Source organism: Equus quagga, chromosome 8 (genome assembly GCF_021613505.1).
Source record: "Equus quagga isolate Etosha38 chromosome 8, UCLA_HA_Equagga_1.0, whole genome shotgun sequence".
Classification (NCBI taxonomy): domain Eukaryota; kingdom Metazoa; phylum Chordata; class Mammalia; order Perissodactyla; family Equidae; genus Equus; species Equus quagga.
This window is the reverse complement of record NC_060274.1, coordinates 105,000,208-105,072,296: the sequence shown is the minus strand read 5'-3', so window position 1 is coordinate 105,072,296 and position 72,089 is coordinate 105,000,208. Positions and strand designations below refer to the sequence as shown.

Below are 72,089 nucleotides of genomic sequence, written 5' to 3'. Positions count from 1 at the left end.
TTGGTGATGAGGTTAATTTTTGTAGATAAATAAAAATTCAAGTTAATATTAAAAGACTTGACAGGAGCTTTTTGCTACTTTTTTCAGTTGTGAATTAGGCTGTGATTTCAATGATTAAATTTTGTTATACCCTGAAATAGATATCAAAATCATGCTTCAGAGAAAATAACACTTAAACTGGAAATAACCAAGAAAATTCAAATTTCTGCTGGCAGTAGGCCATTGAAGGCTTACTCATAAAATTAAGGTAATTAATATATATCATTGTCTTCACTTTAGTGAGTTTGGATTTGATAGGCAGAAAATAATCCACTTGATAGATCTTTTTTGCAATACTCAAAAATTTTCCGTTTTACTCACTCAGAGCAAATGTGGTTTGTGTGCTTTGGATTTGCTTATTTCTCCATCAGAAATTCATTTGAAATTGCTTTCCAAAAAGAAAAGGGATGAATGTGGGGCTTGTGATTTTCAAAGAAACTTACTGCACATACTACAAAGATGTGCTTTGGACTTCACAGCTTACAATGTTGACTTTGTATCAGATGCATAACATCTGAGTCTTGAGTATGGGGAAGAATGTCGGAATGCTAACTAATTTTTGTATGCAGGCACTATTTGTTTCTCTTTAAAGAGCAAACTCCTTTTTCGTGTGTGAGGAAGATTGTCCCTGAGCTAACATTTGTTGCCAATCTTCCTCTTTTTGCCTGAGGAAGATTGTCGCTGAGCTAACATCTGTGCCAATCTTCCTCCACTTTATGTGGGTTGCTGCCATGGTGTGGCTTGATGAGCAGTGCTATGTCCGTGCCGGGGATCTGAACCTGTGAACCCTGGGTCACCCAAGCGGAGCACGCCAACCCCACCACTATGCCACTGGGCCTGCCCCAAGGAGCTACTCCTTTTGGTTTAAAATAAATCTGAGTAAAAGTATTGGAAGTAAAGTTCTATGAGATCAGTCTGGCATTAAATCCAAACCAAATTGTCCTTGTTCTTGTCCTGTCTTGTCCTGATAGAACAAATAGGCTAAAAAAAATTGTGTCTATCAGAAAACCAATATTTGTTTAAAGTTAAAAACCATGAATAATTTTAGATGAGTTTGGGAACCTTTGATCCCATAGTTTCAGTCTCTTCATGAAAGTTTTTTTAGGCAATGAATTTTACTAAATAGTTCACATGGTTCATTTGGGAGAGTATTTTGTTCACTCTTTTAATATATGTGCATGAATATCTGCTGTTCAACAATAGTAGTTGATAATCCACTGTGATTATCAAGAACAAATTGAACAATTCTGTGTGAGATTTCGACTAAGAATGGAAATACCCAGTAGGCCAGGAATGTTCTTATAACTGAGAGAAGTCAGCTGGACTCAAATGTCCTATTGGTTCTGGCACTAACCTATCATGTCATCTACTACAAATGACTCTACTTCCTTGGGCTGCATTTTTTTTCAAGTTCAGACATGAATATATTTGCCATTTTTTTTGTTTTTATTTTTGTTTTTTGGTGAGGAAGATTGGCCGTTAGCTAACATCTATTGCAATTCTTCTCTTTTTGCTTGAGGAAGACTGTTCCTGAGCTACGTCTGTGCCAATCTCCCTCTATTTTGTATGTGGGATGTCACCACAGCATGATTTGATGAGCAGTGTGTAGGTCCACACCTGGGATCCAAACCTGTGAACCCCAGGCCACTGAAGCAGAGCACCCAAACTTAACCACTACACCACCAGGCCGGCCCCTATTTGCCATCTTTTGAAACTCTATTAACTGCCTGTCTTCTAGTTTATCACGCTATTTGCCCATTGTAAAATTAATGCAAAACATTTTCATTAAGGCCAGCAGAAAACTTTTTTCAAGATTTTGGAAATCTTTGTTTTCTGATCTCAAATGCAATTACATTTGGTCTTAAATTTCCTCCACAATTTAAATCAAAATAACAAAGATTATTTGCAATTTTGTCCTAAGTACCATATTTTGTTCTTCTCCTATAGCAAAACAAAACAGCAAAATAAATATTTTATAGATGTGTGCCTTTATATAAGAAAAAAATTTGTGTTAAGAAGGTTGATTTGTTTAATGCAGATTTTATTTCAAATAAACAGAGGCAGAGATAGCTAATTCAGTTTGATAGAATTCAGATTGGCTTTTCAATCATTTTTTTAAAATCTAGGCTTACTGACATATAACTGACGTATAACATTGTGTAAAGTTAGGGTAGTCAACGTGTTGATGTGATACACATATATCGTAAAATGATTACCACCATAGTGTTAGGCTGACACCTCTTTCACATCAAATAATTACTCTCATATATTTCACACCACGTGTAACACTTGATGAGACATCTTCCCACTCCCTTAATGTATTTATTTTGAAGCTCTGGTTATTTCCAGTATGACATTCTCTTCTTTCATGAGCTTTTCTTAGAAAGGAGAGATTATTTGATTAAAATGAATCAGATTAAAATTCACTGTGAGAAATTGCCTTGTATAATCTTTTCCGATACTTATTCTGTGTTTAGGTGTGAAATTCCTCAGGTCTATGTCCTTGAAGTGGGTATTTGTATCAGAGGAAAATTTAGTAAAGAAGTCAATTGCGAACATGTGCATTTTTTCGTTTTCTCAGATTCATTACAAAGGAGAGAAAGATGGATGCATGTGGGGCAGCGGAGTGGCCTCCACTTTTCTTATTATCTCACAAATACACAAAATGTCACTAACACTCGGCAGGCAATAGAGATTGAAATTTACGAAAGTCTTCAGGTGCCAAAGTGATTTGAAATGTCAGCATACTAGTAATATAATTCCTTCATTCTCCCTCTTCTTTAGGTATATGTGTGTGGGGTGGGGGGTTATAGAGGAATGGAGAGAGAAACGTGAGTATCAGAGTTTCATTTTCTTAATGATTAGTTTTTACTGTTAAAAAGCAATGAAGAGTTTCAATAAGTGTGTAAAGGTTAAAGCCACAGCTAAGGGTCTTGACGTTTTGTTCATTGTTACTATTTATGGCAAACGCTATCAATTGGCTGACCCAATATCCAACCACTAGCCCCTTCTCTCTGGTGACATTTCAGCTAGTGATGACCATAGAACACATTTCTGGGTCAGAGCTATCCAAGTAGAAGTTTGCTGTCTAAGGGGTTTGCTTTCCTGATACAAAGAGAGAAATTGAGCTGGCGGCCTGTTGTAACATTTATGCCTTTTATTCCTTCCTCCTTTTTCCCCACCTGGAAGGTAGATGTGATCCCCAGAGACAGCACCACTTTCCAATCATGTAGGCGATGACTCCAGAAACCTTCACACTGAAGATGATTAAGAACAGCGTTAAAAACGAGCCTAGTCCCCAATAGCATCTTTGAGAGGCTGAACTAACTTCCCACCTCTGGACTTACTGTTCTGGGTGAAAAATGAACCCTGTTTGCTTAAACGTCTATTTTTCTTTTCTGTTATTTGTAGCTGCATCCATTCCTAATCAATTTACAACTTTAAACCTTTCAGTTATCTGCCATTAATTGAGTACTTATGATGTATTAGGCACCATGCTAAATATTTTAGTCCATGTGACAGCCATGAGGAAAGTAGCAGTTTATTACGGACAACATGCTGGCATACAGGGTGAATGGATCCCTGTGTGTCTGGAATGGATTAACAAATGAAACAGAAGCACAGAAATGTTAAGCAACTTTGCATAGCTAATAACTGGCAATACTAGAATTCAATGTCCGTCATTTTACAAAATCTCATGACTTTATAATTTGCATGACTTAAACTCATTTTTACTTGTACTTGATTTGTGGTGAGGCTGAAATTCTTTTCAAATATTATTTGTTGTTATTATTTATTTTGCCCACTTTTCTATAAGGATATTTCTATTACTAACAATGGAGCTGAACCTCATCCATTCTTTTCTATTTGTCATTGGTCACTTTTACTTGACTTAGGGGCTTTATTTTATTTATTTTGTCATGCAAAATAATATTGTGAAATTAAATTTATTTATAATCTTTTGCACTTACTGCTTATTATATCATACTAAAAATTTTCTTGGGCTACGTTTCTCCTGTAATTTTATTCAAGTACTTTTATAGTCTAATTCTTTCTTTTTAAATCTTTGGTCTACCTAGAATTTATTTTGGAGGAAGACATGAGGCGAACAGTCTCTTTCTAAGCTTATTAGAATGCTGCCTCCATCACGAGCAAAACGACATAACAAGGGACTTCACAACCTAGTCACAAATATTTGGTGCATCTTTGCCAGTCACTTCTGCCACCCCACATTTGTCCTACTCTGCACTAGAATTCTCATTTTATTTATTTATTGAGGCAACATTGGTTTATTGCATTATATAAATTTCAGGTGTATGTCATCATATTTCAACTTCTGTATAGCCTACGTCATGTTCACCACCAAAAGTCTAGTTGCCATAGAATTCTCATTTTATCCAAATGCAACATGCAAAGTCACACCTTCCTAGACCCTTAGCATGCTGTGCCCTCTGCCTGTCATGTCCTCTCCGGTCATCTCTTTTACAAATGATCACTCACCTTTCAAGGACTGTTCCAAATGTCACCTCCTTTCTTTCATTTTCCGTGAGCAAATCTCCATGAAGGCACATCAATAGCTCTGTCTCCTGTAACACTTTGTTCATGCTACTTAGTATACTGAACTAGAGTGATTTATGATGAGTATGTATCTCCGGCTAGATTCTTTTAAGGGTGGAGCCTACATGATGCTCCCTTTCTATGTTTTAATCCCCGGCTGTTATCACAGTGGTAATGTGCAATAGATGCCCATTACATGTTTGGTTAACTGAAGGAGCCCTGAAGGAGGGCACTGTGGACACGCAAAGTCAGAGAGGCATTTTCAGAGTGCTAACCTGAGATGGAGGGGAAGAACCGAGTCGCTGGAGTGATGGAGTGAGGGCAGACCTGGAGCCCACGTGACCAACAGTGGTCATGGGGAATGAGCACTTTAGAGTATTAGATAGTTAAAAGGTGAGTCCAACTGGGGATCTTTATATTGCTCTTAAACATATGAAGGGAGAAGAGTAGATCTACCCTCTTAATTCTGTTTTTTTTCTTCATAGACCTTATCACTACGTGACATTACTTTCTGTATTTATGTATTTTTCTGTCTTCCTATTTCACGAGAATTTCAGCTCTCTGAAACAGGGAATTTATCTGTTTTGTTGACTGGTGCATTGTCAGAGTTAGGAAGAATGCTCAGCACGTACGCTGTACTCAAAAATAGATATTTGTTTAATGAATGGTGAGAAGAAGAGCTTTATTTTAAAAACAACCAACCAACTGACCTAACAAACAGGTGTTCTGGTTCTGATAATGGTGGAGAAGGTTGTACTTGATCAACATTCCCCCTGCCCCACCCTAGATAACAGTGATAAAGGTTTTTTTTCTTTTTCTTTGGATATCATTGACATACAACACTGTATAAGTTTAAGATGTACAACATAATGATTTGATATATGTGTATGTTGTGAAATGATTACCACAATAAGTTTAGTGTCCATCCATTACCTCACACAGTTACAAATTACAAAATCTTAAAGAAAACCTTGGAAGCCCCTGGAGAATGACCAAAAGCAGAATTAAACCCTTGACATAAGGGAACTACAATTGTCCTTCTTTCCCACCCGCCTTTGTGTAGTATAGGGTAGAAGGAAGTCAAGCAGAGAGCTGCAGTGTTTTTGGTTTGAGTTGTTAAAGAGCGAATTTGGGGCTGCCTAAGTGGCTGAGCATTTCTGCCCAGTAATGAAAGAGTTATAGAGGAGGGAGCGCCACAGTATAGATACAAACTTTCCTCCAATTGTTGGCGACAGTGCAAGTGTAAGGGACAATCTAAGGAGCTCAGAGGAAAGCAATAGCTCAGAAGCTTAAAAGGCTCAATAGAGATTTTAGCTGCTGCCCACTACGCTGAAGACAAACATTTGAAGTGTGAGGCAGGGCAAGTTAAATGACTTGATGAATACCTTGGGTTTTCCACTGAAACCCAATGCTTTCAGACTAAAAACTCTATCACAGGATTTGCCCTGAGATATGAACCATGCAGAATTAGGCCTGCTTTAACAGTATACAAAAGCAAGCCTTCACAAGTTCAAGGTGAGCAGCTAATGATGTAACTACCTGCTAGGGAAAAAAAAATCAATAGTGGAGAACAACAGCTTCTCACCAATGTATCACCCACAATGTCTAGAATGTGACAAACATCACTAAGTACGCGAAATAAAATTATGGCACTAGAGCAAGAGGAAAAGTGGTCAAAATAAACAGACCAACAGACCCAGAGATGGATAAAATGCTGGAAGTGTCATAACACCTTTTTTCTTTCCTTCTTCATCTCTTTTTATTATTTATTTATCTTTAACTTTTTCTTTTTAGTTGAGGAAGATTTGCCCTGAGCTAATATTTGTGCCAATCTTCCTCTATTTAGTATGTGGGTTGCTGCCACAGCATGACCACTGACAAGTTGTGTACCTCTGCACCTGGGAACCAAACCTGGGCCACCGAAACAGAATGCACTGAACTTAAACAGTAGGCCACTGGGTCGCCCCCTATTTATTTGTTTTTATTGAATAAATGTGACATGTAACACTGTGTAAGTTTAAGATGTACAGTGTGTTACTTTGATGCGTTTATATATTTTAATGTGATTGCCAATGTGATATTTATCACATTATATAATTACAGTACAATGTCAATGTCTATATTCATTACACTGTGCACTAGATCTCTATGACTTATTTATTACTCATTACAAGTTTGTACCCTTAAACACTACCACTCTTATCCCTCCAACCACCACTTTACTTTCTGTTTTTTAAAGGTTTAACTTTTTTAGATTTCACCTATAAGTGATATCATCCAGTTCTTGTCTTTCTCTATCTGACATATGTCATTCAGCATAATGTGCTCAAGCGTCACCCATGTTGTCCCCAATGGAAGGCTCAAACAACACCTTTAAGACTGCTTTTATAAATATATCCAAGGACTGAAATAAACAGATGGTTATATTGAGTGAATTTGTAGAGAATCTCAGAAGAGAAATGAGGACTATAAAACAGAACATAATACAAATTCTAGAGCTGAAAATTAAAATATCTGAAATAAAAATGTCATATGATGGGCTTAACTGTAGATTGAAGAAGGCAGAAGCGAAAGCCAGTTGAAGGCAGATCAGTAGAAATTATCCAATTTGAAGAATAAAGAGGAAAAAGAACAAAGACAAGGAACAGACATTCAGAGATAAGGGGCATAATATCTCGCTGTCTAATGTATATATACTTGGAATTCCAGCTGACAAGAAGAAGGAAAATGGGAAAGAATATATATTAAAAATATAATGTCTGAGGGGCCAGCCTGGTGGAGCAGCAATTAAGTTTGCACGTTCTGCTTCCGTAGCCCAGGGTTCGCCAATTCAGATCCCAGGCGTGGACTCACATACAGCTTATCAAGCCATGCTGTGGCAGGTGTCCCATATATAAAGTAGAGGATGATGGGCACGGATATTAGCCCAGGGCCAGTCTTCCTCAGCAAAAAGAGGAGGATTGGCAGTGGATATTAGCTCAGGGCTAATCTTCCTCAAAAAAAAAAAAAATATATATATATATATATATAATGTCTGAAATTTCCAAAACTTGATGAAAAACACAAACTTCAGGTATAAAAACTTCAGAGAACCCCTACTAGAATTTATACATAGAAAACCGTAATATACACATCTTAATCAAACTGCTGATAATCAAAAATAGTGAGCCAATCTTGAATACAGACAGAAGTGTGTGTGAGGGCTAGAATATTATTATATCCAGGGAAACAATGATTCAAAGATGAGTGACTTCTCACCAAAAATAGTGGAGGCCAGAAGACAAGGGAACAAAATCTTTAAAGTGCTGAAAAAAAAAATACTCTCAACTCGGAATTCTGTCTCCAGAAAGAATATCTTTCAAAAAGAAAGGCAAAACAAGGACTTTCCAAATAAATAAAAGCCGATACTTTACCACCAGCAGACTTGCACTACAAGAAATGTTAAAGGATTTTCTTCAGGTGGAAGAAAAATGATGACTGGGGGATTCAAATCTTCAGGAAGGATTGAAGAGCAGAAGGAAAGATAAATATGTGGATACATGTAAACGAGTATCTTTTTTCCGCTTAACTTCTTTAAAAGGCCACTGCCTTTTAATGCAAATATTATAAGGTTGTATTGTGGGGTTTATAATGTATGTAGATTTGAAATATATGTCAGTTACAGCACAGAAAATGAGGGTGGACAGGATTGTGGTGTTACTAGGCTCTGGCATTTTAGGTCAAGTGGAAAAATATTAACTCTAAGTAAACTTTGATAACTTAAAGATGCATGTGGTAATTATATATAAGTTCTAATTATATGTGAGTTACTTTTAAAAAGTCAACAAAGAGGTGTAGCTGAAAGCCAAAAACATTTAAAATGGAGTGCTAGTTAATATTAACTAACCCAAAAGAGGGGCAGAAAGAGATCTGTCCATTTCATTCCATGTAAAATTTTACTTTAATAAAACATAAGAAAAGATACAAACAAAGTGAACAAAAATAAATCTAGTGGATCAGGATATTCCTATAGAAATAATCTAGTGGGATTCAGGAACTTATATTTTCTAACAGCCACTCGCCCCAATCGTGATGATCATCCATGTTTGAAACTACCGACGTAGTGGACCTTACCGACTTTCCCGTGGTTTTGAAAGTACAAGGCCACTCACAAGGCTATTCTCTCCTTCACGCAGACACATAACTCAATTGTAAGAACAGCGAGAACCACAGGCTTGTCAGCCGGAAGAAGCTGGATACGGCCTAATGGACTGCAAGAACTATGTTATCAAAATGACAGCAGTTATGAAAGCCTTGAAGAGTTTAGCAGCTTGCTATTTTCTCTTTTATTCTTACATACTTCTTGCTAACTTTTATCTTGCCTCAATTTGTCTGCCTTTTATAAGCATTTAATGGAGAGAGAATTATCATAATCTGACACCTCCTCATTTTTACAGGCAAAGGAGACTTGCAGGGAAATATCAGTGTTCTCTGTCAACTCACACATTTATGGCCTGAGCGGGTTTGGCATTGAGGTTTTAAGGAGACAAGTCAGTGGCACTTGCTGTATTTATATAAAGCCAAAGCTTTGTGGAAGATGGAGAATCTGTCAGAAATGCTAGAGAGTCCAGTGGGACCTGCAGTACATCATTAGGCAAGTCATGAGAGATTTGATATAAACCTGTTTCTTGTGCCTCTAGATGTCACATGCCATCACACTGAGGCAAAAAAGTAAAAGGAATGGCTTCAGGAAATATGCTGATTTGAAATCAGGAAAATAATTTATAGTGCTAGTGTGCATGTGCTGAGTGTGGAGATTACATGTGCAAATCTCAACGAGGGTAAAAAAAGTATGGAATTCATGGATTATAAATGCTTATTTAATGTGATATAAACTAAAGGCAATTTTTATAATCATTTTGGAAATATTAATATTTTTTCCAGTAGCCTTCCAGGATGGCAGATAATATTTCATATTTCGAGGTATACAATCTCATAGGAATCCTCTAGTTTTTCTTAATATTTTGATTTAGGGTTATGTCTACTTGATTTCTCTATTTCTGACTCTCTGAGTTGCGATTTTTTTTTTCATTCATTCAATATTTACTGAGAACTAATGTGTTTCAGACTCTATGGTAGGCCCTGGGGACACAATCCCCATCCTTGCGTCTCTCGATCTAAAGAGAGATGCCCGCAATTAGAGAGAGAGTTAGGACATACTGTGTTAAGGGCCGTGAGAAGGAGGTAGATAGAGCACACAGGACAGGGTGAGTCCTTCAGACTTGGGAGGTCAGGAGAAGCTTTCTGACAGACATGGTCTCTAAGATGAGGTTCCAAGAATGATTAGGCTTAGGAGAGTTACGGGGGAAGAGAATGGAGTAAAGAAGAATATTCCGGGAAGAGGATCCAGCACAGGCAAAAGCACAGATGTAGGAGAGGGCATGGCAAACTTAGTAAACCCAAATCACTCAGTCTACCTGAAATATGGAGTGAAATGGAGTGAGGAGGTTAATTAGTGTGAGAGAGAGAGAGGCTTGTGAAGAAAGTAGGTGCCAGATCATGGAAAATGGATAAGTGACCTTTAGGAATTTGTAGTTCATTCCAGAAGTAACTAGAGGTCACTACAGTGTTTTATAGGAGAGAATGGCACGGTCAGGTTTGTACTGTAGAAAGAGTATTCTGGCTGCAGCGTAGAGAATGGGCTGGAACCCAAGTTTGGAAGGACTAGGGTCAGGAAGACCACTGTGGGTATTGCGAGGTAATCCATGTGAGGGGTAACAGTGACGTGAACTGGGGTGGTGACAATGGGATAAAGAGAAGAGTGCAGATTCCCAAAACACTTAAATGGTAGAATTGCAGGACTTGGAAGATAAGAGAAGGGACATTGGGATCTAAACTAAATTATAAAGGATGTGAATATCAAAAGGAGTTCACAGAAGTGGTTTCAAGGGAACCGAGATCACTATGAAATAAAACAATGTTTAATGGAAGTAACAGAGCGAGAGGGCTGGGAGAGTAGGAGCTTTCCTACGCAGAGTGGGGCTTTCAAGCGAAGATTTCAGAGGTGGCGAAATGTCAGCTGATGATAAAGCCCAGGCTGTGCTATTGGGAGTATGTGACTGAAGCTGAGGCGAGGTGAAGCTCACTGGAGACAGGAAGCCACCGAGGCAGTAGGCACCACACTGGATGAGATTTCTGCATTTTTTTGAATCTTAAGATGAAACTTGCGGCTGAGATGAAAACCGTGAGTCAGACACTAAGGTTTCAGAGAATGAGCAGGAGTTACGGGGAAGTCAGTCGAGGTCAGTGTAGACCAAATGACATTGTAGTAAATGAACCTGTCTGTATGACTCAGAAGAAACAGGCAGAGAAAAATTTCCTTCGGTGACAGTCTTCTCTAGCTTGCCAGGTGTCCCAGATGGAAGCTGATGAGCGCAGTAGCTGCTCTCACTTTAGTTAAATCTTTGACAGCTCTGCCTCAGTTAACCCCTGCTGAGTCACCATTTTAGGATCCCTTTGAATCCCAGTTCTCTTGCTATGCTGCTCCAGTGGTTTCCCCTAGTCTAACATTTACAGCAACTCGGAGCTGTGTGCAAACACGTGTGCCTCTGTGTGTGTGTGTATGTGTGTTGTGGGAGGTAATGGTCCTTCTGTAATTTTTGCTTCCCGTTCTTGGCTCACATAAATGATGATCCTTTGGGTCTAGAAGAGAAAAACAAGTCACATGCTGAGAGGTCCCCTAAGTACACAAACGTAGTCAGGAGTACATGATGGACATAGACAAGCACTAAAGATCCAGACCCTGAGAAGTTCGAGAATTGCTAACAGCAGCAAGGAGGGAAGAGAACTTTGGTCTCTGCCATGTTACTTAGATGGCTGTGCTTGGGGTTCTGGATTCTCAGGACTTATGGGAACCAGAATGAAATAGGTCTGTAGGAGTTGATCTTTCTATTAATGGGGACATGGAAAAAATGAAAGTGGGATGGAGGAGCAAAATGGATCTATAGAAACCATTTTCATGAGGGCCTCTTGTTTGAAAGTAACTGCTGTAACATGGGGAAGGCAGGGCCCTTTACATGTCTCCAGACAGCGAGGTCACCGAGAGCAAACACTGTGGCTTATTCTCTCTCCTTTGCCTTTAGGGGTCGCTGCAATTATATTATAATGTTTTTAGGTGTGAATGTATTTATTGTTTCCCTCTTGGGATTCTTTGAGGTTCCTGAATCTAAATACTGACGTCCTTTAACAGTTCTAGAAAATCTTTAGCCATCATCTCTTCAAATACCTCTGGTATTTATTCTTCTGGAATCTGAATAGCTGCATATTCCTTTTACTCTGTCTTTCCCTCTTCTTCCTCTTGCTTGCACTTTCTGGATAATTTCTTTTCCCTGCAAATTCAATCATTCTCTCTTCAGCTATGCAAGTCTGCTGTATAATCCTTTCATTGGGTTTCTTAACTTCAATGTTTGTCTTTTCAGTTTCTTAAAGTTCTATTTTTTAAAAAATTAATGCCAGGACTGCTTTAAATTAAAATTTCTACTTATACTTTCTTCAGACCACAAAAGTGGTGATAATTTGGACTAGAGATGTGAGTGAAAGCTTGCTCATGGTTATAACTCCTCAGAGGAGGCATCAAGCTCTAGACAGACAGTCCTGCCATGGGGGTGTCAGAAACCACTGCTATTAAAGCTAATTTTGTCACTTACCACCCCACGTTCTTGATTTCTCTTCAGATTAGGACTCTATTCCTCAGTTTTGTGCCAGAGGAGCTAGGCATCTTAAAAGATTTTTTTTTCGATTGTCCTTGAGCTAACATCTGTTGCCAATCTTCTTCTTTCTGCTTGAGGAAGAGTGGCCCTGAGCTAATACCTGTTGCCAATCATCCTCTATTTTATGTGGGATGCTGCCACAGTGTGGCTTGATGAGTGGTGCTAGGTCCGCACCTGAGATGTGAATCTGCAAATCCTGGGCTGCTGAAGCAGAGCACGCAAACTTCACTATGCCAGCAGGCTGGCCCACAGATTGTTTGATGTTATATCTAGACTGTTTGATGTTTCAGTAGATGGAGATTTCAGGATATCTAACTTGAAAGCTATTTAGTTTACCATGAAGCAGGAAAAAAGTCTAATTTTGAGAGAGAAAAGATACAAGGACTTCCTCAGAGTGGATGGTGAAAGTTACTGGGAGTAACGGAAACAGAGAGTGTTACCTAGTCTACTAAAGTCACACAGGAGGAGGCGGAATCTAGTCTTTGATGAGCAGGAAGGTGTGATCAAGAACTAAGACAACGGTAGTTAGAGAACACTGGTTTGTGTTGAGGAAGCATGAAATGTGCCTCACAGGAAGAGTGCATTTTATATTATAATGGAGAAAAAAATTGCCTCTCATTAGCAATTGATTGGGAGATCTACTCTAAACTTATAAATTGAATGCACTTTATATGGTTAAATAAAATAGTCTTCTTTTATTAAAAATCAGAAAAATATGCCAAGCATTATTATTATGAAAGCAAATGATAAATTTGAATCTTGCCTATGAATTCAATGTTTATTCCTTTTTATTCCTTGGAAAGGACAAAAGAACTACAAAAGCAAAGATTGGAAATGAAACTTGGGAGGCAAAGTAAAATGACAGTACGACTTCATCTTTGTGGGAAAAGGAAAGGACTAAAGACAGTGGTTGAGGTTTTAAAGGAGAAAATGAGGAATATGGACAGTAAGGATGGAAGATAGAAATGGCAGGTAATATCATGAGGGAAAAAAAGCCAAAAGGATAAACATCAGGTGATATAAACGGGAAGGAAGACTAGGAGAAAAACACACAATGAAAATGCTTGAAAAACCAAGACTATCTGAAGAAAAAAACTGAATACACTAAAGAAATATATAGAGATGAGTAGCAGAAAATTCAAAATGGAACAGAGTTCAAAGAAGAGATGAGAGATGGAAATCCTGAGCAATGAAAGAGAGTGAATAAGTGAGTGTGTGTCCCTGTCTTTGGATTAGCTGTGAGAATGTCTATGGGCATCTCCAAAACCATGGTTTCCAGCCTTTGGGGGAACGTACTGTGGATTATGTTCATCCACAGGGAGCGTCAGTGTTTCTTTCTTAGTAAGATAAAACAAAAGGCTGGAAGAGGGATAGTACCCTTCCTGTGAGCAGTGACACCAACTTTCATAAATAACATTTGCTTAGAAGTTTTTAGTTTTTATAAGATTTGACTTCTTTCTTAAAACTCTTTAAATGATTTTTTAAAAGAATCATTTAAATAACATATAATTTGAGTAATTATCTAAAGGAAAAAAATTTTTCCTATTCTGTCATGACTCTGCAAGGAGATACTCAGGACCTACTCCGTTTAGATCCCTATATAGGGAGACTCCACAAGATTTTAGTGCAATTTGTGACGCATAATTACAAGCCAGACAAAAATACTGGATCCATTTATTTGAAGGCAAATAAAACATTTACAATCTGTTTCTTGCGTTAGTACAAGGTACTTAAAAGTACCTTGAGATATTCTCTAGGTTTGCAAATATGCAAAAAAAAAATAATTTATTGGAGGATTCCCCGCATATATTGCTAGTTTTGAAATACTTAAAATTTCACTTCATTAAAATGTATGCAGATGGTCTCCTCATAAGAGACTTGGATTTAGGATGGTAACATTACCACATGTCTAACTCCCTCTGTGCAGATTTCTGTTAAAATAACCAGTCGATTATTTAACAAAAAATAAAGAAGGAACAAAGATAAAGAAATCCTTCACCTGTGCAGTTAAATATGAAACAGTGATAACCACTCTCCAGAAACTGAGAGATCTCTACTCCATGTAGAGCAAGCAGCAGAAGAATGAAGGGCAAACTTAAGCTGCCAGCTCACAGCAAAGCATACCTTTGAATAAGTGGAGATCTCAAAGAAATCCTTGATGCTCACTATCTGGGCGGCCTGGGACCTTATTTGGTCCTAAAGCCACAATGAGTAGGATGCATCCTCCAGATTTCACACGTCCTAATTTGTCACACACACAAAAATAGTGCCCTATCCTAGTTAATTTCCTGTTGTCAATCAAATCAAAGAAAATGATATCTTCAAAGAAAAAGTGTGCACCTCTTCGCCTCCCTAGTCGTTGGATCTCAGCCTGTCAAGTAAATGTACAGCCTAGATTATCCTTTTCTTCTAACTCTGAATCCAAAAGATTCAGACAGGGATCTATACCAACATCTGATAGACCCCATTTCAAGTATAGACCTTCTTTTAAAAGATGATGTAAACAAAAACAAAAAGGATCATTATCAGACATAAAAATACATTCTAATTCACAACAAGAAAAGTACAAATATTTTCTGCTTAAAAAGAATGCAACAAACAGGAAATTTTATAAAATGTTTTTTCCTTTTCTTCAATAAATATGTACAACTGTTACAATTAGAAATATTATGCAGAATATTTCCAATTTAGGAACCAAATGATATGTATTCAAAGTCATCTAAAATATCTCTTTTTATTAACTCTCCTTGCTTGTGCTTGAACATATGTCAGCATTTGGAATCAAAAGATGTGGGTTCAAGTCTTGGCTCTTTAAATTGTGTCAGCTAAGTGTTCCCCCAAATATTGTTTAGTATCTTCATCTACAAAAAAGAGGAAAAAATATTCTAAGATATTTTGTCCTTGGAGCACTTAATATGAAAATTAAATGGAATGAAACATAAAAAACGCCTATTCTGTGGGGGGATTCTAAATACATTTTAGTTTCTCTTCCTTCATCTCACCGTCTTCTTCCTGTCCTCCTTCCTTCCATCAACTCTTTCCAATTACTGGCTCATTTTTCTCCTCCACTTCGTAACGACGTTTCTTTAATATACATTTTACATTTGTCCTTCTACATTTTCTTACACCCATTCCACGCTTGACACTATATCTCACTATCTCACTGAAGCCTTAGCATCTATGAAATTAATCAAATCTACTTTTCCCCTTTCTGCTTGCCCTCAGACCAAAAGCCAGTATTTCTCCTTCTTGAACTCTTTCTTGGCATTGTAGCTGCCATCCTAGATTTTTTAACTCTAACTTCAGTTCCACACCAAACTCATTAGCCAATAGTGTACCCAGGAAATGCCAAAGAATTGTGGGCATTTGTTAGTTGTTAGTTAGTTATTAGGAAATTAGTTATTAGTAATTTTTAGTTAGTTATACTAACTAAATGTAATATACTAACTATACTAAATAGTAATAGTTGTTAGTAAATGATTGAGTCTGAAATGTACAATGTAGTGGTTAAGCACATGGAGTCTGGAACCAGACCTTGGTTGAAAACACAGCTCCACTACATCCTGGCAGTGTGAGCTTGTCAAGTTGTTTAATTCTCTTGGCCTCAGCTTGCTTAAATTTCCTTGAATTCTAAATGTTTAAAGGGGGTGGTGAATGTAAGGTGATTAGCACAATGCCTAGTACATAACAGTAGCTAACATTTATGGAATGCTCAGTTAAGTGTTAATTCATACTACTTTAAGGATCTTCCAAATGAGAGATGAAAATTAAATAAAGCACAAATGAGTGACATTACTGAAAATTAATTACTTTTTTTTTGAGGAAGCTTAGCCCTGAGCTAACTACTGCCAATCCTCCTCTTTTTGCTGAGGAAGACTGGCCCTGAGCTAACATCCGTGCCCATCTTCCCCTACTTTATACGTGGAACGCCTACCACAGCATGGCTTTTTGCCAAGCCATGCTACCTCGGCAGCCAGGATCCCAACCGGCGAACCCTGGGCCGCTGAGAAGCGGAACGTGGGAACTTAACCACTGCACCACCAGGCTGGCCCCTGAAAATTAATTACTTTTGTGTTTATCTTTTAATCTCATACTTTTTCATAGCAATTCCTTCCTTTTATTTAGAATCTTGTAAAGTTCCTAATAAAAGTTGAACTTTTGTGATTGAGATTCAGAAACTGTAGTACATTTTCAAATATTTATGAACAGAGGAGAATAATTCTATCTCAGAATGGTCACTTACATATATTATTTTAATTGCGAAGACATGTCTAAAAACTGTACTTACTGGAATGAATATTATACCAACGTGTTGTGACGGAGGTGATGGGTGAGGTTTTGAGTACGTACAAGAATGTTTTCTTACTGCCAGCATTTTGAGTATTTATATTTCATGTTTTACCTGCTGTCAACAAGTGGAAAAATTATCTAAGTATTAATTAAAACTCTCTTGCCCTTCAGTACTTCTACAGGTAAGGTAGCTCTGTCCGTGGTCTGTGTCATTTTCATTACAAGGCTAAAGCTTTAAATTTTAATATTTGGCATTCATACATCTGTCAAAATTCATTTTAACTCATTTATAAACATGTCATTTGCATGTTGATTAACTGCCACAATCTCAGATTGAAACTGCACATAAATAATGACTGAAGAGATTTCTATTAATTCCAAAACTTCATGTGAAATAATTGTTTTTCTGATCAAAATCTGTAGCCAATGTGCACATTATACATTTTGTTTATACGTGCAAGCTCTAGTTGATGTTTTAGTTATACATTTGTTTATACATAGAACTTTGATTTCCAAATTGATTATAAATATAGAAAAGATCTAGCCAAACGAAAACGCAAACTCCACGTGATCAGATTAGACATTTTACCTGTGGGAGGCGGTCAATGAACACCCCCTGGCAATCGCACGCAGTGGTATTATCTTCTGCAAGCCAGGCGAGGGAGCTCTTCCCCGCAGTGTTCCGGACTAATCCTCCAGGAGAAAAGCAGGTGTCAGAAGGCAGCCCAGTCAGAGGAAACACCACACAAGTTCAAGGAGCATCAAGGCTGTGTTTGGATACCTTGAGAATCATAATTAGACCTATCGCAGCTGGAGGCAGGAGGACCTTTCTCAATTCTGTCGAGGTTCTTAGAGATTCCAAATGGTTTTGGAGGAATACTGAAGTTACAGCGTCCACTCAGAACTGAAAATGCAAGGACTTTCAACCCAGCAAGCTCACCCAAGTGCACTCCCAGCCTACAGTCTTGGATGTGCTGGAGTCAAAATATGCCAAATGGGCGAGTACCTTCCGACCAGATTTCTCTGGGTAGTTAAGGCTGCTGGGTTAGGGCAGGCTTTACTCCTGGGTGAGGTTCTAGAAGGTGGAGGATGCCACAACTCTGAATATGCAGTGGACTTTGACTTTGGCTTCTGGATCCCTTCTTTCACATATCATTTTAAGAGTCTGAAATACAACATAGAAGTTCATCATCTTTGGAGGGTTGCAGCTTTGAACTGCCTCTGCCACCTTTAAAGAATGGTTTCGACTATGTACTTGGGAACTCAACAATTAAAATCCTCCGGCATTCTTTTTATTCTGCTTTACATTGTGCTCTGATTGTTATGAGCCTCACTTCTTTACTTGAAGCATTATTGCTAGCCTGGAAACATTTATTTGTTTTAATTAACAATGAGAAGGAGCACGGCATACTCAAGACTGAGTATCTACAGAGTGACTATATTGATAATATCCAAGCCTATTCTTAGTAGAACTATTCTCTTTAATCCTGTCCTTCTGAGTTAGTTTTATGTGTTATACATTATAGAGGCTTTGAGGTGCTCATCTTATTATCCCAGTCACTGTCATTAATACCCAAAGTAGAAGCATTACGCTCTTGATTTTAGCAAATCAATGAGCATTACTTTTTTTTAAGACTTTTATTTTTCCTTTTTCTCCCCAAAGCCCCCCAGTACATAGTTAAGTATTTTTAGTTGTGGGTCCTTCTAGTTGTGGCATGTGGGATGCCGCCTCAGCGTGGCCTGGTGAGCAGTGCCATGTCTGCGACCAGGATCCGAACCAGCGAAACCCAGGGCCACCGAAGCAGAGCACGCAAACTTAACCACTCGGCCACAGGGCTGGCCCCCAATGAGCATTTCTTAATTTCAGCAATAGGCTGAAAATAAAAACAGCCAATTCAGTTGATACTGAATTGTGATAGGATTAGTTAAATCATTTGCATTAAATTTGTTTTCAGAAATAAATAAAAAACTTCATCTGTAAACATAGGTTACCATGTTGAAATGATGACATATTTCAATAGATTTCTAACACTCAGAAAATAATTGAGGGGGGTATGTACGTTTTCAAGGAAAAGTAGGAAAAATGGAACCCAAAAGGCATTTTATTGGCAAATTGACATCTAGCTATTCTTCAACTAATGTCTTCAGCTAGGGAGGCAATTTGAGGCCTAGAGGAAAAAGAAAGGGAGTGAGAACACCTTGGTCCTGGGTCTACCATTGATTAGATGGATCACTGCAGTGTTTATTTCCTACCCGGAGTCTCCAGCTACAGAGGTATCAAGTGTGCAGGGTGGGGAAAGCAGATGGAAAAGCCATTTGAGGAGTTAAAATTATTCACACTTATATAGTATTTATTAGAAAAAAAATGAAAGCATGTATGTATATTTGTATCTATATCTATACATATAGCTATAAAGAAACGAATACCTATATGATGGGGATAGATAAAGATAGATATAAATACACCCCCACACGGCTGATAAGGCACTGTGGTGAAATAGGAAGTGAAAGGTAAGAAAGGAAGGAGAAACACAGTTTGTGGGTGATGGCCAGTAAGAATTCTTTTCTATTTTTCTTATGGCAAAGTTGCTTCCAGGTTTCTTGAGTTAAAAGGAAAAAAAAAAAATATGTAAGTAACATCTCTGTCCCGTGGAAATAAATTTTATTTCTTTCCCAAATTGAATGAATTACTTTCACTGAATTACTTAAGCCAAAATGTCAAGGATGACTGTTTTGGTTTTTTTGTTTCCAGAAACTAATATATAAATTTGACTAAGCATTTTTTCCCAACATCTTTTAAAGTCTTACACGCCGCAGCTTTGCCTGCAGTCCAGCTTTGCACAGCTCCTAACAACTAGCCCGTTTATTTCCCAAGTCCAAGGATGTGCTATGCCTCTTCCTCCCTCCTCCTCCTCTCCCCTCTTCCTCCCCTCTCTCTCCCCCCCCCCTCCCTTTCCCTCCCTCATTCCCTGGCATCGCTCCCTAGGCCCACATTGTTCTTTCCTGCCTGAAAGTCCCTTGATTTGTTAATCTCCTCTATCATCTTTCTTTAGCTGCCTCCTGGTTTGTCTCTCTTCCTTTGATAGCCCATTGTTCTTCCTCTCACTTTCCCTTTCTCTATCTCCTTTCTTCCTTCTTCATTGAGGGCAATATAAAATGGACCTATAGTTTTAAAATATTTGGCACATAAATTAATAAAATTTTCTTTCCTGTTCTCATTCCAAAATAGAGTAATTTAAATTGCTTCTATGTTTCTTTTAAAACAACAAACCACAGTAAAGTAAGGAGATGTGTGAAGTGTGGATGTGCAGGCACATGTGAGTGTGTGCCTGTACACAGCACACGTGTGTTATTAATCAGGAGGTCAGCTAAGACAATGCCAGCTGGCTGCTTGCCCTTCCAGATCCACTCTCCATCCTTCTCTCCACTGGTCACTACCTGTTGAAGCCAATCTGTATGAACTCCATCAACAGACATCCTGTGCCCTCAAGTCAGCGATTACCAAAAGGGAGTGCTGGGAGGATGTCAGAGGAGGACCACTGCTTTAGGCAGTTTGGCCCACTCTTTCGTTCTGAGTTCCTGTAATCTCTACTCTCCAATATCCCTTTAGCATGGGTCCCTGAACTGTTGCTTTCACTTCCCCAACATCCTACTTATATCTTCTAATTAGATTTTTGATAAATAAACTCTCCTAAAATTATCCTAGTTCAGGTATGTCAAATGCAGTAACCTGGAAGAGACAGCAACATTCATTCATTTATCTGTTCATTTAATAAATATTTCTTCAGTGTCCACTAAGAGCTGGGTATGGAACAAGGCTTCAGGGATATGCATAGTTGTCAAAAAACCATCACAGCCTCTGACTTCATGGAGATTAAAATTTAGTGTTGAAAAGCTTCCCCATCTCTGTGCGTGGCCAAGATTGATTGAATTTACCATTTTTTAATTTGATATTTGCTATAATCTAGTTCAAACTCAGTGCAAATGTAACACTCCCAGCGTTGTAAGCAGTTGCTTTTTCTCCTTAGCATCCTTCCCGGTAAATATTCTGCTGGAGAACATGTGGGAGGAACAGGTGCAGGTGTTTCCAGACAGAACTTACTAATTAGCTGCCAGTATGTTCTGCCTGGCTAGACACACCAACATGGCAGCACATGTCCCTTCCTCTAACAGCCTTTCCTGGACAGGCAAGTCCAAGTATAAGCAAACATCATATTGTGGGCCTCAGAGAGCACTTTTTCTTGGTGGAGGTATTTTGTTTGACTTGGTCACTTTACTCCATAAAGGGTAATCTAAAGTGGTTATAATTTATTTGCAGGAGGTTCATGTCATTTCAATGTGTGGACACCTAATGAAAGGCCATCATCAGAGAATAAAATCCATGTGAATTTTTTTTAACTTAGAGAACTTTATGTTATTTGTTTATTTGGGGCTTTAAAATCATCCTGCCCACAGCCTTCATGATGGCTCTATCAAGATTGCTTTGCTAGGTTTCTTTTTATTGTTGTTTTGTATAGCAAATGCCTTTCTATAGTGAAAACATAAAAATTCTTCCTTCAAATGTAATGTTTACCTTGTACCATTAGGGTTGGCTACTATCAAAAAATGATAATCATAACAAGCGTTAGTGAGGATGCAGAGAAATTGGAAGCCTTATGCGCTATTGGTGAATGGTAATCATTTTATAATATACATGTGTATCAAACCATCGTACTATATACTTCAAACTTACACAATATGTCAATTATATCTCAAAAAAGCTGGAAAAACCCCCAAATTTCCCTGTAAGTCATTTCTTTATGCTCTCCTACTTCTAGTTTAAATTATATATATTTAGATTTATTGATAAATTGGTTCACACAGTTATAAAGGCTGGCAAGTTCAAAATTTGCAGGGTGTGTTGACAGGCTGGAGACCCAGAAAAGAGCTGATATTACAGTTGAAGTCTGCAGGCAGTCTGCTAGTAAAATTCCCTCTTCTCAGGGGAGGTCAGTCTTTTGTTCTATTTGGGCCTTCAACTGATTGAATGAGACCCACCCACATTATGGAAGGTAATCTGCTTTACTCAAAGTCTACCAATTTAAATGTAAATCTCATCCGGAAACACTCTCACAGAAACATCACTTATAATATATCCCTATAAAAGCCAAACTACATCTTTTCACTTTAATTAAATAATAAAATAATTCAGATCAAAGGCATTTTGAATATTTAAAAATTTAAATATTTATTAAGAGGCTATTCTACACATGGCTCTTTGCTTGATGCTGGCCTTACAGACATGAGTGAAATAGACAGACTTGCCATATTCATAGAACTTACAGTTTGGTGGTAAAATAAACATTCGTAATATCATATTATGATTTTCATGTGCAACATGAAAACAAACAACCTGAATTTTCTCCACTCAGTGTCACAGTTACACATTTATGGAACTGATTTCTTTTTCTCTTCACAAGGCTTACCCTGTAACTATTCCATCAGCCTCTCTGAACTTTTCTAACAGCTACATCCACAAAGGCCACCGCTGTGATCAGGACCTCAACATTATTGCTTCTTAATTTGTCTGAGTTACTATAAAGCTCAGAGCCTCAGTGTCTTCATTTCTAAAGTGAGCATAATAATTTCCATGTTGTCACAATGGGATGGTAACACGATTGACAGAAAGATATAGGGTTTTAGTGGCAAATGATTAGGAAATTTACAGAGACAAGAAAAACAGAATAGTTGCAGAAAGCTGAGGTTGCTGCAGTGAGGTTTCAGAGACTGGTATGGCTTCTCATATTCCCCCAGCATCCCACTGGAATTATGCAGCTTCGGATGATCCTGCCTAGTGGAGTGAGGATCCGGTGTGGTGGGAGAAGCTTCCTTTGCCATTTTCAAGCATTTTTTTAATACCCTACTACTGGCATCAGCCAGGCTGTTCTGGAGACTCTGGCTACATGCCTGCCTCCTCACTAGGTGCAAATAACTATCGCAAAACAAAATTAGCACCTTCGGGAGTGTTTACATGGAGGTGGGACGAAGCAAGGTTCCATTACCCACCATCAGGCTTCAGCAGGCCTGGGCTTTTAGCTCTATGAAGGTCCATCCTCAAACAACTAGCTCACAAAGATTCAACATGGAAACGTTTAAAACACCTAGCCCCTAACGGGCACTCAGTCAAAAACGAGAATTCCGTGATATGTATAATATCGTCCATAATTCTATAGGTACATTGCTATATTACTAAATTGACTAGAAAAGATAATATTTGATGAGCTGAGTTCTCTTTATTGCTAAATTCACTCATAACAGCAAGTTACTGTTATTATTATTATTCTGTATATTATTATTCTGTATACTATACTTAGAGCACGCTCAGATTTTTCATATTCCCAACCTCTTTCGCCTTTACTATATCCTAAGTTTCCCAAAAAAGGGGAACACTATTCACCTTTGAATGTAACCAGTACTGGTGATTATATAATGTTTTATTCATTATTTTGCTCAGGAACAACAGTATATATACTTAAAGGTGATTATTCAAATATTTAATTGTTTTAGTCAGAATGAGCTTTCTCTTGATTCTCTTCATGTGAAGAATAGCAAATTGTACTATTTTTGAATACAAATCATACATTTAAAAAAGCCATTCAGTTGCGTGATGTTACAAATGAGAACATGCAGACTCGTGGCTGTGTTTCTATGTGTACTGCTCTACTATTTTCTTTATATATGATGCCATGTTTGTGCTTTCCACAATCGAGGTATAAAACCACTTTATATATTCAACTCCAATTACTCCTACCACAGGAAGAAACACGCACACTCATACACCCTGAAATACTCCATTGACTTTATCTGTCTCTAAGGACAGGGGCAAACTCTTCATTAGGCCTCTGAGGTCCTTGGTGATCTGTCTCTCTCATCTCTCTTTAGCCCCGTGGCATGCCACAGGAGCCTCCGCACTCTCTGCTTTAGCCACAATGCCCTCCTTTCAGTCTCTCAACTGATCACACCCTCTCCTGCTGCCATGGATGTTTCCTCTGCCTGGAGCATCCTTCTGTCCCTTGTCCAGTAGTCACCTTCTAAGAATCCTTCAGAACTTCTTTATAGAAGTCATCTTTGACCTGAATTAGATAAAATATTCCAATCATAGATTCTAGATATCACATAGCTCTCTGTCACATTTGCCCCACTGCAATTTCACATTAGTGTGTGAACACTTCCTTACTACGCCTGTCTCCCCAGCCCCATTGAACTGTGGGCTTGTTGAGGGGGAGTACTTGCTAGTTTCTGCTCACCATTACAATCCCACTGCCCAGCACTGTGCCTTGGAGAGGTAGAAGCCTGATAAATATTTGTAGAAAGCATGAAAAATGAGTATGGGCAGTATGTGAAAGCATGTAATGTTGGCCAAGATTGAAGCTCATATATTTGTGCAATTGAATATCAGAAGACACAATAGATGGCCTAATTTATCTCTCTGGAATACTGAAATCAAAAGATATCAACACATGAAGTGCTATTTGTTTCTGCCCTTGCTTTTGATCCCTTAGGGCACCCACTAACTTGTCAAACGCCTTTGATGAAATGTTTGCATTTTGTTTAATTTTTACTTATTTTCTTGTCATCCTCAGGGAGCAGAATGCCTGTCTGACTCACCCTGACACATCAGATCAGCTAGGGCAGGTCTGCTGCCGTGGAAAATTCTCCACCCCAAAGGCTGCAGCTCTCCTGCAGGGAAGGCTCAGGAGCAAATGCTGTCATTAGCAGCCGTGCATTGCTGAAGACACGCAGGGAGAAAATATGTCAGGCATTGTTTCAGTGGGCAGGTTTTAGTAGACAGCTATGGAGAATTTTCAGGACACTGAATACAGACTAAAACAACAGTAACCTTTAGCCTAAATCCTGAGAATTTCCCTGGTCATTTTAATTTTCTTGTTTTTCTTGCCCATCTTTCTAAAATCAATGCATTTGCTCTCATATTTTTCAGAGAAAGATGCTTTCATCAGAGAATCTTTTAGCCATACTGTTGGATTTCACTTCACTTTTTACATAGTCTATTTCATACTTGGTTTGAAATCATCAAAAGAAATCTTCCCTAAAGCTAGTACAATAGGCATATTGTACTAGCCCTATAAAAGATCGCTTTTTCCTTTTTTATGTACATACAAGCACACTGCACTGTTTCGTGAATAACAGATAGTCAGTGAATATTTGTTGAATTAATAAGCACTTAAAATAGTTATGTATCTGTATATTTCTCCCTTCACACATCATTATGGGAAATAGTAACACTTCATTTAATTTGATCAAGACGAACATTCAAAACTACAAACTAGTGTAATAATCCTTTGCTCTGCAGGGGACAACAAAGTTGGGTGAATGGACTGATTTGACCAAAAAATGAATTTCCTTAGAAAGAGCAGTGATTAGAATGATAGTCAGGATTGAAAGCAGATTGTTAATGGGTACTTGTGTTCAGGCTGTTTTCTTTCAGGTTGTTATAGACCAGAGTGTATCTATGCTTTGTTGGTAATTAAAAGATTTGAAAAGAAAGGAAGAGTTTGACGTTCAAGTGTAAGACGTGGTAGGAAAAGAGCCACAAGATGGCTATTTAGCATATTGGATGTAAATAAATAGTTATAACAGGAATTCTCTTATCTTATTCTCTTATCTCATATCTGATTCAAGTAGAACCTGTAGTTGGTTATACCATTGAAAAGCAGTGAATGTGAGGAATCATAAAAAAGTGATTAACACCCATCTTAAATATTTCCTTTTACTCTGAAACATGTAACTTTATTATTTACCAGTCTTTCTAGATGAGACCAAGAATTTGAGTGGTGTCTCTGATGGAAGGTCCTCTTCTTCTTTCTTACATAAACCACACCCATTACGCGTCATTTACATTTCCAGCTTGAGATTTATTAAAGTAGAGAAAGAATTTAACACTTGTAAAGCAATATAGAAGTATAAGCATTTCAAGTTTTTGTCATAATATTTTATGGTCGTCTTACTTGCACCTAGTTTAACAGCATTTTTATCAATTCTTTATAAGATATTCAAAGAAACAACTTCTTATTTTCATAATAACCTCATCAGTTTTTATATGTTAATTAATTTACATAATTACAGTGACAAGTACAACTGACTTTCACAAGTAATGAAACAAACATAACTGCTTTTGACTTTGGTAAGCAACATAGTTCAAGGACAGGGAGGGAGCAGGAGTGCCTGGGTCTGCTAGAGAATAGTGTGTCACTGATCAGACAGGCCATTGGCAGTCCACGTTTTACAGGTGGAATGAAGAGCATTAGTGAACCCAACGATTTGGTTAATTCTAGCTGAACATTTTACTTTTTCCTTATTTTAAGGATAACATGTTTATTATAGAAATCTGAAAAAGTATATACGTGAAAATAAAAACCATACACATACAAAGCACCACCTGGAAAATCACTATAAATATTTTCAATCGTTTCTCTAATCATCCTAAATCCATAAAGGTCTTTTATGCATGAACCACACACAACACAATAATTTAGACACAGTCCATGTTTTTCACTAATAGTGCATATACCTTTAAGAATATTTCCCATTAATAATTTAAAATTGTAGTAATTTTAATAAGCAATTACAGAACAGCAACAAAATACCTTCAAAAAACAAAACTCTGAATTGCTCTTTCAAAATGGCACCTGAAGTTAAAAGAATTTCAGAACTTGTTGGAAATAAAAATGTTGTGTTATTGCTTCCCAAGGCCTGTATGTATATACTTCTTAAGCTCAGTTTCAGATTGTAAACAACTGAAAACTAAGAACTTCCTTGGCTCACTTCACTTCGTCAGGCACCTAGCACAGGGCCACATAAAGGTGGTGCATAATGGATGCTTGTTGGTTGGCTGATGGTCTCTGATCATTTTTCTTTCTTTACTATGATCTCCACATCTTTTTTTTTTTCTTCCCCCACATCTTTCATGAATATTGTACTTGTTTCTTTTCTCTTCTTCTTAATCCTGGAGAAGAGAAAAATGCTTTCTCCACCTACCTCTCACATTCCGTGCTACAGTCAGGAGAAACGGTTCTCCTGAGCTAAAGACCTGGGTTACACCCTCCCCTCATTTGGTGTGTTTGCCCTCAAGGGCACCCAGGGAAGAAAAGGTGCAAATATGAGTCAGCCTTTCCTAACAGCTTCACAGCAGGGCTGTATTCAAGCCGTCCTCTGATAATTAATGGGTAGAGGTGTGAAAGGGGTAGGACTTTCTTTCCCTTCTTTATTCCCCTCTTTTATAGGCCAACAGAGCAAATCTTTCTGTGTAGAAAACCCTCCATGCCTTGTGGACACAATATGTTCTTGTTTATTGCCTAAAAGTAACAAAAAGGCTTTATGCAGATTAAAAAGTCCAAGATCTAGAAAAACTAACAATTTCGCACCAAGTTCTGCTATTGTTTAAGGTTCTAGCTATAGTTATTCTGCTAGGTTTAAAATGTGCATTGTAAGTCTTTGCTGTGATGATACTTGGGAGTTTTTTCTTAAAGGTTGAGCAATTTGAGTAGATAAAAGTGTATCAAGGTGTTTGGGGACAGAGAATGAATATTAGCAATGACAAATTTGATTGCAAGAAATTGAACCACGATTCAACCTAACTTAGTGAAAAACCACTGGAGTATCTCCTGGACTCCGAGGACAGAGAGGCAGCTGGATTTCCAGAACAGAACTACGCTCTGCAGTTCTGGTGAGTTTCTCTTTCGGAGTCTCCTGCATTTGTCTTCCTAACTACAGATTGCTTTTCTATGTGCCTTTATCCTCATTAGAAACATGGCTACCAACAGCTCTCCTGTTCTATCTAAAGCAGAGCTATTCCCCACACCCTCTTCTGTTTCTTTCCCAGTTGGAAAAGTTCCAGGCAAGGGGCTAATTGGCCAAACTTGATGATCAATTCCACAGAGCCAGCACTAGGACAATAAACCACGTGAGTGTACTTCCTAGAAAAGTGTGTGTAGCTGGTAGGACAAAACAAGGGATCCTTGTTAAAACTTCAATCTCTTCATTGATAGCCAAGCAACTAAGACAAATCAGTTAAATATCAGTTACTTATCGCCTGCATGTCAAGGTGTGCTTTGAATTTACATATATTACCTTTCCAAGCCTTACAATAATTTGTGAGCTGATGAAGTGAACATCTAAGACATTTCCTGTTCAGAATCCCTCCTCCTACTGGGAAAAGCCCCCACAATTCTTCTGAGGACTCACTTCTATGCATAACATAATTTCAAGGTGTCTCTGGAAGCTTTCTGCTATTTCAATCTACGCATGTCCTCTGGCTACCTTTGAGAGATCCAAGTATGGTCATCTGAACATGTTGGGTCATTCCCTGGGATATTGGAACGAAAAAAGAGAAATCAGTATCTTTCCCTCTCAAATGACTGAATGTTTAATGCATAAAGAAAGAAGGAGTTGGCAGGTGTATTTTCTCATATATTTGAGGTGCAAAAGAAGCTGGGATGCAGAAAGAAAGAAAAAAGCCAACTGGCCAAAAAAGCAGAGACAAAGGGTAGATCATGGTTCAAATTAGTTTCCTGTACTTCCATTCACTTCCATCACTCCCTCAGGCCGCTCTGTAAGGCCTACACGGAGGGGGATGCTCTCTGAAAATCACTGGCTCTTAAGTCCATTCATAATGTGTCCCTGTCTTGCCTCTCTCTCCCCACTCCCACTTTCAACGTCTATTCTCAGCCACACTGTACTACTGCCACTATTGTGAGTCTGTCATGTTGAATTTCAGCTCTGTCCTAGTTTCTTGTGGATGTTCGACTCTCCCCTCCTCCCCATCCCTCCTCTGATCTCTCACATTCGCTTGTGGGTCCGGTTTAAAACTTTCCTCTTCAAGGACGTCTGCTTTGACCCCTCCCCGAGTCTGTGTAAGATACCTCTTTGCATTTTCATAAGCAACTCCTACTTTCCTTATTCTACAGCCAACTTTGTTATAGTATATTCTAATCAAATGCCCACTTACTTCATGGTCTATTACAGAGTAAGCTCCTTGAGGATGGGCCGTAACTGTTGTGTTCAGCAGTGACCATCTAGCACACACAGAAGAGTACCTGGCACAGCGGAGGCAGGCAAGAAGTTTTGTTGAATAAAGAAAAGATTAGTATAAATATTTTAGACTCAGAATAAGTAGATCTCTAAGTCAAATAACACCTAAGTATTACTCTAATTAAGCACTTTTCAAAAAATAAAATTGACAGGTAAGCTTTTTTCTTTTAAGAACAAAACTTCTCATACATTATTCTTAGCAACCCTAAACTGCTTGTAATTCCATACACTTCATCCTTTTTCTCTTCTCCCAGGCTTTGCTGGAGTTGATCCCCCTGCTTGCAATATGGATTCTTCTCCCACTTGAAGAACTCACTCCTCCTGTCTGCCCTTTTACCATCCTCTCCATACAGGAAGGCTTTCTAAACCAACACCTGGCTGATCCTTCTCTTCCCTCTCAAAGAACCTGGTTTTCAGTCCAAGATCTTTTTCTATTGCACTGCATGATGCAGGGCAAATAACCTCACTCACTTTTGTCTCAGTTTCCTTATTTCTAAAATGAAGGGGTTATAGCAGTTTATTGATCTTTAATTTGTTTTTAGCAGCCAAATTCTCTTATTTTATAAATAAAGTTATTTTATAAAGTCTAATATATACATTAATGGAAGTCTTGTCATAGAACAAATGCATCTTCTTTTCTCCAGTGAGCTAAAAAGCATCTTGGAATCATAGAAGCTTGATTTTGTTTACCTACCCTCCACTGCCTAAAAGGTGCCACCTTTGTGGACAACTTGCCGTCACCAGGGAGCGCCACTTTTAGATGGTAGACCACTGTAAGGGTCACATTATCATATATGTGTCCTCTCTCGGATACAAGAGGAGCCGGTCAGCTTCTTTGTTATCTGAGAGTCGAAATGAAGGCTTTCCCCACTCCTAAAGGTGGATGCTCAGGGAAAGATATTGAGTTCCTGAAGGGGTGAACATGAAGCTAGTCCTGAAGCAGCACTCCATGGGCCGGCTGGGGCCTTGAAAGTCGCTCCATATGTGAACCTGAAAGTGCAAACACTAAAGAACTAGTAATCTCAAGTATTCAAATTTAGTTGCCTTGGGCCAAATCTCAACACTTTATGAACTAAGCATTCAAAATTTCTGTTATCAGATCAATTTGTTATACTGTTAATAACCCAATCACAACCTCTCCACATACTAAATTAAAAATAAATAGAAAGCAGATCTTATTCCTAACACAAGCAACATTTTTTTTTTCTTTCTGGACCTCAATCCCAACTGAGGAAATATTTTCTGTAGGAGATTCTGAAAAGCGAACACAAACAAATCGGAAAGATTATACTAGAAAAATTTATTGTTTTTGTTGACCAATCTTTAGGGTATAGTTTTACGACTCTCACAGAGGAAACCTTGTTTTGGTACCACTTGTATTTCACCTACTAATCAAGAAAATAATTGCTAACAAATGCTAAGACTTAAGACTTAGATGTGTCCATTGAATTGATTTCTTTGCTGGAGCTAAAATTTAATAGGTTGCCCAGAGAGCCATATCAGTGATGTATTCTCTTAAAATCCTTCTATCTCAACTTTTTACTTTTCATATAGAAATCCATGATCTTCCTTACTGGCTCTGTACAGAAAAATTATATTCTAGTCGGTTTGCTAAAAATTCAAATTTACTGGCATTTAGCAATTTTAAACAAAGACTCATGCTTCTGTAGTTTGGCTTGACTTGCTTTTATATTTGAGTCCTATTCAGTATCAATGTTACACAGAAAACTGATTCAAAGCAATAATCTTGGTCAGAGATGGAGCAACAGCAGAATAGCATGCTTTGTTTCAGAGTCTTCGAGGAAATCTTATGGATACAACATACAGCTTGGATCCAAATAATAGAAGAAGGAGGCAGACCATGTGTCTTTATAACATCACATTTTCTCTGGGTAACTGTTAAAAGTTCTGCTTACTATGATTATTTGCAGGATTTAAAACTAAATATAACTCCCAGGGAAAGTACATTATTTGAGAGTTAGGGGGGACTAAAGCTTCAGGTGCTCTTATCTCCTGGCATATTATTCACTCTGTGTCAACTAAGTATCTTTTTTTCTTCCACTTTTACCCAGAAATAATTGACATACATCACTGTATCAGTCTAAGGTGTACAGGATGATGGTTTTATTTACGTATATTGTGAAATAATTACCACAATAGGTTCAGCTAACATTCATCTTCTCATATAGACACAATAAAAAGAAAAGAAACAAGAAAAGAAAAAAGGAAAAAAAATTTCTCCTTGTGATGAGAACTCAGGATTTCCTCTCTTAATAACTTTCCTAGATGCCATGTGCACCTAGAATATTGTGTGAGCCAGAGTCATCACGTTGTATATTACATCCGTAATACTTACTTATCTTAGAACTGGAAGTTTGTACCTTTTGACCATCTTCCTCTAATTCTCTCTCCTCTCATCCTCTATCTCTGGTAACCACATGTCTGATCTCTTTTTCTATGAGTTTGGATTTTTTTGGTCTTTTGTTAGATAAGTGAGATTATACAGTATTTGTCTTTCTCTGTCTGACTTGTTTCACTTAATATAATGCCTAGAAGTTCCATCCATGTTGTTGCAAATGGTAAGATTTCCTCATTTTTTATGGCAGAATAATATTCAATTGTATATCTATATATCACAACTTCTTTATCCATTCATCCATTGATGGTTGCTTAGGTTGTTTTCATGTTTTGGCTATTGTAAATAATCCTGCTATGAACATGAGAGTGTAGATATCTTTTTGAGTTAGTGTTTTTATTCCCTTTGGATATATTTCCAGAAGTGGAATTGCTGGATCATATGGTAGTTCTATTTTTAATTTTTTGAGGATCCTCCATCCTGTTTTCCATAGTGGCTCTACCAATTTACAATCCCACCAAGAGTGCACAAGAGTTCTCTTTTCTCCACATCCACGCTGGCATTTGTTATCTCTTATCTTTTTGGTGATAGCTATTCTAACAGACATGAGATGATATCTCATTATGGTTTGAATTTGCATTTCCCAAATGACCAGGGATGTTGAACATCTTTTCTTGTACCTGTTGGCCTTTCATATATCTTCTTTGGAGAAATGTCTATTCGATCCTTTGCCCATTTTTTGACTGGGTTATTTGGTTTTCTTGCTATTGAGTTGTGAGTTCTTTATATATGTTTTCCCATTCCATAGGTTGGCTTGTCTTTTCACTTTGTTGATGGTTTCTTTTGCTTTGCAGAAACTTTACGTTGATGTAGTCCCACTTATTTATTTTTTCATTTTATTTTATTTTAATTTTTTTGAGGAAGATTAGCTTTGAGCTAACACTGCCACCAATCCTCTTTTTGCTGAGGAAGACTGGCCCTGAGCTGACATCTGTGCCCATCTTCCTCTACTTTATATGCGGGACACCTGCCACCGCATGGCTTGACAAGCAGTGCATAGGTCCACAGCCTGGATCCAAACCGGTGAACCCTAGGCCACCGAAGCAGAACGTGTGAATTTAACTGCTGCGCCATGGGGTTGGTGCCCCTACTTGTTTATTTTTTACTTTTTTGCTTGTACTTTAGGTGTCATATCCAGAAAATCATTTCCAAGACCCATGTCAGGGAACTTTATTCCTGTGTTTGCTTCTAGGATTTCAATGGTTTCAGATCTTATATTTAAGTCTTTAATCCATTTTGAGTTAATTTTTGTGAGTGGTGTAAGATATGGATTCAGTTTCATTTTTTTACAGTGAATATCCGATTGTCCCAGCACCATTTATTGAAGAGACTGGTTTTTTTTTCCATTTAGTATTCTTAGCTCCTTTGTCAAATACTAATTGACTGCATATGCCTGGGTTTATTTCTGGGCTCTCAGTTCTGTTCCATTGGTCTGTTTGTCTGTTTTTAAGCGAGTACCATACTGTTTTGATGAGTGTAGCTTTATAGCATGGCTTGAAATCAGGAACAAAACTGCTTTGTTCTTCTTTCTCAGAATTTCTTTGGCTATTTGAGATTTTTTGTGGTTCTAAAAGATTTAGGAGTGTTTTTTCTATTTCTATAAAAAATGCCATTGGAAACTTGATAGGGAATGCATTGAATCTAGAGGTGGCTTTTGGTAGTATGGACATTTAAACAATATTAATTCTCCCAATCCATGAACACAAAATACCTTTCCATTTATTAATGTCTTCTTTGATTTCTTTCATCAGTATCTTGTAGTTTTCAGAGTAGAGATCTTCCACTTCCTACTTAAATTTATTCCTAAGTATTTTATTGTTTTTGATGCTAATGTAAATGGGATAGATTTCTTTATTTCTTTTTCAAAAAATTCGTTGTTAGTGTATAGAAACACTGCTGATTTTTGTATGTTAATTTTATATACTGCAACTTCACTGAGTTCATTGATTAGATCTAATAGCAACCAAGCATCTTTGCTTCTCAATAGATTTTCAGCACAAGTGGGGCTGCGTTTCACAAAGTGTTTTCCTCCATAAAGAGCTGTGGCATGTTAGAATGTTTGGTTATATAGGTGGTAATTCATCTTTAATTTTACCCTTTTTTACATTCAAGTTTCTTTCCAATTAAACAAAAAAGACTTAGCTACAGTATAGTGTAGTGATCCAAACATATTTTATGTAGCCCAATAGCCACCTTTTTTCTGTCATAAATAAGAACTATTTTAATTATTGCTGTTTCATTTTAAATACTTCAATATTGATATTTGATTTTTAAGATAGATAGAATCATATTGATGTTTTACCCCAAAGAGTACTCTTTTTTACCATTAATTTTAATTAGGCTGTCACATGTGGCAAAGGGAGGGGATGGAACAGGTCGTCAATAAAAGTTTCCAAACTAACAATTAGTAATTGAGGGACAAAGAGAGTTTGCAACCACAAACTGTTTTTAAAAGAAAAACACATTTTGAATCTCAGAAAATAATAATCTATTGGTTGCACATTACAATTTCTTTTAAAGAAACAATCCTTTTGAATTTCCTGAAGCTGAAAGGAAAAAATTATTTGAGAAGTGAATTGGGTGCTGTGTAAACCTTCTGTTCAATAATGTATCTTAAAACTTGAAATGATTGCTTCTCTTATTTTGCAATGTGTCGTATTTCAGCACACAAAACACTAAATGAAGAGTGTATAGAAACGTAATGGAATGTATAGAAATGCCAAGACAGGTAATAATTTACATGTCCTCTTTTGCGTTTTAAAAAATCAATATTATACATTATAAACTCTGTGGAATGCTGACACATAAAAATACATGTTCAAACAGTTCTTGTTCAGATAAATGATCTTTGATGTAAACCAGACAATGATTAGCTAACATCTTTTCTGATCTATATTTATAAATTAGAAACTACAGAAGTAGATGAGTTGTGACTATTCCCATTTAAAAAAATTATAGTTACAGATGAGATAAGCTTTGGGAAAAGATTTGAAAGACATTTGTTTTTCTTTTTACAGTGAATGCTTTCTAAATTTTCTCGTACAATAAATGTATTACTTTAGACTTTTACTTATCAAGCACAATTTCCTTCAAGCCTTACATGTTCTTGATAGCAATAGCAACAGATAGTTGAAATACTAAAAGCAACAACGACAAATATTGTACAATTTATGAAGTCCTTTCATATCTGCCTAATCATCATATCAACCTGATGGGCAGAACTGAGAGCAAGTATGAGTATCCTTGTTTCACAGGTAAGAAAATTGTGTTTCCAAAAGGATAAATGATTGACATTATCCCAGGCTCCAACATGGTGGCTGGAGCCCTCTGTGGTTTTATTCATGGGCACAATAAGTCTTAACTTACCAAGCCAGAGCATGGTAGCCATCCAAGTAGGAAGGCATCATTGTTCAGGTTAAGGAGGAGGCTACTTATGAATAAAGAGATATAATCTCAGGCAAGCAAAGGCAGCCAGGATTTTCCTAAGCCACTCTCCAACATAGATACCTCAGTTCTGCAGCTTACCACTCTGAGAATGATGCCCAGCTCAGGGTAAGCATGTGTCAATTATAATGGAGTTTCTGGGAAGGGCGCATTTTTCCCTGTTGTACTTGGATTCCTTTCTAGGTAAAGGTGGAAATTACTGACACATTAATGTGACCTAGAGTAAAAAAGATATAAACATGGCTTACATGTATAACCCAAACTTCAAACTAATGAGGTGAGAGGGGAGGCAAATTCCCTGGTTTTATTTTGGCCACTTTTTTCTTGTTCCACAAGTAACCTAGATTACCTCTTCCTAAAATTTTTTTAAAAAAATAAAGTAGTACAGTTAAAATAGAAGCTCTCTCTCATCCCATTGCCCTCCCTCTGTCCCTGGAGGTGACAGATATCTGAAGCTGATGCGTATTTTTTCCATCTATATATTTTATACTTTTATGATATATCATATATGATTTATCATACTGTTTTGTGTGCTTTTTAAGAGTTACACAAATGGTAGCATAGAACAGTTAAGACATTGAATCTTGCTTTTCTCCCCTTATTTTTATATTTTGGAGATTCAGCCTTGTTGATACATATAAGTCTGGTTTGTTCTTTTCATGAATATATTATAATGATTTTTTCCATTTCTATATTGATGGACATTTGCATTGTCTCCATTCTTTTTATTCCTAAGAACGAGTGTAGAGGTTTCCTCGTGCCCACAGACAAGAGCTCCTCTAGGGTTGATACTTAGATAGAGTGTTTCAGGTTCACAGGAGATAAATACCAACTTTTTAAGGGATTAACAATTACTCTCTCCTCTAAGACCCAGATATGAGAGCTCTCATTTCTTCCTATCTTCTCAAACAGTTGGCTATTGTCATTCTCTTGAATTTATACCAGTCTAATGGGGGTGGAATGGCATTTCATTGTTCTTATAATTTGTAGTTCTCTAATTATTAGTGAGGTTGGGCATCTTTCCAAGTTTTTACTGGTCATTTGGGCTTCCTCTTTTGTGAATTTTTTTCAATTAGCCTTTTTTCCTTTTCAATTTGTAGGTATTTTTGTACACATTGGGTATCAGCCCTTTTGTCTGAGTTGTAGGACAAAAAGAAAATTCCAAAGATCTCTGTGAAGTGTGGTTTATTTGAGAGAAAATGATAAAATGGTAGTAAAGAACCTCAAGAGTACAGCACGCTTAAGTGTTCTTATGATACCTGCTCCTCTCAGTCCAGTGAAAATGTTCAATAAGTGTGTCCCCAAACAGGGATACTGCCAGAGTGACCATCTTGAAAGGCCCCTCAAAAGTTTGTCATTGTGCATGCAAATTAGTAGAAATTATATCATTTTGTAATGGTCACTTATATAACAGTAATTCAGCTCTGAGCAAATGCTCTGGTTGCCTATTTTCTAAGATATTTCTAGTGGGCAGGTGTAAACCTGCACTATAATATTGTTTTGTGTCTTTCAAAGACCAACTGGAGTCCATGTTTTTCTCTCACTTACTAGTGACACTAAATCTCATCACTCCTTGTCTATTATAGTCTACTTCTAACTTGTGGCTTGATTATAAGTTTGCTGTTGGTCTCCTTATTGGTTCAGAAATGTAAAACTTTAAGATAGGTATATTAATCACCATGTTATGCTTTGGCTTCTTGAATCTTACTCATGAAATCTTTCCTACTCTGATGTCATAATCACATTTTCCTAAATTTTCTTCTCAAAGTTTTAAATACTTAGTTTCCTATTAAGGTCTTTAATCTGAAACATGTTTTATATATAGTATGAAGAAGGAAATATAATTTTATTTTTCCCCATATGGGTTGTCAATTTTTTTTGGTACTATTTATTGACTAGCCCAACCATTCCTACCATTTGTAATGGCAGAACTCTTATTATATCAAATTCCCACATAAGTTCATGCACGCTTCCCTATTTACTGTTCTATTTCATTGGTCTATTTGGCTATCCCTACACTAACATCAGGCTATTTTTATTACTGTAGTTATATAAGTGTTAATATCAGGTAAGGTACATCTGGCAGCTATCAAAGTTTGTTAATCCCTTTAAATTCTCTACGTAGACTTATCTAATCAACAAATAGCAACAATTTTATTTCTTTACAACCACCATTTGTTTTTCTTGTCTTATTTCATTGGTAAGTACTTCCACTACAGTGCTGATTATAAGAGGTGATCCATGTTTTGTTTTGATTTTAAAGGGAATATTTTTGATATCTTGACATTAATGTTTGCTGTATTTTATTAGTTAAGACTTATTAAGGAAGCTTCTTCTCTATTTCTATTTTGCAGACAGATTTAATAACAAATGATGATTGCATTTAACCAAATGTTTCTCCTGCATCTGTTGAGATAAATATACCTTTGTCCTTAAATATCTCAATTTCGTAAACTATTTTAAAAATGTTCCAACTGCTAAGCTATCCTAGCATTCCTAGGATTAGCCCTATTATATGTTATATTTTTAAAAAACAGGTGATGTTGAATTCAATTTGTCAGGACTTTCTTTGGGATTATTGGACATATGTTTGTAAGAATTCAAAACTCACCTCATTAGAAAGGCTCCCAGTGACCATCCTTCTGAAAGGACAGCTTCTCCACTCATTACTCTATTCCTTTACTCTCCAGTCTTACCTCCAGAGCACTCCTCATCATCTGACATATTGTTTAATTGTTTATTGCCTATCTCCTCCAAGAGAATATAAATTCAGTGAGAGCAGACCCTTATTTTGTTCTTTGTTCTATCCTAAATCACTGGAGCAGAATGTTTGTTTAATGAATTAATGCATTTGATAGAATTAGTGTATATAAATGATTAAAGTATAAATGAATACATGCTGTTAGCCTATAATTTTTTCTTTTTCTGTCATTGTCTGATTTTGATATTAAAGTTATTCTGTCTTCATAAAATGAGTGGGCAGCTATCAAACACTTTGTACAAGTGTATGTTAATTCCATAGGATTTGTTAAGGTCTAGGGCTTTCTTAGGGGTGGATCATGAAGAATGATTTGATTTCTTTAATGTTATAGTTCTACTTAGGTTTATAAAAAAATTCTTCTTGAGCTATTTTTGGTAGTTTATATTTTTCTATAAAATTATTCCTGTTGTTTGCCTTTTCAGATTAATTCATATACTAGTTTGCTACTGCTGCTGCAACAATGACCACAAACTTAGTGGCTTAAAAGAACACATATTCATTATCTTATAGTTCTAGAGGTCAGAAGTCTAAAATGAGCAAGCAGGGGCTCTTCTTTACCTTTTCCAACTTCCAGAAATTGCCAGCATTATTCGGCTCATGGCCCCACTTTACTCTGACTTTCCTACCTCCCTCTTGTAAGGACCCTTGTGATTTCAATGGACCCACCTGGATAATCCATGATACTCTCCCCATCTCGAGATTTTTAACTAAATCACATCTGCAAAGTCCCCTTTGCCAGTTTCACTGGTATTAGGAATTAGGATGTGGACATCTTTTGGAGGGTCATTATTCTATCTAACACAATTGGCATCATATTTTTCACTGTATTTTCTCCTGTCTCTCTGGATGTTGCCTTTTTACATTTCAAAACGTGTTTATTTCTTCCTCTACCATTTTCTCTCTTAATCAGTTTGCCTGATATTTGTTTATTTTATTAGCTATACCCTGACAGCTGTGGCAGGAGTGTGGGGTTTAGTATGAAGGCTGGAAAGGCATGGTCAGCCATGCTGGGAATTCTGTCCAAGTTCATTTTCCTCTACCTGTCATTTCCCACCACTTCATCAAACAAAACCACTTCCATCATGCTCTGGGAATTGTAAGTAACCCCTGGTAGGGTGCATTCTAACTCAGTATTAAAGGTAATGGTGCATCCAGAGCATTCTCACTCTGCCTCCCACTCCCGGAACTGCTTATTCTCTATGATTGAAATCTTTGAGCTTCCCTTCTCTCCTATTTGAGCTCTCAGGAATACCTAAGGAGGTGAGCGCCTCGCCTAACTGCTCCCTGGGGGCCGCAGCGGATTTAAGCGATCACACCGGTCTCTCCTTCTTTCCCTCCCCGCTCCCGGACCGGTCAGGCTGGTTCCGACATCTGGGGAATTAACGTGTCCCGCCCATCCCTAGCCTCGAGCCGCGCAGGCTCCGCGCCTCCGCCCTTGTTCCCTCGTCGCTTCCAGCTCCTACGAGTGAAAGCCGCTACAAAGGGCTTGAATGAAACGCGTGTGGGTTTAGTGAGTCGTAAACCACCAGAGGATCCCGTCTCTCCATAAGCCAGCATCTCTCGGAGGAGGCAGAGGAGGGGGAGGAGGCAAGGAGTTGAGTGCTCGGTGTCGCCGGCGCGCGCAGCGGCTGGAGCGGCAGGGAGAGGCCGGGCCACCTCCCCCTTCCCGGCCATGCACCGCCTCGCCCACGGCGGTTCCAGGCACCACACTCTCCGCCCGGGCTGCGCCCGCTGTGGCAGCAACAAGCTCCTGCGGCCGCCGGCACCGTCCACGGAGGAGCAGCGCCCGCCCTCCCCACCCCCATCACCGATTCCCGTCTCCACCGGGACACGCCGCCCAGCAGTCCGCGCCGCCCCCTGGTCAACTTTGAGCAGGAGGAGAAGCAACTTTGACAGTGGCCGCGGATTTCGAATCCCGCTTCTCCTCGGCGGCAGCAGCCTCGCGGGTCGCTGGGGTTAGGCGGCACAAGAGTTTCCCGGGCGCCTCTGTGCTGCGTCTGGCGGTTTGCAACCTGTTTCCAGAGAGCAGGGAGCGGGATTGTGGCTACTAGTCATCTGAAGAAGGGGAACTTGTTTTTCTTTCCCTTTCACGACCTCGTCTTCTACTGGATAAAGCAGTATCGAAAGGATGTAAATAGGCAGAGCAACTGTTACCAAGAAGGCAACCAACCAAAGGCAGGGAGGAGCGTGGGGCTTCGTTGGGCTTCTCCCAGTCGCAACATTAATCAATAGTCAGGTGTTGGTTGCAACTTTTCAAGGTCAGCCACCGGGAGCAGCGATTCCCTCTCTGAACCTTGGGGATACGCGGCACTTGGGTTGGATTTGGCTGAGAAATGCACAGGACGCCAAACGAGGAAGGATTGTAGAGGGGGAGGGTTGTGACCCCAAGACCCATCCCCCAACCTCCCCGTAATCTCCCGTCCCCCGCAGCCGGGGCGGGGGTGAGTATGTGACATGTGTCTAACTCTCAGCAGCAACTTAGGCAGCAGGTGTCGGTCCTAAGCGGGAGCCGCGGCTGCCGGGCGCGTCCTCACGGAGCCATGCGGGCCCCGGGGGCGCCTCTCGCCCGCACATCGCGGCTGCTGCTTCTGCTACTGCTCAAGCTTTCTGCATCTCTTGCCCTCGGGTCCGCCCCTGCGCCCAGGAACGAAACTTGTCTGGGGGAAAGCTGTGCACCTATACTGATCCAGCGTCGCAGCAGGGACGCTTGGGGACCACGAAATTCTGCAGGAGACCTTCTGCTCACCCGTGCGCCCAGAGAGGAGGAGCAGGAGGCAGCGGCGCGCCTGGCGCCCTCGTGGGACCTACTGGTGGCCCGGGGCGGTGACCCAGGTGCAGGCAGAGGGGTGGAGGCGTCGGCAGATGAGCCCTGGGGACCTCCAGCCAGACCGCCTGGCGCCTGGAGGTGGAAAGGTGCCCGGGGTCAGGAGCTCCCTGGAACTTTGGGGAGAGGGAACCCCACGGCTCTCCAACTCTTCCTTCAGACCTCAGAGGAGAAGAAGGGTCCCAGAGGCGCTGGCATTTCCGGGAACAGCCAGGAGCCTAGTGTGAGGGCAGAACCCGGAACCAGCGACCTTTATTACTGGCCAAGGAGAGCCGGGAAACTCCAGGGTTCCCGCCACGACCTCCCACCCAAGACGGTCAATGGACCGTCCGGTTACGAAGGGCGGACGATTGCACCCCCAGGCAGGGCGCTGGCCCAGAATGGGTCCTCGGGTGAAGGGATCCACGAACGCGGGGGTCCCCGCCGGGGCAACAGCACGAACCGACGTTTGCGACTGAAGAACCCATTCTACCCCTTGACCCAGGAGTCATACGGAGCCTATGCGGTCACGTGTTTGTCGGTGGTGATCTTCGGGACCGGCATCATTGGCAACCTGGCGGTGATGTGTATCGTGTGTCATAACTATTACATGCGGAGCATTTCCAACTCTCTGTTGGCCAACCTGGCCTTCTGGGACTTTCTCATCATCTTCTTCTGCCTTCCGCTTGTCATCTTTCACGAGCTGACAAAGAAGTGGCTGCTGGAGGACTTCTCCTGCAAGATTGTGCCCTATATCGAGGTAATGCCTTCCAGGGGGTCTCAAGCTTTACCCATTTCCGGGATTTATAGCATCAGAACTGGTGCTCCAAGCACCTACCTGGCTGCTGAATCCTTTCTCTTTTTTTCTGGGTCCCTCCTCCATTTCTCTTGTCAATCATTTATGCATCTATATATATATGTATATATATATACACTTACATAGAGAGAGAGGCAGCTTTATTCACTCACCTTCAAACTCATCTGTTCCCTAGGTTGTGAAAGGATTATGATCTCATAATGTATAGAACTGTTTAGAATTTAAATTTATCTCTCTGAATATGGTGTTATATGTATTTCTGATTTGGCACCCATCAGAGATTCTAGGGTTAATAAATGGCCAATCCATGGTTGTCATTATTAGAACTCAGCAAGAAAAAAACCTTGTATTTTTTGTCTACTAGATTTCTAGTGCTCCAATCTGATTTTTTCTTCCAAGATTACTGCATTTTTTCCTAAATATCAAAATTGGAGTAGTATTTTATTTATTTAACAAAGGAAATCTGCCTTTCTTTGTCAGTTGGCCTCATGATATATTAATAACCTCCCAAATTAGTTTGTGTCTTTGGCTGTCTGCCATGTTATCCCATCTAAATTCCTATGACATTTCTTGATTCTTTTTTCTTCTTAATTTCTTAACAATTTTATTTATTTTGTATGAATGAACTTAAGCACAAATAACACTGGCCATCATGGCACAGAATTTATTTGACATTCTGAAAGTATATAATACGTATCTTTGTTATTTGTTAGGGTATAAGGGATTGGCTATTTTAAGGGATTGACTCTAAGACTAAAAAATTTCTTAAGAAGGAGGCATATAATAGGTTGCAAACTTTGGAAACGAAAATCTTCCTGAGTCAGATTTTACTGTTTCATCCACAGCTAGTGTCCTGAACCGTTATTATGGTAGTTGGAATTTGCTCTTTAAATGGCCTCTCTCTAAACACCAGCTCTTGGAAGGAGCCCAAGTGCTTTGTTGCCAGTTGTGTTTTTAGCCAGCTGGCCCTTGATTTCCTCCATTCAGACTGCCCATTTCATTTATGGAAGAAGAAGAAGGGAAACTGTAAATATTCCAGAGCCCCTGATCCTGTCTGGCACCACGGCCAGTGACACTGTGTTCAACATTGTTCCAGGGCCTAAAGCTAAGGGATAAGTAAACAGAAAACAGTACCTACTTGGAAGGACCAAGGCGAGAGACAGTAAATAAGACCCTCTGTTATCCTGGCAGGGATCGGCTACAGAATCATTCCATGCTTACTAAATCAGCTGTTGCTGCTTTACCAAGATCTAGGATTTCTCTTGTTGCCAAGCTCCAAGGAGCTCTGAAACATCTAATTTATTTGGTAGACAGTTCATTTTTGAATTACAGAGGAGGTAGTTGAATTTATGTGAGAGAATGTGTCTACCAGTTACCTTTTCAAGGTCAACTTCAATTTCAGATTTCTCTGATTGTTTGTTTGAATAACGCAGAAGAAACTGACACACGCAACAAAGAGACAAAAGTAAACTTTAAAGTGAACAGGAGAGTTACTCCCAATAAGAGAGAAGTGTATTGGCTTGTCTGCAATGTACTGGGCATGATAACACCTTTATAAATCAGAGGGAAAAATAATAAGGAGGACAGAAAAAAGAAACTGGGGAGAAGAAAAAAAATTACCAAAGTTCTTGAAGAAAACTTTAAAAGAAAAGAATCCTATCCAAATTCAGAAAAGAATATAAAAACTTTGGTTAGTTTAATGAGACCTATGAGTCTTAAGTGATGGTATTTATTACATATGTGTTTTAATTTTCTTTCTTTCTAATTCTGAGGATTTTAAAAAATGTGTATTTTGTTTGTATTTCACTTTTCAATTTAAGTCCTTTAATTAAGAATATTTTGTTTTTACCTCTTCTCTCATTATTATTGAAACAATTATTGTTATTTTTGCTCCCTGTATTTTTTTTCCCTTCTTCATAACCCTCTCTGTTTTTTAGTTATTGGTACTAGGCTTTATTTTCCCTAGAGAAGCAAAGGCTTGGGAAAAAAGATTTACTCATTTTTTTCCTTGAAAAATTAGACTATAATATACATTTTTACTGAATGAAAATCTTGAGATTAATAATCTTTCTAAATTCCTACCTAATCCTGTTCTTCTGAAATAATTTTCTGTTTCAGCATGCCTTGTGAAAATAATTATTGGACAGTAGTATCAGCTCCATAATTCCTGATTATGAGAGCAAGAAATATAGTCCAAATCTCACAATAAAGCATTTCTGCCTCCAGGAGGCACTGCTATTTTCACGAAAGTAAGAGGGATTCAGTGCCTGTTCCAAGTCAGGTTCCACACAAAACAGACCTTAACGTGGAGATTTGCTTGCGGGAAGTTTCCTGGGGCACACACTCAGATTCAACACCTAGTAGGGAATGAAGGCAGCAGGATTGGGCAGACAAGAGAAGTTGAAGTGATGCAGATGGCACAAAGACCTCAGCTGACAGGATACGGAGCTCTAAGGCTGGGGTGGTCCTGCAGGGGTGTCCTGATTGGAGGCAAGAGGGCCCATTCTTTATATTCTCTAACAGACCAGTCATTGGATGCAATTTGCTCCCAGGAAGGGGGCATAACTGTGAGCTGGGTGGATCTTTTTCGTCAGGGGCAATTCCTAGAGAGGGATGCAGCTAAGAGCCATCAATCACCAATAGTCCCAGCAGTCTGGGGATCAGCACTTCATTCCTGAAGAACTTTGGGGGTAGGCAATCTGGGTAGGAGAACATAACATCCACTACAATGGCTTTTGAATTATCATGTTAAGTTAGAACCAGAAGACAGCCTAATCCCACTCCATCAATTTAAGGGTGAAACATGAGGCTCAGAGAAGAAGAATGACCATCCTGAGCATATATACTAGTCAGTGGCAATCAGACACTAGCCTCACCACTGGATGTTGACTTTTGCTTATTAGGCAAACATCTGGGAGGCAAATGGTGTCCAGTGAGTGTTTTCTTTTTCTTTCTGCTCCTTGGTGTCTTTTAAAAAAGATTTCTGTATCAACTACATAGGAAAAAATAATAACATAATTTGTTGTATGATGAAATTTATAGCTTCTTCTATTCTTAAGTTTCATTTTGTTTCTCATAAATTGATAGTAAGTCCCAGAGTTGGTAGGTCATTACATTTTTAAATATTGTAATAATCTGAAATAACTGCACTTTTTAGTGTACCAAACATGATGATTTTAATGATTAAATAAAGTTATATAGGTTACATTTTATGTTCTTAAAATTCACAAAACTTTTAGATTGGTAAAGGACATTACAAATATATTACATTTGTTTAAACTTTCTCCGAAATCTGTCCCCCCCCATTTTTTTCCTCTTGACCACAAGACTTCTAAAAATTATTTGATATTTGATTTCCTTTTATTATCTAGGTTTTGCTTTTTTTCACTTTTTACTTTCTTACATTTATTTTATTTGTTGGCTATTCTGCCTTTTTGTTTCATCACACACACTCTTATTGATTTATAATGCATGAGTTACCATTTTTCTGGGAATCTATTTTGCCTTCTCCAATGTTTTTATTTTTCTTAGTTATTTAAAAATTTTATCCACAATTGATTTTTATTGATCTTTACAAATTTTCTCTCCCATCTCTCTTTTGCCTTCTTTTCCTTTTCTACCACCGTTCTTTTTATCTACCACTTGACAATTAGCATATTCTTAGGGAGGTAGTGAAATTTGGGGGAAGAGTTGGGTTTGTGTAGAAAAATAGGAGATGTTTCTTCAGGAGAAATTACAGATCTTTGCAATTTGCATTCAACTCTTCTTTTTATTTCAATTGCTGATTTCTGTCTTGAGAGCATCCAGCTTCCAGAGTCTATGTCTAGAAGGGGAGCTGTATCATATTTAATGCTGCTGTGGGTGGGAACATACTGGGAACTGTTGTAGTTGATGTCTTCTCTCCTTCTATTCCAGGATTATGATGTCTTCTCTGTGGCCTGGTGATAAGTTCTATAGGACCAAGAGCAGATGGAATAGGAGGAAAGGGGGTTGGAGGGAAGGGAATCTGGGTAGATAGTGGCCATCCTAACAGACACATCATTTTAAACTAGTTAATCACATAGTTACCAGAAAAAACTATACTCAAACCAACAGTTGAATGTAGAGAGAGAGAATGTGTGTGTGTGTTGGATATGGAGGTCTGGGTGTGGATTGCGATAGGAGAATGGTGGAGGAGTTCCTACCACACCATTTTCTTAAGGATCTAACAAATGGTTAAAGCCAAATAGTTCAGGCGTTGAATGTGGCAGCTGGAACAACTCTTTGCTCATTACTTGACGGAAGCCAACCAGAATCACTATATCAGCTGATTCAGATCCATTGCTAAATATTTATCTCTGTTTGGATGTTAATTGGAGGTTTTGAATAATATAGGCTCCTCCTTAGTTTAAAGAACTCAGGCCTGTTAGGGAAGAAGGCTTCAAATAGTTCTAAGAGAATCCCAGATGTAACTGTATTATTTATTTTTACTGTGATACAAGATTCTTGCGTGAAGGTGGAGGGTGGATAAAGGGAACACATCTCACCAGGGCCTCTGGACCATGATTTGTAAAAGGTCTAGCATCTTTTGTGATGAAAAGAGTCAGCTTTTCCAATGTCTTTAAAAATGAGCTATGAGCGGGGTGGCCTGGTGGTGCAGCCGTTAAGTGCTCATGTTCCACTTCGGCGGCCCGGAGTTCGCTGGTTCGAATCCTGGATGTAGACATGGCACCACTTGGCAAGCCATGCTGTGGCAGGCGTCCCACATATAAACTAGAGGAAGATAGGCATGGATGTGAGCTCAGGGCTAGTCTTCCTCAAAAAAAAAAAAAAAAGAAAAGAAAAGACCCATGAGCAAAGCAAATGGCTCTTTCATTGCCTTAGATTGTACTTAGCACTAACGGGAAGAAAGGAAGGGTACTGGAAGGTGAAGATGATATAATCATACAGGTGTGAGGTTCTACACAGATTTCCCTAGAACCCCTCCATTCAAGTAATAGCACATTTATCACAGCAGGTGGGAAATTTGATTGAGCAGTGGGTTAGCTGTTAGATATTCTGATGGACTTTTAAGTGGAAACATACAATTTTATGGGCAATTTGAAAGCCACTTATAATATTTTCAGGAAAAATAGACTCACTGTATCAGAATGTTGCTTAAGAAATATTTTATGCCTCCCATTAATCCCTTTATAATCATTTTATACATTCCAGGTGAAAATATTTAGCTGATAACTCCAGCAGAAAAGAAAAAAAAATTGTAGAGGGTGCTTTTATTTATAACTCCACTCATGAAGAGTGTAGGGTGAAGTTTACTGACTTTGAGTTCCACAAAAAATAAAAGCTTTATCATATTTCAATGTGAAATTCAAATAATTTCCTTAACTCTTGATTGTAATAAGAATGTTGTCCTCTTCTAAAGCTTGCCAATGAGGGATAAGTAGGAATGTGGATTTTTCTTTACTTCTCTTTTACAGATACTAGTTGGCATTCAGCTTTTAAGGATTATATATAAAGCAGCAGCACCCAATAACTGATTAAAGAACAATTTGATTAATTCATTGTTTTCTACAATCTTTTCCCATCTATGTCATCATTCATTTATTTACTCACTATCCATTCATTCATCAAATGTTTGTTGGGCTTTTCTTCTATGCTAGACCATATGTTAAAAAGGGGATCGGATGGGGGCGGGGGAAGAGGGAGCAAAAATTTCCAGAGATGAATAACATAGATGGGTTACTGCTATTAAAGTCAGAGAAAAATAAAATAATGTTCTACAGTGTGACGAATACTATACTAAAGGTTTCAACAAAGTATTAACGTTCAGGAATGGCCCTGGAATGAGTCAGCTCACAACTGTACTCAGTTATGACCAAAGATGGAGAAATTCAAGTGAAAACTATGCTCCCTCTAATTTTTTTAAATCATATTCTTACTATTAGTCTTTATAAATGCTGGGCAGCCTTTCCATCGTGAAAAGTTACAACTATGAAAATCTTTTTTAATTCTTGCTTTCTTGTTTTCTCAATTATTCCCAGGATAAGAGGCCCATAAGAATAATTGGCAAGATAATTGGGCAGACAGGACAGTCCTAGAAGTTTCACTTAGAATACAGAATTATTCTAAATGTTATTAAATATTAAATTGTGATTTAGAATACAACGCCTGAGATAACCATCTCTACTTTGGAATTGTTAATCCTTATTAGACATACGGATATTAAATAAATACAATTCTAAAATTTTACCTAAATGAATGGTTTATTTAGCAATGTAATAACAGTACATTAAATTGAGTCCTTTTCTCCTGAAAATCTCAACGACGTATATATTTTTAATTTAACCTTAGAGAACTTGGGAAGAACGGCTGACGAGGGCGATACTTTAGACCATAGTATAGAGTAGGGGAAAGGGAAGCATAAAGAATGGATTCTCCTAAGAGTGGGATTAAGCTCAAAAGCACACAATCAGAGTGAGGACTTATCCTGAGTTTCTAGGAGCTGCCAAGATATCTGGTTATGTCCACAAAGCATCTGTCAACAGAGAAAAGGAAGCAAACATGTCTGCAAAAGCAAAATAGATCTGAGCTTATGAGTATATCCAAGGCTGAGTAGGTGAGGGGCTGCCTTGCCCTTCGCTGTTACACTACATGGACCTTGATAGAATTTTTGTGCCTTTAATAGCTCTTCGTATGTGCTGCGACTAGATTTAATGGTGCAACGTTGGAAGCACATGGATCTGTATCTGAGATGTGGACCATGGGTGGAGAGGGATGGACAGGTTTCTATGCCGTGAGGTTTGTCTCTGGCACTATATTTCTGCTCCTGTCCTCCAGGGAGCCTCCTGTGGTCTTACTTCCCAAGAATTGACCTGCCAAGGTGCCATAATTAACTCACCCTTGTTGCCAAGACTAACTCTTAAGTATCCTTATGAGAAAGGGATTCTTTGTTCCAGAAGAGATGATCTCATCTAAAATTTCAAGGTGGAGTGGAGAATGGGATCGCTGCAACCTCAAATATGGGGTCTTTCAATTTGCAAAGTAGGTACAGATACTTTCCATAAAACTTCCATAAAACCCAGGAGATAATCACAATGCCAGGCTTATTCTTTGTGAATTTATGATAGTTTTAAAAGTTATCTGTCAGCACACTTGAATGGTTCATAGCATTAATGAGGCCAAGGTCACTGACTTGATCCAGCCTGGAATGAGTCATTTTCATTAGGTCTATGACTGTACTCGGGCTGCCATTTGTTTACTTCCTCCTCATCACTCCCTACTTTCAAGGCCTTTCCTCCTACCTTTACTATCTTCTCCTTGGTTCAAATCTTTCCTGTATAGGAAAAGCATCCCATCAACTAATTCACAGCAAGATGTGGAATTTAGAGATATTTGTCTTTTATAAGAGAATTGAATGAGAAAGAGTACTTCCTTAACAGACTACCAAAGGTGGAATTTTGGCTAAAGGCAGAGAAGTTTTGTCTTAAAATGTGGTTTCTCAATGTCATTCAGATCATAATTACCCAACCACGTATGGATAAGGCCAACTCTAATTTTGTTTTTAAGTTAGGTTCACCATCATGTAAATCGATGTCATTAGTCACAGGGGAAAATAGGTGAAAATTTGTTATAATTCTTTGGAAACTTATCAGAACCTCTAGGTGAAAAACAGAAATTCAAAAGATTAAAAGCTGGACTGTAAACTTGGGGTAAATATTATATTTTGAAATGAATTTCTAATTATTAAGAATAAATATGGAGCATATAAATTCCTTTAAGACCTGTCGATTCCAATCGATGGCTTCCATCTTGGGACAAGTGATGTTAATCTTGCTTCATTTGCAGTTTTTGTACTAATCAGCATTGGCACATTTATAATTAAATTATAACATTTTAGACAAGTTGTAGTCAGATGACTTTTTTTTTTACTGCAAGAGGAATGTTCTATGCTGCAGAAGTCAGAAGTTGCAATTGGTAGGGAACCTTATGTCAAGGTTACCTTTACTATAAAGGTAAAGAAAGATTTGTAGGATCAAGACCAGTTTGGGGATGAATGTTGGCTTTTAAATAGTCTTAATTGTTTTTAAAATAAGTAATGACGTTACTAAGCTTAAGCAAGAGGGAGGAAGGTGGAGAATGAGGTCATAGTGACAGTTGATGCCTTGAAATATGTTTTTTTTTCCGTGACATTGGGAATCACATATAGATGAACTAGGCTAGGTATAATTGAAATAAATGGCTGCTTATGATTTGTGGGTAGATCAGATTAAATCTCAGTGATAATGATAAATGTAAGAAGACTTGACTGTGCAAAATGGCTGTGAAGAGCTCTATTTCATCTCAGAGATCCGTGCATGTTGTAAGGGGTGAGGAAAATCTCTCCTCCACATTCTGTTTTGGTTTGGAAACCCCAGTGGAAGTGTGTGACTGCCATAGTTTCATGATTTGCACGCATTCTGAAATGAAGCCCTTTTGATAAAGGCCATCTCATTCACAGCAGTGTGATAAACAGTGGCTCTGATAAACATGCTGTCCCCACACTGGAGCTCAAACACTTGTTTCTTCCGTGGGGAAGTTGCCCTGAAGTGCTGCAAGAATAAGGATTCTGGAAAATGCAAGAGGAAGCCAAAGGCATACAAGCTTAAGCCATTTAGAGTTTCAAAGGAAACTCTACTCTGTGCTCCTCCTGCTTTTTTCCTGACCGATTGTTAGGCCTGTAACCACGGACCTATAATAGATAATCATTCATGGCCCAAATGAATGGGTTTTCCTAACAATAATGCCCTTGTTTTGAGAGTTACTTGTATACAAAGGCCAGCACATAAATAGATGTACTCAGATATCTTTTTGAGGTAAAATATAAGTTAGGCTAGAGTGCAGTTGTCATGACTTTTGGTGGAAATTTCCCTATTTATAAAAATCAGTATATTCCAGTCACTTCACTGTACTTAAACACGTAGATTCAATTTCTATGGAAGGAATTTTGCTTGGAAGTACACTGGTCTTTTTTCCCCCCCATCAGGGAAAAAAGTATCACTGATTTATATCAGAAGGTTGAGCAAAACTTACTTGTTGGTATGAGTTGCACGTTCATAGCTTACTCTTATTCATAATGGTTCCTTATTTGCCTGTTTGCAATAAGCTTCTGAGAAATGGAGCAATAGCTAAGACAGGATTTCCACAGATTCAGTTTTTCATAAAGTAGCCATTGCTCTTTCTTCAGATCGTTTTGAATGAACAGGGATTTAACATGGTACAAAGTGAAGATGGAGGCGCAGGTTTCCTTAGGGCTTGCTGTTTGTATTGAATTGGAAACTTGAACAGCGGGGGAACATTTCGGCACTGGAGCTGTCTCTTCGCACAAGAGTGCTTAGGTCTTCACTTTCCCTGTGCCTGTCTGGTGCCTTGAAGCTTCGCTGCAGGTGGCTGCAGCCCAGGAAGGCTCGCTGCTCAGGATGTTGCCCGCGCGGGGCTGACGGAGCGTTGCTGTTGTTAGTCTGGGATGGGATACAAAGAACAGAACATTACTAGAAATTTGAAGGAAAGACTTTAGAGTTGTTTATTTGATTCTTTCCTTCTGTATTTTGATGCCAACCCCCTCGAAATACTCAGTATCTTATTTTCCCAAGTAGTTAAAAATTGTTGCTTCCAGCTTTCCTTTGCTCTTGATTCTCAAAAGTCTTGTCTATTAAAAGTGTTTACAGTTCTGCTTTTGTTGATGTTAATGATTCCTCTCATTGCAGTTTAATTAATAAGAGATTGCATCTTGCTCACTCCATCTCTCAGGATGTTGCTTCAAAGAACTACCCATCTAAGCTAATGCTTAACAGCTTAACTCCCAAGAGCATATTTCACTGTGATATTGAATTTTAGCAATCAGATATGGTCATTAAATGCAGAAGCTCCAGCATTCGTGATACAGTTTTATAATTGCATATAATTGCACCATTCATCTCGGTAGAATTTCTAATGAGCTGTATGTAAACAAGTATATTTAAAAACCGTGATAGAAATCTTTTCATGTTACCCCAACATCTAGCAATTTTAATTACATGGGTAGATTCCATATCTGAGTAAGCAGAAATTAGCCCACGACCCATTATCCAGATGATTTTTATCAATTCATTTCTGAGGTAGGCAGTTAATTCTTTACAAATGTTTAAAAACTTCTATAAGTAATGTGGCAAAGTACAGAGCAGGCAGGGACTTTGAATCTTTTTTACTCTTTCGCGTCATAAAGGCGAGTGCATTAGTGAATTTACAGGAAAATATCTGAAGTAGTAACACTGTAGGCAGTGGCAGCAGGAGGGAGCCAGTATGTGGGCCTGGCATTTGGGCTGCGGTTGCTGTTGGCAACGGCGTTGTAAGCGCTATCTGCATTTGGGGCAGCGTTCCCCTCAGAGGCGCCTTTAACAACTCTCTCTGTAGCTCTTGTGACCCTCCCGGACAGTTCACCCTGTTTCAGTTGGATCCGAATTGCAGAGAATACTATCAGAGAGAAGTACAATTTGAAAACTAGAAGCTGGATGCGAGAGCTTCGTGAAATTTGTGTATGAAACCTGGGAGGCTTCCCTCAACCCAAGCTTCATCAAGAGGACTACAGATCAAATATTTTGGAGGTTGTGACTCACTACTAAAGCTTTTGAGAATACGGCTGAAGAACTGAGCATCTTCAAATAAAATACAGTGGAGAAGAATTCCTGAGCGAAAAGTTGGAGCACGTGGAAATCTTGCTTAAAATTTGTCCTGACTTTTGTTATCCTGTGAGGTGAAATATACAGAACCTAGAAAACATTTCTTTGCTTTTTGAAGCAGCGAACATCTTCTAACTAAGAGTGGATGTGTGGCACAATTTATGATATCTCAGGAGTGGCAATCTAGCGCACCCAGCCCAGCACATGTCCACCCACATTCATTTGTTATTACGGCTCATGAGATGCTTTGTAACACGCTTGTAGTTAGGTACACAAATGCTAGCTCTTGTGATAATTGGTCCAGACTTTAAGTCTTTAGATTTAAAATAGTGGAGAAGATACTATCTCTTGTGTGTTGTGTGTTATTTGTAAGTAATGATAGAAAACTACCAAGCAAATAGATGTTCCCAGCCTCTAAGAGATTGCCTCTCCTCAGAGTCTCTAGTACCAAGCTATTCTTTTAATAGAAATATTATTCATAATTTAAAAAGAATGCACAGCGTAAACCTTTGTAGTTTTGTATTTGTGGACTGACTCAGGATACATGGTGACAGAATAGCATACACAAAGATTTGCCTTAGTGAAGACTGCACAGAATGTCTTGCTGAGAATTTGTGTATGTTTGATAGTTTGAGAATTTTTTTGTATGTTTTACATTCTTATAGAGAAATGAATCAAAACATTTGAAAAACTAATATATAGATGTAAAGTTTCAAAAATCTATAAAATAAAATCCTGCGATTTCCACATACTGCTGTTTGATGTAGACCATTAGAAAGTGGCACGTCCTCTCAGATTTCCAGTCACAGGGTGGCCATTACTGACATGAAAAAAAATAAACTGATCTTAAGACAGTTGTACAGTGTGGACCTCAATTTTAGAATTATTTTGAATCACTAGCATAGATGCAAAATAAATTTCCATCAAGGTAAACAATTCATTAATTTGAAAGTTAATTTTAAAAAGGTAACTGTAAGGATGACTCTTTTTGTATGGCGCTCATATTAGATTGATATTTCTTATGCTGGTGTTTATGGGAAACTTTCTGAAGATTTTGTAGAACAAGAATTATGGTTATAAGCTCAGCCATGACCTTTTGATCTGCACTGATCTAGACCTTTGGGAGTTGTATTTTTTTGGTTATTTTTGCTTTTCCTATCTTGTTTTCAGACTGTCTCCATTAGCAGTTTTGAGCAAGGTCAAGGCATGAATGCAATGTCTTTATCTTCCATATTAGAACTAGTAGACGCTGACTAATGGGTAGGGTGTAAGAAAAGGAGAAAATATTTGATGTTGGAACTCTCATAGAATCCACCAGGCAAGTTGCCATCGTTCTAGGAAGAGTGACAGCTTGAACGTAATAGATAAACAACTTGTGTGTTGAGAACTAAAATTGTTATGACAAATGGTTTTCCTTTTGTCAACATGATCCCTTTGAGTTCTACAAAGCTAGACATTGACATTATATCTATATCTATATCTATATCTATCTATCTATCTATCTATGTTTTTCCCTTGCCCCTTTGCCAAGGCATAACCTGTAGCTGTGTTTCTTGAACATTCCCGCTAGCAGGCAGTGGGGAGTGAATGTACATATCCGGCTGTTGGGATGCAGCCCAAAGCATCCCACCCACCTAGGGAGTTTTCTTTTAGTCTCCTTTTTTATCTTAAACCTCATGAACATTTGACTTTCTATTCATCATCCTTGTTTAAATATATAAATGATGACTACATTTATTAAACATTAAATTGCTTCAATTTTCTCCCAAATAGTTGAGTAAATTTGATGCTTCCACATGATGACTGTGTTTATCTTGTGACTTTGAGAAGCACCTGCCCCCTCTTGGTTGACTCTGACCTCCCTGAGGGAAAGAACTGCTTCTTGTTACTCTCTGTCCCCGATATGTAGCAGAGTGTTGGCATGGGGTCGAGAACAATAAATGTGTACCTGTGTTGAATATGTCTGTGTACCCCATTAGAGTGTATATCATGCTCAATAAATATTTTATAGACGATTGAATGACAGAATATTTATATTAGGATCATGCATTTATTTTCCTGGAAAAGCCTCTGTTTAAAAAAAACATGTCCGTATTTCTGGTTCTTCGCCTCTAATTGTCGATTTATTTAGATGTCTGGATCATGTGCATATAAGAGCAGTTCCTCTTAGGATACAGTACTCTATGTGGTCAGCGTCAGAGGGTTTTCTAATCTGAAATTTTTCTATGCTTGGAATATCCAGACATTCTATTTTGGCTCCTTTTTGCATATTTTTATGGTGTTTTTTATATTTTCTGTTTTCTTTGACTTTCTCATTATCTCACATTTCTTTAAATTTGGTGAACATCCTTATTTCTTGATAAATGTACTTACTTTGTGTCTGATTCTGAACCTTGTTGCCCTGGGCACATGAGCTCATAGTGGCGGACCATCTCTTGCAGGTTGTGATTTTTAATTGTGAATCCGTGTTCCCTGGAATTTTATCTGTGGGCTTTCTCTGATGCCAAGATTTAAAGTGCATTCTTCCAGGGGGGTTTTGTGTTTGCTCCTGTTAGGTGCCTGGGAAGATTTTAAACTGCATTTTGGGTTTTTCTGAGCCACATAGATGGTATGAATTCTGGCCCTAGTCCAGTGTAAATTTGGGCTTCTGGCTAGAATTTGATCTCTTTTTTTTTTTTTCCCCCTTTTACCCCCAATTCACCCAAATCCAAATCCTATAATAGTTTCTTTACTCTCTCTCTCTAGTTTTTTCTTTATACCCATGAAGATGTTGCTATTTGGGGAGTTCCAAAGTCCTAAGGGGATCTTTGACATAATGCCCACTCACATTGGCCCCAGCTGTGTTTCCTACCTCAGTGTGCCTGGGCACCTGGCCCCATCCTTCTAGCTAAAACCGTTTTGAACTCTCATCAGGACTGGCAGATGCCCCAGGGCCAACATGCAGCACGGAGGGGGAGGGGTCGCTGACCTGTTTGGAATTTGTTTCTCATCGATTTTGATCTCTGGGGACTTTCCCTTTCTTGTTTTCCATAACTGTATGCATTTGAAAATAATATTAAAATGTTTTATTTTGCCTTGAGGGGAAATTGGAGATCACTACTCATCTAGTTTCTTGGAAGCAATAAGCTCTTGAATGTTTGCTGTGTGTGAGGCATGCTACTGGACCCCCACACTGGGAAACAGGACCATCCTTTTCACTAATGAAAATGGGACGTACTCAACTATCCTTACTCCTTATGTAGATGGCCTGGTGGCAGGCATTTTCATGCTGACTGAAATTCTTGGGGTCTCTCTGTTCTTACCTAAAATAAAATAGTATTGGCCTAGCTGATCTTTATGGGTCCTTCCAGCTCTAAAACCTTTGACTCCATGACCCTGAACCACTACATTTTTTTTTCTCCCTATTTTTATCCTTACAATGATTCAGCTGAAGTCAGCAACCCAGTTACCAAAGCCTCATTCCAGGAAACTGTTTTCTCTCTCTTTTTTTTTCACTCATTGCCAATCTGTATTCATTGCCTAGTGTTCTCATCTTTCAGTGATCACCCGGAATGAATGTTGTCTGTGTTCCTCCCACAGGTTGCTTCTCTTGGAGTCACTACCTTCACCTTATGTGCTCTCTGTATAGACCGCTTCCGGGCCGCCACCAACGTACAGATGTATTATGAAATGATCGAAAACTGTTCTTCAACAACTGCTAAACTTGCTGTTATATGGGTGGGCGCTCTACTGTTAGCTCTTCCAGAAGTTGTTCTCCGCCAGCTGAGCAAGGAGGATTTGGGGTTGAGTGGCCGAGCTCCTGCGGAGCGCTGCATTATCAAGATCTCTCCTGATTTACCGGACACCATCTATGTTCTAGCCCTTACCTACGACAGTGCGAGGCTCTGGTGGTATTTTGGCTGTTACTTCTGTTTGCCCACGCTTTTCACCATCACCTGCTCTTTAGTGACTGCGAGGAAAATCCGCAAAGCAGAGAAAGCCTGTACCCGAGGGAATAAGCGGCAGATTCAGCTAGAAAGCCAGATGAACTGTACAGTGGTGGCTTTGACCATTTTGTATGGATTTTGCATTATTCCTGAAAATATCTGCAATATTGTTACTGCCTACATGGCCACAGGGGTTTCCCAGCAGACAATGGATCTTCTTAATATCATCAGCCAGTTCCTTTTGTTCTTTAAGTCCTGTGTCACCCCGGTCCTCCTCTTCTGTCTGTGCAAACCCTTCAGTCGGGCGTTTATGGAGTGCTGCTGCTGTTGCTGCGAGGAGTGCATTCAGAAGTCTTCAACAGTCACCAGCGATGACAATGACAACGAGTACACCACAGAACTGGAACTCTCACCTTTTAGTACCATCCGCCGTGAAATGTCTACTTTTGCTTCCGTTGGAACTCATTGCTGAAGGGCAGCCTTTGGTTTGGTTAGGTTGGTTTATTTGCTTGATTTTCATATCCTGTGCAGGTTTTTACTTTGTATTTTTCCTGACTGGGAAAAAATGCAAAAAGAGAGAAATATTAACTACTGTAGAACTGATTTTGCAAATTAATATTTGTGCTTTGAAAAAAAAGTTTATATTTAGTTATTTAAGAAGTATGAGAAGGCCAATAGTTTTAGATCATTTTGTCTGGTATGGTGCTAATATTTTATTTGAAAACGTTACTGCACCTAAACTTAATTAATTGCTAATTTTCTTTTAAAATATAATCGCTGTATGTTGATTATAGCCATGTGATTTTTGTAGGTTATTTCATGTTTGAGTTGTGATTGAAAGTATATTGTATATTGAATCGTGAGATGATTTGTGGTTAAGAAGCATTCACAAAGTAGCACCAAATAAATTCCACTTTATTCTTTAATGTCATTGTCAATCTGCTTTTAACCCAGATTCAATAAATCTTTAAATTGCCTTAAATGCACAATTTCTGGCTCTATGCACAATTTAAAATTGGCCTTATTGTTTTATAATTCTATTTTCCTTTAAGGCAGCTGATCACTATGTTATAAAGAAGTTTTCCTAAGAGTGCTATTTTATATGCAAAATTCATAAAACTATATTGTATGTTAAACAAAATTGTATTTTAAATATTCAGATATAGATGTAAAATTATTTCCAAATATTTATGAAATATGAATAAATAGACAGCAGAGTAGGAAGAAACTATCTTTTTTTTTTAATTCACCTTTGAAGTAGCATGTAGAGCTACAGGTTTTCCCATGAGGAATTATGAGCAGAATCAAGGACTAGAAAACAACACACTTGTCATCTGATTTCCTCTGAATCCTGACCTTTGAAGCACTGTGAATCCTACGTGAAGCACTCTGAATTCTAATTTTCCTCCTTTTAAAAAATGAACTTGATTTAATCTGTATGATGTAATTTTTTAAAGTAGAATGAAAATACAGTCACAGAATAATAAAATATTTATATGTCTTGTTTAGAACACTTGAATATTCAAATACTACTTTTAAACAGATAGTCCATAAACTCCCAACAAAATGCTAACTCTCTGCCTTTGAAATATTTGAATCCCTTAAGGAGTTCAAGTGGCAGCGGTTTGCTAGAATGCCTGCCATGTGGGACGCACGTCTAAATCAGATGGCAGAGGGAGCGACCTCGTGACACAGTGTGTTTGTAACATCTCTGTCTTCAGAAAAAGCATTTAGAGGAGCCCAGTTTTCTGACTAGAAACCTCCCTATGTATTTTCTGTGCTATTTAGCATAACTGAGTAGTATCTTCTTTCTTCCAGATTATAACATGATGTTATTTAAATTATTAAACATTAGTGCTAGACCATTCATCTTCCACATGAAACCTAGATAACTAAATGACGGTACCCAGAATATCTCCTTTTTCCTAGTCCAGTACTCTTCAAAAAGCTTTTCTCCCCTACTGTCTGTATTCTAAGTGATTTGAGAGAGAATACAAACAAGGCACCGTTGTCTTCTTACAGATCCCTGTAACTGGTCTTTGGAAAACTTCTCGAGGATGCCTGAACTAGGTTGGCTGCAGAGCAGATCAACACCTGTGATTCCACAGTGATTCTCAGATATTTAGTCAACTTTATAAATCAAGAAACATTGATTGAGCATATGGTGTAGGAAAGGTTCTATGCTATTACCTGCAGTAAATAAAAGTAAATAGAGCTTAGAGTCAGACTTTATAAAACCAGGCAGGAGTGGGATGAGAAGGAAGGAGTAAGACGAATATGTAAACAACTGTGATATAAGCTGGGACTAGTTAGGAAGGTGTGAAGTTCTATGATTGTTGAGAAAGAGGGCACATCAGGTTGGATGAAATCATGGAAGGCTTTGAGATAACTGGCTGGAGAGGTCTTCAGAGGGAGCTGATGAAAGGTAGTGTGAGAAGGGGACACTTCAGGAGGAAAGAGCTAATAAACCAAAGGAATAGAGGAAGGAATCATGGGGTGTGATTGAAGAATAAAGGAATATTCCAGTTTGGTTTCTATGCTATGTGCGCATAGAAGCCTCATGGAAAATACCTATGAAAATATGCGTTGAGACCATATTATAAAAGGGGATACCTTATGTCTTTGGCATTCTAAATGTTCTGTGTTCATGTGAGAGGCCCTGCCCTCTCTCTGCCCCATACTCTCATACTATGTGTTCATTAGAAGCGAGTATAGGATCTTCTTCCTTGCATTCACCCCTGGTCCTGAACTGAACAAAGTTTGGTAGGGAGCTTGAGTCCTCTGAGAAATAGTTAAGATACTTCTATTAAAAAACTTTTCTTCTCCAACCCTTCCCCCTCATTTTAAAAATAGATGGACTTTTTCTAGTTGTCAAGGATTCTCCAAGATAACAGATTAAAGTTTCTTCCTGATAATTTGAACTCATCTTGCATTTTAAAGTGCTCTTCAATTACATTCTGTTGGTTTGCCTTTCTATGTTCTCTTTCTAGGCAGTATATTCCCAGTATATCCGATTGTGGCTAACCTTTCTCATAAAGAAAGAGGAAGCAAAAACATACATATTAAAAGCTTCCACAATTTCACCATCATGTCTTATGAGTGTTCTCTCCCTCTTTCCGAGGAGCAGAGAAATAAATGCCATATTTTCTTTGTCCTGGTCTTTTAGTGAATGCAACTGAAGAGTATTTACTGAACCCCAGTCTTGTTTTGCTACTTATATTGCCAGTTTTTGACTTTGAAATCATTGCACATAAAGCCTGTATGATAGACTGGAGTTACATTGCTTTCGAACGCAAGGTGATCTCCAAGTCTTCCAGCATTACCCAGCTCTTTCTTTATAGCTACACGACTGATTTTTGGAGAAGTTAACTGATTTACACAAAGTCACATAATTTGACCCAGGTTGAATATGGATTTAGCATAAGAATTCTAAAAATAGAAGATCTCCTTCCGAGGATTATAAATAAGAATTCTTTTCTACTTAACCAGTACACTCACAGCAATCTATGAAATACTATCTTGATTTGAGTAACACACAGTAGGTGTTCAATAAATATTTGCTCAATGAGAGAATAAACAAGTCTTTAAACTGAAAGGACGTGCAGAAAACATAGTTTAGCAAGATACAGGTGGAAAATCAGGACATGAGTTAAGAAGCAGTGACATAAGAAAAAGTAGGAAAGTATAGTCTTCTTGTAACAGTGTCCAAACCATAAAATTAGCAGTCTAGCATTAACCAAATGATGTACATATCTATGGCCGTATACATGATATATGTTCTAGACAAATTGTAACATCTGGGCACCACAATTGAATCTTCAAACTTCTCTATCCCAAAGTTATTAAGACCAAGTATCCTAAAAGCCACTTTAGTATTTGCCCATTTTCTTCCTTCCTTCATTCACTCCATTCATTCAGTTAAACATCCATATGGCAGACACTGTGCTAAATCCTAGGGTACAATGGTGTGTGAATTGGATACAATTCAGTCTCCTTGGAGTTTACGTTATGGCAGCGCCTACAGATATTAAACATTATTTCCTCAAACATTTAATGAGAATGTGAGTAATGCTGAGAAAGAAGTTTCAGAAGAAAAGTGCTCTGAGACTATGTAATAGGGACTCTCACCTAGTGGTAGTGTCAGAGAAAGTTCCCTTGAGGAAGTGCTAGGAAAGGATTGGAGGTGGCGAGGGGTATGATCCTAGGTAGATAGAGGTACTGTCTTAAGACTGTGTAGAGACAGAACAGAGCAAGTTCAGCAACCAAGAAAGGCCAAGGAAGGCTGGCTCGCAGAAAGCCAAGGCAAGCGTAGAGTAGCATGAAACCGAGTTTGTATTAAACAAATTGCTTCTCATCCACAATGGGTTTCTGTTACATGTAGGTAGGATAACTTCACTGTATCAATGTTAGATTGCCTTTCTATGGTTCATAGGAGACCTCTCATCATTGTCATTTAGAAAACTGACTTCCCATATGTTTGAGTGCAACAGCCTCACAATTCTCAGTCTTGATTTTCATTATATTTCACTGATTTGTGTTTTCACACTTGCACCCCAAATATAGCAATCTGAAATAGGATAATAATTCATTGATTGCAGAGATTGTGTTGGTATAAGTAGAAGATAATTATCGTTTACTCTCATAGTTATGAGATCTCTGATTCCTAGCACTCTGGTGTTAAATCACTTTTCCATTGCATTCCATAAATTTGTAGTGGATTAGAAGTCTTTTGGCTCAAGTGCTCAGAATTTAAAGATTGATTCTTTTAAAAAAGTAAAATAGCTTAATCAATCTCCAAGTCATCATTCTCTTGAACTAGTAATACTTTCATCAATCATATGGCTGTTAAATGATATTTCCATTTCCTGTTAGTCCAATTGTCAATTTTACAAACTGAATTCAATATTTTTATTCCATTTTTAAGAGATATGAATAATTTATATGCAATACATTCTATGAAACCTATAGAAACCTTCTGAGTTGAATGCCTTGCTATATAGACAGGCATGTGATTGATTCGTTTTACTCTTTTTATGTACACCAAGTCTACGTATAATCATAGACATTTAAAAATTTCCTATCTAATCACAATTTATTTTCCTGTTTTAAGAGAAAAAGTCTTTGCAATTTTATTCCTCATATTTGTATTTGTATTTATAATTCACTGAGAAATTTATGTCTACCAGAATTTCTTTTGCCCTAATTGAGGCTTTTTGAACCTGATAAAATATGAGAGTTTTCCTCAGACAGATTTGCAAGTTTAAGGGTCTCTGAGGAGAAAGAGAAAAAGAGAGGAGAGAGAGAGGGAGCATTTGTGGTGTCTAGAAGAGATTGTGATGGTTGTGAGGGAAGCTTTTAAAGGAGTTCATAAAAATGACATTACCATATTTTTCTTATTACCTCTTCTTCCACTAATGACTTTTATTCATGAATATCTTATTGCTTCTCATTCTGTTTACTAAGACAGTGGGCTCTGATCACCAGTGCTTTTAAGTCAGTGGGACAGTTGCCTAAATCATGATGCATTTTGGTAGTGGGGAAGTGATGCTAGGCTGTCCAATTATGTGCTTTAGTCATTCTAAAAAGACATGCATGTTTTTGTTTAAAAACACATTTTAAGCACGTAGACATTTTTTAAAACTCTCTATAGCTTGTTTCTATAACATTGACATTCCAAGTTTAAAGATTTTAAGGACAGTTTGTAAAGATTAATGCGTTCTTTTGTGAAATAGCCTGTGGACAGCAGGAACACCATGAAACACATTGAAGTCCCTGAAAGTCATGTGGGTCATGTTTTCCTTCATTTTGAAAATATGCTCTTGTACTGTGTAGTTAGGCCAGTGTGGGCAGAGTTTAGTCCTATTAAGTTTTAATCTTGTCACTACTCCTAGAAAGAGGAATTTTTTGTTTTTCTACATTTGATTAGCCTTAGTGACTCTGTGTTAGGGCAGCATTCTATCCTGATTTACTCTGATTTGAATTCCAAATTGATTGAACAAACCCCTCAGGAACAGGTTGGCATTATTCTATGGGCACAATACCATGATTGTTGGGGAAGCGTGGCTTCAAAGTCCACCCAGGGTGTCACATAGTAAATGGGCCTTTTGTTGGCTTTGGGGGTTGGATTATTTTTCTTTGTCTTGCTGATTTTGAGATTGTTGGACAGAAATTTAACTTTTTCTTTTTTTCATTTTGGAAAGAGATTAAAAAATCTCAATAATGTTTCCTTAAAGGCCTCATTGACTTCCTTAGAACTTTGTTTCTGAATTAACTTTTATCTCCTGAAAACCTTTGCGCAGGACAAGCCAGGCATTTACATGGCATTTGCAACAATTAGAAAGTTCACTGGTTGGGACTGATCTTTGGTCACCGAGTTTAAAAAGATTGAATGCTGTAATGCCAACTGATGTGTGATTGTTTAAACCTCTCTCATAAAGGATTTTAGCTGAAGAGTCTTTGTCTAGGGCAGGCCTGTGAGACCCAGCTGCATGGGTCTGGGGAATGAATGCTTTTGTGTGAATGGGCAGCCCCACTCTGATATCTGATCAGCCCGTATTTGTATCTCAACCTATTTCTACATCAGCAGAGTGTGCATATAATGCTGGGCTTTGTAATCCAGTTGAGAAAATGCGTGGGTGTTCAGAGGTCCCCCCATACTGTCACCTTTGAGGGATTAAGTCTAGTGGAAAGAAGCGTTATGTGAATAATTAAAAACACAGAATGACTGATCTGTACCAAGCTGAGTGAGGACCATGACTTTGTTTCCATAGCTGCAGTTCCCTGTCACCAAGGTGAGCTTTCTGACTCGGCTGCTTTGATTGATCAAATTAACTAGAAAGTTTACAAGATCTTTATTTCATTTCCTACAGTCCCAAGAACTATGTCATCAGGCTCCAACCACTGAAAAGGAGAGACTATATCTTTTATTGTTAGAGCCTTTTGAAGAATAAAGAAATTCATACAAAGCCAGCCCAACACACACATACAGACACGTGTGTGCATGTGTACACACAGCTCTCTTCCGTGATATGGAAATGGAAAATTCAACTGGTAATGCAATTTCTTGACTTAACAGCAGAAAATGTGCTTAGACTTCCAGTGTCTTTCTGTTTTACATCATAATCTCAGAAAGTCACAATCAATCTTACACTGAAGAAACTAGGAGCAATGTTTCTCAACAGAACTATAATTGGCATTTGGGACAAGAAAGTTCTTTGTTGTATGTGATTTTCTCTATGTTGTAGCATGTTTACTAAACCTGAACCCCCCAGGACCTACATAGCAGCAGCATCTCCTAGTAGTTGTGACAAGAGAAAGCCCCTTCCTTTTGACCCCCACCTCCCATATTTCCAAATGTCTCTGGGCAACGGTGGAGTGATGCCAGACCAAGCAGAATGAGAAGCATGGTAAGGTAATGGTTAGTGAGATATTTGGAAAAATACAGAGGCATAGCCATTATTCCTACTTTACCATGTTTTATAAAAATTAGAATATGAAAAGAAACAGTCAGCCCTAAAATTACAGAATATAAGTAGGTAAGTCATGCTTTTTAAAATATTATTCCACGGGGGTTTTAATTTTTAAAAATTAGTTATTTGTAATTTTTAATTTTTTTTGAGGAAGATTAGCCCTGAACTAACATCAGCCGCCAATCCTCCTCTTTTTGCTGAGGAAGATTGGCCCTGAACAATCCTCCTCTTTTTGCTGAGGAACAAGGCCCTGAAGAAGAAGATAGGCTCTAATATCCATGCCCATCTTCTTCTACTTTATATGTGGGATGGCTGCCACAGCATGGCTTGAAAATCAGTGCATAGGTCTGTACCCAAGGTCTGAACTGGCGAATCCCAGGGCAGCCAAAATGGAATGTGCAAACTCAACTGTTGCACCACAGGGCTGGCCCCAGTTATTTGTAATTTTATACACACTTTTCCATAGAAACTGTTAGGCTATATCTCCAAGATTTATTTAACAAATTGTAGACTTTTTTGAAATGAAAGGCCAAAGCCTTGGTGAGGTGTAGGGGTGACTTCAGACAAGAGATCCTACAGAGTTGAGTTTGTCAAAGTCCCAAATCTCTTTCTTGGCCTTGAACTCTTTGAGTGTAACCCAGGGACAATGTAACTGGGTTGACAAACTCACTGACTCAGTTGTGATAAGAGTATCAATTAATTGCATATTTTGGGACATATAAGCATATCAAAGAGCCTGAGGATTTGCATCAGTAACCACACAGTTGCTTGGTGGGTGAAGGGAGATGACAGGTCTAGAGGGCTAGTTCATTTAGGCCATGGAGATGCCTGGGCCAACGTTCTTTCACAACTGGATTGCCCATGCCCCTCAGCTTCTGAGTCTCTCTCCTTTGGACAGTGGTAGATAAGATGCAAGAATTTGCTTCTGTATACTTCTGTGTTATTTCCCTGAGTAAAATGAATGCTGTTTCTAGCCAAGTTTACTGTCCCCATATATCTACGAAATGATCTGTTGCTTCCTATTTGGGGTTGACATTAATTTTACCTTCAGAGGGAAGTAGTTTTCCTCAGATCTCAGGGTTACTCTGGAAGAAACTCTGAGTCATCTCATGCACTGCAGATGCTCATTATACAAATAAAATAGCATTAAAGACAGCAAATATTTATACAGCATTTCCTGTATGCCAAAAATGGAAATAAGTATAAAAAGTTAGAAAACAGGCCTTCATTGATACACAAACATTTAAAGAACTATTGAAAGACCTCAGTAAACTAAGGTTATGTAATATACTTAAAACAGGGTGCTGCAATATCTTTTCATGAGTTTATAATCCTATATTGTTCTCTCTAGGTAATAAAAACATTGTACACCCATAAACAGTTGGTCATACTTGCGTCTTAGTCTCATTTTTTCCCCAGTGAATCATTCTTTCCTCCATTACACATTGAGCAAGCAGTCTCCAAGCATTAAACATCATTCACCTCACTTCAGACAGGCACGGTGACAAATTATAGCCTCCTCAGATGTTAAAAATACATTGATCAAGGGAAGTTGTAGGAGATGGAAGAAAAATTAATCCATACCCCTTTTAGAAAGAAAAGAAGAAACCACTTTTCTGTGTATACTTTGAGCTGAACAAACCATGGAGTCTTAAAAGTATCTGCCAGTTTCAAGTCCCTTCTGAGACAAGCGTACCATGGTACATATTATAGACTGCCCACCCACATTCTGTTTTCCACTGTGGAGCAGACATGGATCATGTGGACTGCTTCCCCCAGCTCCAAAGGTAGGCTTATGGATTCTTATCCTATCTTTCTCTCCAGAATTATTTGTTTGGTTACTTAACTCATGCCTCAGCCAATCAGCTCATGACATTTCTCTTGCCACTGTGATGTGTTCAGTATGGGTGTAAATTTGTCTAATCTATGTGAAACTCAGCGCATTAGTATTCTATGGCTATCTTACAAATACCACAAATCTAGTGGCTTAAACAATATGCATTTATTCTCTCACAGTTCTGTAGGCCAGAACTCTGACACCTGTCTCTTTGAACTAAGATCAAGGTGTTGGCAAGGCTGAATTCCTTTCTGGAGGTTCTGGGGGAAAATCCTTGTCTTTTCCAGTTTCTACATGCTGACCACATTCCTTGACTCATGACCCCTTCCTCAGTCTTCAAAGCAGGGAACCTGTATCTCTCTGACCATTCTTCTCTGGTCACGTCTTCCTCCGATAACAGCCATGAAAGGGTCTCTGCCTTTAAGGAGTCATGTGACTAGATTGGGCCCATTTGAATGATCCAGGATAATTTTCCCATTTCAACATCCTTAACCTTAATCACATCTGCAAAGTTCCTTTGCCATGTAAAGTAACATATTCACAGCTTCTAAAGTTCAGAGCACGGACATGCTTTGGAGTGGTGGTGGTGGGGCGGGTTCATTATTTTACCTATCACACTCAAGAGTTTTGTTCAGTTGTGGGGAAATTGACTTTATTCTGAACAGTTTTGTTTTTGTGAATATGACCTGAGCCTGTTGCAATCATTTTGCTATCTTAAGGAAGGGCAACCTGAGTACAAAGCCCACAAAAGAAAGCAGCGAGTTGGGACAAAAGCAGAGAAATTATGTAAGACCCATTTAAGTACACACCTTATCTCCACACTTTTCCGTAATGTGAACCAAGATATTTCCTTTTGTGTTTAAGCTGGTTTTAGTTGAATTTTCTATTATTTTCACCTGAAAAATCTTAACATATATATACTTCAACTTGTTGATTTTAGGATAAATTATACCATGTAGGGAAATAAATTAGGGATTTATTTTTTGAAACATGTAGGGAATAAATTAGTTCAGCAATCTAGCAACAAACCAAGGAATGTCACAAAGGCAAACCTAAACAGTACAGTATTGATGCAACAGAAATACATTACCAAGTTGGGCTGGCATAAACTTCCCCAGGAAGGACACCCTAGGATCGAATAAGGCAACTTGGACTCATCATATCTTCCCTTTGGGCTATCTACTTGCTGGATAAACAAATGGAAGGCAGGTCACCTGCGCTCAGATCATTGCACAAGCTTGCTGTCCTTCCTAGTCTTAAAAGTTTTGTAAACATCAGGACCCAGAAAAATTCTAGGCCCATGAGGCTGTCTTATCTTACCAGAGAACAGGGCACGCAATCCACTTGCATCCTTGCAGGTGATCTAACTGCATTTTCTTACCTTCGAGTGTAAGGAATCTCACTACCACACTCAAGGCTTTGCATGTTGGTTGATAGTTTGTTGCTCTTGGACCACCCTCAGTATTCACACTTCTGTATTTCAAAGGGATTTCATTGTCTCTTTCTTTTTTTTTTTATTAGAGTAGGGGCACTTAAGTTGATTCCTATAACATAACAAAGTTTGTTATATGATGTTAAATGTTAAATGTTAAATGATGTTGGCTACAGACTATGATTGCTATTTATAAAACCGGCTTTTAGGTTAGGTGGAGAAGTTCTGGTAAAAATATTTAACCATATCTACTATTCTGTCCAGCTGCTCCATTTTATGATCTGCAATTTTTAAATTTATAAAACTTTAAAATCTGTGTAAATCTTGAAATGCAGATACTTTCAGAAGAGGTTAATATATAGGATTTAAGGTTATAGATCTTAGAAACACATTTGAATAGGAGGAGAAATGAAAGAATAAAAAGATACTGAAAGACGTATGCACCCCTACATTCCAGCATTATTCACAATAGCCAAGACTTGGAAGCAACCCCAGTGCCCATCAATAGGTGAATGGATAAAGATGTGTTATATATATGTAATGGAATACTACTCAGCAATAAAAAAAGACAAAATTATATCATTTGCAACAACATGGATGGACCTTGAGGGTGCTATGCTAAATCAGACATAGAATGAAAAATACTGTATGATTTCATTCATATGGGGAAGAAAAACAAGCAAACAAACACATAGATAAGGAGAACATATTGGTGGATACCAGAGGGGAAGGGTAGAGGGAGGGGTACAGCGGTAAGGGGCACAGATATATGGTGATGGATAAAAACTAGACTATTGGTGGTGAAAACAATGCAGCCTATACACAAGCTGAGATCTAATAATGTACACCTGAAATTTACACAGTATTATAAGCCAATATGACCTCAATAAAATAATAATAATAAAATTTTTTTTAAAAAGGTACTGAATCCCCAGATTTAGATATTAGGAGAAGTTTATTTCCAAAAGTAAAGAAATGGCACAAAAGGCAAGATTAGCCTTGTTTAAATCAAAATCCATCCAGGACCAACTCAGAATGAGAGAGTTATTAAATAGCACCAGTGGTGTTGGTGATATTATACAACCTCAGAGGCAGAAGGAGATTCTTTTCGCTCCTAGCATGAGAAAATCAGAAAAGCCCCAGAGAGAACACATTGCTAAATCCAAAGGAGAAAAAACAGACACCAGGTAAAAAATATTGGCATAGATCTTTTCTAAGAATGGCGATTGTTTCTTCTCGTACAGCCATTTTTAATAAATTCTATTTAATTAAGGTGATAAATAGAGTGTATAGATATAGCATATGAAGAGTATATGGTGCCATAGACTGAGCGGTATCAGTACACTTCCTCCTGCTGTTTCAGGTGACTGAGGAATTAGGTTTTGTTATAATTTGCAAAGTGGGTATCATAAAATTGAGTCAACATTGTTTGAAAAAAGAAAAATAAAGAACTATATTTTCAAGCTAAATTCTTCCTCCTCTTTGTTTTATTTTCCTTAGGGAAAAAACCTTTAAACCATGAAAAGCTGATAATCATCAAGGCCATGAAAGGAAATAATGAGAGAAAAACATTACTTAGGAGCAAAAGGGATTATTATTGACATCAGAGATCACTGGTTTTCAACTGTTTTTAATCAAACTAGAGAACAGAACTGTAATCATATATTTAAAAGAGTAGAAGTGCAACTTCTTTTAAAATCTTCAGTAATAAAAGTCTATCATCAACGTGTTTCAGAAAACACGCTAGTAAAATATTGCAAAAGAAATACTCACTAGTTTCTATAGTTTTTGTTTCCTCATGCAAATTGTTTCTTCATCTAAGATCTCCCAATGATTTTCTGTTGACCGTGATTTTAAGCTTAATTTTAAACTATTTTTACTACTTATAATATTGTTTTTTTCTGAGCTAGCTGAGGAGGATTTAAAAAAATATCGAAAGTTCTGCTGGCAGGAGTCTTACCGTATGATTCAAACAAAATCCTCAAAAGCTTTAAGTCATATAATACTCATAGTTAAACTGGTGTTAACACAATATTTTAAAATTCATGCTTTTTCGCCTCTTAAAAATAAGTTAAAGATACGGTGGATAAAAAATGAATATTATGAAAATAATGATTGCAAAGGCAGGCATTTAAGCCTTGAATTTGTAGTCTAGGAAGATATAATTTTTATATTCTCTGAGAAGCATATATCTGCTTTTAATTAAATGTCTGAGAAAAATTGTATATTGTTTTGATTTATTAACAAGAAATTAAACCTTGCCACTATAGTCAATATCAGTTATGTAGAAAAAAATAGCAAGCCACCTAAATTGAATAAAATTGGTTCTTTTTCCATGGGAATTCAACACGTTGCTTTACAAAAAAATAAAGTAGGGCTGGCCCTCTGGTGTAGTTGTTGGGTTCATGCAGTCTGCTTCAGCAGCCAGGATTTTGCTAGTTCAGATCCCGGGCAGGGACCTGCATGCCTCTTGTCAGGCCATGTTGTGGCAACATCCCACATGCAACGTGGAGGAGGATTGGCACAGATGTTAGTTCAGGGAAAATCTTCCTCAAGCAAAAAGGGAAGGATTGGCAGTGGATGTTAGCTCAGGGCCAATCTTCTTCACCAAAAAAATAAAAAATAAAGGTGCAGCAGGGCACCCTCCCTATTAGAATTTTTATTCAGTTTAAGTCTAAAAGTCTAGGCTCAAATCAAAGTTGTACAAAAGAGTTCCGTTTCATCCTAATTCTCTGGAGATACTCTCGTCAGGCACCAAATGATGGGTTCTCTTATTGCAAACCCTAAAATTTTTCCTGGCTTCTTTGTGTAGCAGCTACCAGAAAAACTCCTGTCCTGAAGGAAGCCCATGCGGAGCTCGTAGACACAAGGAGCTTCAATGGGCAGTTTCCAATTCTTCCTTCACTTTCTAACATTCTGATTATTTCTGTTGACAGCTGTAATGGAGTGAGTCAGCATACGTTTTTGTTTGAAATGGGTATCAGAAGAGCCAGGAAAAGAGTTGCAAATCCAAGCCACATGATGCTTCTGAAGGCTCAGTATCAGGGCTCACCTCAATGTTGAAATTCGTTTCTCTACATTCTTTTTGACATGGCTTGCCTTTGCTCCAGGGTGTCTGGACTTACATTGTAAGACTCAAAGGGTGGGGCCTGAAGTCATCTGAAGGATCACACATGTCTGGTGGTTGATGCTGGCTGTTGGCTAAAACATTAGTGAGGGCTGTGGACTGGAACACCTACTGGTGACCTCTTCATGTGACCAGCTTCATCACAACATGGAGGCTGGATTCTGAGGGCCAGTGTCTTGAGTGAGAGCCAGACAGAAGCTATGTCTTTTTTACAACTCATCCTCAGAAATCATATAAAGTAACTTTCACTCTACTCTATTGGTTAGAGCACTCACAAGACTGCCTGAGTCCAGGGATCAGGGAAATAGACTCCACTTCCTGATGGGGATTGGCAAGGTTTTAGACTATATGAGGCCAGAAGTATTACTACGGTCAGTTTGGAAAATATAATCTTCCAATCTTGTAGGAAGACAGCTCTAGTCACTAAATCACTTTGTCATAGAAAGGCTAAATCTGCTTTATAGATATTCTTTCTAACCCTACTCTTTGAGACTACATATGAATAACGTCAACAGTGTATTACATGACAGTTCTTTAAATACTCAAGTGCTGTTGCTTTAAAGCCTACTTTTCCATATTTAAATATCTCCATTTCCTTTTAAAATCCCTATGGATACACTCTGACATATCAGTGTCCTGGAAATGTGATATCCCAAAATTTCAGGTGAGGTTTTAGTGAGGAACGAAATAAATTGTGGGCCTCCTTGTTCAGGTATTATACCTTAGATGATGTAATCTAAAGTAACTTTAGCCTTTTTAGTAACATAGCACTATTATCATAAACTGGATGCGTTACTAACTAAAACTAGTATTTTCTCCTGTTGTGAAAGATCCAGCTTCAGTTTTTCTTTTTAATTTTTCTCTTCTTCCTTCCTCCCTCTCTTCCCCTCCTCCCCTCTTTCCCTTCCTCACTCCCTCTCTCCCTTCCTTCCTTCCTTCCTTCCTTCCTTGTCTTCCCTCTTTGTTTTTCTTTCCATGAGTTTAGCATGTGAACAATAATTATTTTCCCCTCTAAATATTTTTTATATTAAATTTAGAACAAAATTTATGCTAATTAAGCCTATCTATTTCTTTACAAAGTTATCACACTTACCTCTCTACTTTCAATAAACCAGTCTCTCAGATCACATTCTTACTGGTCAGTTCTATATCTATGGCAAATACAAAACTCTCTTTTCCCATGACCGTGAAAATTAGAAATGAGAAAAGTAAACAAAGACCTTTTCTGTCACTCAAGGCAGAAAAGACAATATAAAATACGACTAGTAAGGACTAATTTTTAATAGACGTTAGGCACCATGAGGCAAAATAAGCAAACATATTTTTGTGATGCCTTTTCTAAAATAACATTTGGGCTGTAGAAATCTCTTTGAAAAGCTTGCAGACTTGGCCTATTTGAATGAATCTTTGAATAATAACAGTAATGATAACAACAAAAATAAAAACAAGTGATACTGCAGTCATTTTAAAATACTTATGTGTGTAGATAAGCGTTACAGTATTATTATTCCCATTTACAACTAACAAGACTGAGCTTTAGGGAAATAAAATAACTTGTTCAGAATCAAAACAGTAAGTGGCTGAACTTGGAACTCAACAGTTGACAGGTCTAATTCCATGTTGTATGCTTTTTCCACTACGTCATGGATTTGCCCTTCTGAAGAACACAGTTGATTTTTTTAAAGTCGGTTATCTCATAATAGCACAATGAGTTATAACAATGGGAGCTTTCTCCAGCTAAAGTGACAAAATAAATTTATTGAAAGGATAGGGGAAAATATAAGAACCATGGTAGCTCTGGAATCCAGACTAGGAACTAACGTAAGGTCTTTTCCGGGCAGCGTCATGGAGATGAATCTGATGAAACCCTATTCTGTGCTAGCGCCACTCTGCTCAATTTCCAAATCTTCAGTAGAGTTTGATTGGCCTTGGTTGGGTTATATGCCCACTCTGTGGCTTATGAGACACTACTGGGACTGAAAGCCTACAAAGATCGCCATAATGGCATTCGGAAGGTAGTGAGTAATTCTCTTAAGGAAAGTAGGGATACTATTACCAAGAGAAGGGGGAAAGGACCCTGGGCAGCTAAAAACAATGGTTGTTGACTAGGCTACTTTCCAGGGTTGTGGGGCAAATGAAATGAGATAAGAAGTATGAAACGGCTGGGATAGAGTGCTCAAAAAATAGTAATTGTTATTATTATAATCTTCACTCAAGTGAAACACAAGAGTCAGTGCATGTCACATCAAACACGGAATTTGAGAAAAATCAATAACATTAATCAGGTTTTCTATCTGGGAGAAAGATTTACCCCCAGGGAGGGTGATGCACACACTCCTGAACATTCAGTGTGATCAGACAGGAAGCCAACAAGCTAAGCACTCGAAGTGCAGAAACACCAACGATTGTCTCTCTTATTTCTTCCCAAACCTGTGCCTAGACTAGGATAAGCTCCACCACTGGGGAAGCTGGTCCAGGGAGGCAGCATCTATAGATTTAGAGCCAGTGTCACTTTGGAGACACCGCACGATGCTCAAAGGCACATCAATATGGTCTAATTGAGGGGCTTAATCTCAAACACCTACAGGGGCTATAAAAGGATGCATGGCCATGGAGCTGACAAAAGGGATGAACCGGCAGCAATTTGGAGAGAACGTACTTGA

General features: G+C 38.3%; 1 protein-coding gene across 1 annotated transcript; it reads left to right on the top strand.

Moving 5' to 3' along the window:
* The first annotated feature begins 38,940 nt into the window (after positions 1–38,940).
* On the top strand, positions 38,941–56,614 carry GPR37 (G protein-coupled receptor 37). The gene is made up of 2 exons (XM_046669860.1): positions 38,941–40,905; positions 55,215–56,614. The coding sequence occupies exons 1-2, from the start codon at positions 39,883–39,885 to the stop codon at positions 56,031–56,033; spliced, it is 1,842 nt and encodes a 613-aa protein (XP_046525816.1). The 5' UTR covers positions 38,941–39,882; the 3' UTR covers positions 56,034–56,614.
* Positions 56,615–72,089: the final 15,475 nt, after the last annotated feature.

Excerpts from the sequence above, each read along its gene's own strand:
- GPR37 (XM_046669860.1), top strand. The coding sequence starts at position 39,883 with ATGCGGGCCCCGGGGGCGCCTCTCGCCCGCACATCGCGGCTGCTGCTT. Across the intron at positions 40,906-55,214 it reads AGATTGTGCCCTATATCGAG|GTTGCTTCTCTTGGAGTCAC; the intron begins GTAATGCCTTCC and ends TTCCTCCCACAG.